General features: G+C 43.1%; 1 pseudogene across 1 annotated transcript; it reads right to left on the bottom strand.

The window, feature by feature from the left end:
• Window positions 1-27,908: 27,908 nt before the first annotated feature.
• On the bottom strand, window positions 27,909-29,092 carry LOC128579881 (ubiquitin-conjugating enzyme E2 Q2-like; annotated as a pseudogene). The gene has a single exon (XR_008378294.1). The product of XR_008378294.1 is annotated as a ubiquitin-conjugating enzyme E2 Q2-like (transcript).
• Window positions 29,093-72,089: the final 42,997 nt, after the last annotated feature.

Here is a 72,089-nt window from a genome sequence, read left to right as displayed (position 1 = left end):
CTCAAATTAATCCACATGAAAAAAGCCAACAATCCCTTATATCAATGGGCAAGAGACATGAATAGAACTTTCTCTAAAGACGACAGACGAATGGCTAACAAACACATGAAAAAATGTTCATCATCTCTATATATTAGAGAAATGCAAATCAAAACATCCCTGAGATATCATCTAACCCCAGTGAGAATGGCCCACATCACAAAATCTCAAAACTGCCGATGCTGGCGTGGATGTGGAGAGAAGGGAACACTTTTACACTGCTGGTGGGACTGCAAACTAGTACAACCTTTCTGGAAGGAAGTATGGAGAAACCTCAAAGCACTCAACCTAGACCTCCCATTCGATCCTGCAATCCCATTACTGGGCATGTACCCAGAAGGAAAAAAATCCTTTTATCATAAGGACACTTGTACTAGACTGTTTATTGCAGCTCAATTTACAATCGCCAAAATGTGGAAACAGCCTAAATGCCCACCAACCCAGGAATGGATTAACAAGCTGTGGTATATGTATACCATGGAATACTATTCAGCCATTAAAAAAAATGGAGACTTTACATCCTTCGTATTAACCTGGATGGACGTGGAAGACATTATTCTTAGCAAAGCATCACAAGAATGGAGAAGCATGAATCCTATGTACTCAATCTTGATATGAGGACAATTAATGACAATTAAGGTTATGGGGGGGAAGCAGAAAGAGGGATGGAGGGAGGGGGGGTGTGGCCTTGGTGTGTGTCACACTTTAGGGGGGCAAGACATGATTGCAAGAGGGACTTTACCTAACAATTGCAATCAGTGTAACTGGCTTATTGTACCCTCAATGAATCCCCAACAATAAAAAAAAAAAAAAAAGAATTTACATTGAAAAAAAATAAAAAACCCAGACAGGGGTCAAGCAAAATTTGTTAAAGGAATATCTGCCTTAATTACTTCTGCCAAAGCATATTAAAAGTGATCTAGCACGTAACTCCAAAACCAAACTACAAAATCTCCTTTCTCCAGCTCCAACATCTCTCATACCTATTATTCTATAACATCTGTCAAGAAAAACCCCAAATCCTCCTCTCCAGACCCAACATATCAGGTGTTTCTTTATCTCTCTCCACTTTCTCATTCCCAGCCCTTTATTTTCTAGATCCTCTTAGCACCCCTGGTTATATTCCCTCCACCTTTCCTTCACTCTCCAGAATTTTCCTCCTGCAGAGATGCTTGGGCCCAAACTTCATGTGCACATCATATGTCCTGCACCATGATTTTAAGATATGTATTTGAATTAATTGTCCACTGATTAATAAAACTGCATGTTTAAAAAATCCAGATTTCCATCTTCTCTTGAAAATTCAGTATGTGACAATATTGAGCACACTTTCCTGCATGGAAACAGGTGTCTCCTGCTGAAGAACAGATGCCCCCTTTGGATGAAGCTTATAGTCACCAGTTCCCTGCACCCCCACCTGGCCTGTTCAGATTTCCTGCCTAGACCTTGTAAGCATTTGCGTCAGTGCCCCTTGCTCTACCCACTCACTGTTCCTATTCAGCTTCTGAGACCTAAGAGACCCTGGCCCTTCTTTAGTTGTGGGGCATGAGTGGCAAGGTATGAGTTAAATCAAGTCCCCATCACATAATCACACACAAGGCCCAGCTTCCTACAAAGGAGAAGACTTATCTGTATGCTCCTAGCATGGACACTGTGCCTGGCCCTTGAGGGGACACTCAAGAAACCATCATCACATGAGGGATAAAGCTACAAAAATGGATATTCCTCTGATATAATTGGAATTATCTATTTCCATTTTCATTTGCTCCATGCCTGTTCCCCCTTCCCTTTTTCAGATTTACCGACTCTCCCCAAGCCCAGCCTGGGCTTGGCTGGAGGGAAATGGCAGAAAGTGGGTTCATGGCACAATACCATCCCAGGTCTAACTTCAGCCCTGAGCCTGGGTGGCAGGGACCCTAGCCAGGAGCTGTGTCCTCCCCCCACCGACCTGGCTCAGCTGCCAGATGGTAATGACTCCTCCATCCCCTCAGCCCAGGCAGGCTGTGAACAGGCACTGTCAAGTGCCGTCCTCATGGTCCAGCCCCAGGGCTCGAGGCTGCCTTGTTCCAGCAAATGACAACTTTTTAATTTCAAGCCTTTGGTCCCTGGTGAGAGAAGTGAAGAGAGAGGTGAAGATGGCATCTGGATCTTGCAAAATCAGAGAGATCATGGACAGGGAGCAACCTTGAGAAGTTGTCTGCCCTCTGCCCGGCCAGATTCCCTCCTTCCACCAGGGCCAGCCCAGGCCAACCTCCTCCAAGAAGACTTCCTAGACTACCCCTATCCTCACCCCTTTCTCTGTGCCCTCCAAACACCTCCAAATCATCCAGGGGAAGCCCTGCTTCTTAGAAGCGGGCACTGGTTGGACTTGAAGCCAAACAAACACATTTGGGTGTTGGCTTCAATTCCCACAGTGGACGTGCGACCTTGGGAAGGTCACTTGGTGTCTCTGAGCTGCAGTTTCCTAAAATGGTGACAAATCCCTTCCCTGATTAGTCACAGGGTTATTGACAGAGTTGAATGAGGTAATGAGGTGAAATAAATCTGTCATAAAGTTGACATCAAAGATGAAGAAAGATGATGCTATCCCGCCTTCCTGTCTCCTCACCTTTCCTCCCCTGCAGAGTTAGCTCCTGGGAAAGCCCCCCACCACTCCCCAGAGGTCCATGGAACCGGAGCCCCCAAAGGCAGGAATTGTCTCCCAGCAAAAAGCCGATGACTGAACCACACAAGGTGCCCAGGGAGAGCTGTCTGCGTGACAGCAAGGGCCTGGTGACTCATGGGCAGGCCCATATCTAGATGAGGGGTGCTCACATCTCGGGGGTCTCAGAGGAGCGGCATTTGAGTTTTCACTCTTCTGCTCCATTTTTGAAGGCTATTTGGTGTGAGTGGTCAGGAAGCAAAGAAGCAAAGATGCTGAGTGGGAGAGCTGGAGGAAGGCTTGGTGGGCCCGTATGTCAGGGCCAATGTGGTGGCCCTTGGCACTGCACAGCCTGGGAAGATGGACCCTTGGGATTCCGGGTACCAGCCAGGAGTGGGAGGGACTTTGGTACCAGGTGAAGAGTCCTGGCTTGCTGAGGCCCCTGGCTGAACACCTCAGGAAATACTTAGACAGAAGATACATGCAAAGGTCACACTAATGGAAGACATTATTCTTAGTAAAGCATCACAAGAATGGAGAAGCATGAATCCTATGTACTCAATTTTGATATAAGGACAATTAATGACAATTATGGTTATGGGGGGGAAACAGAAAGAGGGAAGGAGGGAGGTGGGTGGGGCCTTGGTGTGTGTCACACTTTAGGGGGGCAAGACATGATTGCAAGAGGGACTTTACCTAACAATTGCAATCAGTGTAACCTGGCTTATTGTACCTTCAATGAATCCCCAACAATAAAAAAAAAAAAAAGGAAAAAATAAATACATTCTTAACATTTTTCCAGGCCAGCCCTGGAACCACTGATCTCCAGGACTCTACCCTCTACTTGTACAACTAGAGTTGATCACTACCCTGACCAGGAGGCAGTATAAGGCCAGGCATGGATGGCTGAGCCAGCCCCGGGGAGCCCACCTGTCCACCTGGCCCATGACAAGATCCAGGTCTCAGGAACATATGGGCATTCCTTGCCGACCAGGCCCCAAAGGTGTCCTGCCCTTGTTCTAGATCTACTCAGCCCGCCTGCTTTGAGAGGTGAGCAGGAGGAAAGTCCGAAGGCAGACTTCACTGCAGAAATAAGATTTCTGTTCCTGGGCGAAGGAGGGGATTGAGTCAAGTTTTGAAAGAAAATGGCTAGTTTTCATGCAGTGAGAGGATCTAGGTTCTGGAGCAGAGAGCTTCTGACCTCCCACCCCATCCTCAGCCCAACCTTCCGGATCCCAGTCTACACTTGTGCTGCAGGTCATGACTGTGATGACCAAGAGGCCAGGTAATCAGGAGTATTTCCTCACACTACTCCAAAGTGTTTTGCTACCATTTTCTCCATATGCTGTCCAATTTTGTTCTCACACTAACTGGGGAGAGTCACAGCCCAGAACCAGTGCACCCATTGTGCAGAAGAGGGAGCCAAGGCCTAGACAGGGCCAGGGCTTCCCACAGTAGCCCCAAGCAGTGTGAGTAATCCAGCTGTGATCATGATTTGCCAACAGAAAACCTGGTACCAATAACATAAAGAACACTAGAAGTCACTCTTAGGTTAAATCCCAATTTAGCCATTTATTAAACTTCAAATCCTCAGGCAAATCAATGACCAATCCTGATTCTTATCTGAAAATGGGGACCCTGGTGCCCATCTTATATGGCTGTTTGTGAGTATTAAACAGGAATACAAAGTACGGCATACCTAGCACATTTCTAGGTACTCAATCAATACGCAGTCCCGTTTTGTTCTAACTTGTTCACACTCAAAGCGAATATAAAGTGACCTATGAAATTCAGCACAAACCGATCTGTACATGGGTGAGGGATGAAGTAAAAGAGTTAATTAGTATCAGTCAGATTACCTCATAATTTTTAAAAATACATTTTTAAGCCAAAGAAAATCATATAACATATAAGGCAAAAACAATTAACAAGGGATTAAAATAAACCAGTACACATGGCCAGATATCGCAGGACTATGGCTTTCAGTACACCTGGCAAGTGACTAAGTGCTAACCGACCAGAGGCAGACAGCAAGCAATTTGTCTGTAAAGTATCCCTGCTCTGTTGCGAGGAGTCGCTCTTGCAAGGACCTTTACATAAGCCACACCAGGTCACAGAGTGAACCATGATTTTGCAAAAGGCAGAACCACTGTTCAAGAATGTTTCTCATTACAGAGGTCACATAGATCTCTGACTGCCTGTCCCCGGGGCACGCTGACCAAGTGAGCTCCACTCGGCCCAGTGAGCACAGCCAAACTGTCAGGCCCCCCGAGTGCGCCTCCTTGGTGCTGCCCACTCCTGGACTCCACACAGGGCTGCTCCCTTCACTGGGCACTGGCTCTCTAATTACTGTGGCATTTAGGCATCTCCAGAAGGGTCTGAGACCCTCCTGCCCATCCTCTTCTCCATCTCCCGCCTCACTAATGATGACATTTTCACCAAGTGGCAATGACAAGAGAAATTAGTTCACAGCCCTTGGCAACTGAACAGTGAGCATTCAGATTAAAATTTCAAAGGGAAAATATAATCTGTGCATGCAGAGAAGTCATTTGGTATTTGGAAAAGACTTCAGGGTGGAATAGTCAGCTCAAGCTACAGATCCTCGAGGGAGCAAACAGGACACCAGGGAAGCTATGAGAAACAGGCAGACCTGCACGTAGGAAGCATGCGGCTGGCCCCACATGCCAGGCAGAGGGCCTGCATCTGCTGTTAACTACAACCCCAAACTGTCAGAAAGCTCCGTGGCTTAATGAGCCCATCAAACCAGGAATGCACTGACTGTAACATTTCAGCTAATTGGCTGCAGCATTTTTCTCCCATCAGTTCCCCTCTGGCTTCCACGTTCACCATCCCCCTCTTCCCAATCACTGAGAATTATCAAGAAAGCTTGGCGTTGAGCAGGACAGAAGTAAGCTGCTCCTGATGTGCCCTGGACTCTCCTCATTGTGTTAAAAGTCAGGGAATTCGACTTACTGGAGGGCCGTCCCTGCAAGTGGACTGTGTGGACAGAAAGCCAGGTGACAGAGCAAACCTGTACAGGATCACAGGCACCGTCACATTGTCGCACACACAGCCAGGCCCCTGGTGCAGGAGCAGGTACTCAGTGAGCCCCCACAGCCGCCATATTGATGTGCACGGCCCAATGCCAGGGTGTGCCTCTCACATCAGGGTCTACTCGTGCCCAAAGCTTTGGGCAGCACACACCCTGCACAACCTTTTTAGCAGTCTGTGAGCTCTTACACCTGAGTCTGTGCCACTATCCCTACAATGCCAAGCACAGTGCCCGGATTCCCATATATCCTTCCCATTTATCTGTATGAATACAGTAACTGCTCAAAATATGTTTGATAAGTTTAATTTAATGGAAAGTCTGAATTTCAGTTGTTTCTGGGTTCTTTTTTCTCCACCAGAGACACCAGGCTGGGCTTTCTATAGACAAGGAGCCCTGGATTCTTAGGCTGGCTCTGTCCTCTTTCTAGCTTCCTGTCTGCAGGCCTTGATTTCCACATCTACTGGACTTGGACTTTCAAAACTCCAGCCAGGGGAAAGGAGGGAAGGGGAGAGGGGAGGAGGAGGATTGGTGCGCTTCCACTTAATGGGCACAATGTAGGGGTATAGGGCACACCTCTTGGGTGCAGGACACAACTACAAGAGGGGCTCTACCTAACAAACGCAAACATTGTAAGCTAGTTGTTTAAAACCTCACATTAATCTGAAATTTTAAAAAATTAAAAAAAACACCTTGAGGAAAAAAAATAAATTAAAAAATAAAAAAGAAATAAAACTCATGCAAGCACCGACATTCAGGCTGGAAAAACAATAACTCCCCCTGGCTCAAGGCACAGGCTTAAATCCACAGTGAAGTGTGAATGGCTGAAATCTCTCCCTCTCCAGCCCTGTTCCTCTGTGTTGGACCCATTCTCAGCCATTTCATTTCATGTTGGCAAAATGCTGCCAAGAGCCCAAGTCCTTAGCAACTGCAACAGAAAAACTCTTGCCTTCCACAGTAGCATAAAATAGAGTTCTGAAATTTAGTCTCCCTGGGAAAAGGCAATCACATGCCTGTCTTAGGGGAGTCTGATATTTTACTTGTTCTGGCCTCCTCTGTCCAGGCTGCCCCCACCACAACTTCGTGGGCTAAAAGTCAGAAGAAATAATTGGGACCTCAGAGGTCAGAGGAGGCCAGATCAAGTTCATTTTGCAAGCATTCCTGTATGTTGAAATAAATGAATTAATACCAAAAGATGGCTTCTGAATTTATGAGATATTCTTAACATACTCTTTCAATGAGCAAATATTTTCACATGAGGAAACTAATACAGTGTAATAGTGCTAATCACAAAATAAATACAGAGTTGATCTGAAGCATGAATTCTTAGAGTGCTGCAAGCCACGTGCTCCATTAGTGACAATAGCATTTTCGCTGGAGAGAAGAATGCCATTTCTCAGTCCTGTCTCCCGTCCATGAGCCAAGACTCCAGGGCACTGTTCTCCTCATGGTTGTTGTAGATTTGTCTGGTTTCCATGACACTTCTCTGGCCATTGGCAGCAAATTGTCTTACAGAAGAGAGGCCTTTCTGCAGTCAGAACTTTACTGCAGGGCTGGGTGTGTCTCATCTTCTTAGTGGACTGTATCAAAAGTCTAATTCTGAGGCCCTTTAGTAAAAGTGAGGCAGAGCCCAAATGACCCTCTTGCTCCCACTTCACACACAAATAGCAAAAGCTGTTACATTCAACAGGTGCTAAACATGGGGGACCATGTCAGGGGAAAGGAGGAGGAAGGTGCCGCTTTGTGGCTTGATTCTTTCAACTGCTGTTTCAACCACTAATGTTGCGGTTCTTGTTTTTAGCTAATTTTTTTCCCCAACAAAGTCAGAAATAACCCAGGGCAGGATGAGGAAGCAGCGAGGTGCTTCTGGGCTGAACAAAGGGGAGGCCCTGTGGTTAGTCAGAAGCATCCTTCCTGGCTATCCCAACAAACACTGAAAGGTTCAGTTAACCGGACAGCCCAGCCCCAAGAGCCTGAAGCTACTCCAACTTCCAGAGAAAGGCAGCTTCAGATACGTGTTCCAAGGTTTTAAATGGGAGCCTATTTGGGGAAGGTGTTTTGAACGTCCTGAATTAATGGCCAGTAGAAAAATCTCCATTGTAGCAAGACACGTTTTGGCTGATGAGAGCAGACAGGAAGGACACTCTGGAAGGTGGTCGTGTCTGGAGTCGGTGCACCCTCAGGTCAGCCCATGGGAGCAGCTGTCCCCCTACCCATCTTCCCGAAGGAGCCTCACTTTTTATGAACTTATGAAGAAAGAATTCTGAGGGCAGGGGCATGGGGTGTAGAAAGCCAGGAGGGTGATTTGTCAAGCTGTTGGGGATCTAAAACAAAAACCTCTCTTCACCTTTGAGTTCTTTGAATTTCTCCGGCTGTCTGCAGACACACTGTTACTGATTTTCTCTGACAAAGACTCATTCAACATGAGCTCAAATGAAAACATTAACGGCCAACCGAGGGGTAATTGGAGTCTGAGTTAACTCTGCTGACTTTACCCTGATGCCCTCTGAAGGGTGGAGAGAGCCCGCCCACCCTCCAGTAAGCAATTAGGCAGCCTGAAACCAGCCCCACTTCCCCGGGGGGCTGCTGCAGACAGGAACCCAGCAGCCTTAGAACAAGACAAGGCAGGAGGAGGAAGGAAGACCGGGCAGGGCAAGGCTCAGAAACAGTTGTGAAAGGGACTTGAGCAAAAACAAAGCCCAGGAGAAGGCAGGAAGGGGAGACCCGTGGGGAAGAGAGCTGAGTAGAGGGATGGGCAGAAAAGGAAGACGAAGTGGAAGTGGAGAGAGAGAGCTTAAAAGACAAGAGATAAAACATAAGGGGAGAGGAGAGGGGAGGCGGCGGCGGGGACGGAAGCAGCGGGGCCTCCAAAGCGCTTCTCCTTGGGGTCTGAGCCCTTCCCGGGCCCGTCCCTCCATCGCCGCGGCCTGGAGCTGCCCTCCGGCCCGTTCCACGCACGCGCCTCCCTGGAGTTGGGGGTCCGAGCCCGGCTTGGCGGGCGGTGCTCCAGCCTTGCTGCACCTGGAAGCCGCATCCCGGTCCCAGGCCGGGCGCAGCGCCCCACGAAGGCAGGTGTCCCCGTGCGCCCCCCTCCCCAGACTCATCGACCGGTCTCCCAGCGCGGAGCGTCCGCCGGCCGCGAGGGACAGGCAGGGGCCGATCGATCCGGAGGCGTTTGATTGATGACAGAGGCGTTTCCTGGCGGCCCCAGCTGGCTGCGCGCTCCCTACCGAGTCGGCGAGACCCGGATAAGTGGGAGCAATTGGGCCGGGCGGCGCCGAGGCACACCAGACCCGCGCGGGTGCCGGGCCCGAGCTCGCGGCAATTAGGGCTGAGGGTCTAAATCAACCGAGTTCATCGCCGAGCATGTCCGCAGCCGTGTTTACCGCGGAAGAGTGCTCAGCCAGCGCCCCGCAGCGCGCCCACGGGTGCTGTGTCCGCCCGAGAGCTGCCGGAGGCTGGCGCCGGCTTCCCGCGCCCGACCCGGACCCGGGCAGGCTCAGGGCGTCGGGGAAGGGCACGCAGCAGGTGTGCAGATGGGGACTGGGGTAAGGAGAGGAGAGGCGTCAATGAGGCCCCCACCCTACCCCCAATCCACCTGCCTAGGCCGGAGGACAGCCGAGGGGTCGGGCCTTCCCTCCTCGCGCCCTGGCGGCGCTCTGTGCCCTGGGGTGGGCGCTGGGCCCTGGCTGAGCTTTGCAGTCTCTGCGACTTCAAGGCTGCAAGGCTGCTAGCTCACTGGTCGTCAAAGGCCTGAGTGGGACCTTGTATACAGATGCTTAACACGAAATTATCAAGACTGCTCCTCGCCCCCTCCCCGTGGTGGGAGCCAGGTCTGTGGAGTTCAGCCTCGCGAAGCACCAAGCAGATGCCCCAGCAGTGAACAGGCAAATTATTAGAGAAGTGAATGGATAGGCCCCACTAATAATAAAATGGCCCTCGTTTAAGGAGCGGGTCTTAGGTGCATGCACATGGCCAGTGCACACTGTTTAGTAGCCACTTAGGAGATAGTTTTATGCTTATTTCGCAATGGGGGGAACTGCCTGACGTTTGGAGAGGACGCTGCTCCTTGTCCACCGCTAATATGTGGAGATCTGAGATTGATCCAGACCCTCTGGGTGCAGCCCCTTCCCTCTGGCTTCCTACCGCCAGGCTCATGGCGGTTTCTACACAAGATCAAGGGGAAAATTAAGTGTATTAGCTTGCCAGATGTCTTGGCTAGCGGGTGATTATTTGACCTAAATCAGCTCAATCTTCTGATTCTTTTCATTCACTCACTAAACAATTTATTAGGAGGAGTGAGTAGGGGTGGGGTGTGAGTTTCTGCCTATAAACTTGTTCGGTGGATCTGGCTCAGTTGCTGCCCTTCCTCCCCAGTCCAGCCCACCAAGCAAGCAGACTGTGTAAGCAGATCAGTAGGAGAGCCAGGGACAACCATGCACCCAGTCAGCGCTCTAGCACAGAAGAGCATGAAGACTATGGGAGCCAGAGAAAAGAGGGCCTGAATTCTGTGAGGAGGGCTTTAGAGCCAAATCCTAGAATAAGGATATAATCCAACCACATCATTCCTCAGGTGAGAAACTGAGGCCCAGGGAAGAGAAGTCGGGACTGCAGCACAGAGACAAAATGACAGATGGTCACCAACTTTTTGCACCCTTGGCTGTCAGGTGCTGTCCCCCGAAGGGAAACCAGAGGCAAAGGCCAAGACTGGGCTTCTAGGGAGGGCAAATAGGGAAGGAGGATTCCAGAGCCAGACCCTGAAAGAATAGAGCTGACTTCATGGGGAAAGAAGTGGGGAAGAGGAGGGGGACCCCAACCTGGGGAAGAAAAGGAGCCAGGGTGGAAAGAGGGGGACCCCAACCTGGAGGGGGAGAGGAACCAGGGTGGAAAGAGGGGGGACCCCAACCATGAGGGGGAGAGGAACCAGGGTGGAAAGAGGGGGGACCCCAACCTGGGGGAGGAGAGGAACCAGGGTGGAAGGAGGGGGACCCCAACCTGGTGAAGGAGAGGAACCAGGGTGGAAGGAGGGGGACCCCAACCTGGAGGGGGAGAGGAACCAGGGTGGAATGAGGGGGACCCCAACCTGGGGAAGGAGAGGAACCAGGGTGGAAGGAGGGGGACCCCAACCTGGTGAAGGAGAGGAACCAGGGTGGAAAGAGGGGGGACCCCAACCTGGGGGAGGAGAGGAACCAGGGTGGAAGGAGGGGGACCCCAACCTGGGGAAGGAGAGGAACCAGGGTGGAAGGAGGGGGACCCCAACCTGGGGAAGGAGAGGAACCAGGGTGGAAGGAGGGGGACCCCAACCTGGAGAAGGAGAGGAACCAGGGTGGAAGGAGGGGGACCCCAACCTGGTGAAGGAGAGGAACCAGGGTGGAAGGAGGGGGACCCCAACCTGGGGAAGGAGAGGAACCAGGGTGGAAGGAGGGGGACCCCAACCTGGGGGAGGAGAGGAACCAGGGTGGAAGGAGGGGGACCCCAACCTGGGGAAGGAGAGGAACCAGGGTGGAAGGAGGGGGGACCCCAACCTGGGGAAGGAGAGGAACCAGGGTGGAAGGAGGGGGACCCCAACCTGGGGAAGGAGAGGAACCAGGGTGGAAGGAGGGGGACCCCAACCTGGAGGGGGAGAGGAACCAGGGTGGCAGGAGGGGGGACCCCAACCTGGGGAAGGAGAGGAACCAGGGTGGAAGGAGGGGGAACCCAACCTGGTGAAGGAGAGGAACCAGGGTGGAAGGAGGGGGACCCCAACCTGGGGAAGGAGAGGAACCAGGGTGGAAGGAGGGGGACCCCAACCTGGGGGAGGAGAGGAACCAGTGTGGAAGGAGGGGGGACCCCAACCTGGTGAAGGAGAGGAACCAGGGTGGAAGGAGGGGGACCCCACCCTGGGGAAGGAGAGGAACCAGGGTGGAAGGAGGGGGACCCCAACCTGGTGAAGGAGAGGAACCAGGGTGGAAGGAGGGGGACCCCAACCTGGAGGGGGAGAGGAACCAGTGTGGAAGGAGGGGGACCCCAACCTGGTGAAGGAGAGGAACCAGGGTGGAAGGAGGGGGACCTCAACCTGGGGAAGGAGAGGAACCAGGGTGGAAGGAGGGGGACCCCAACCTGGGGGAGGAGAGGAACCAGGGTGGAAGGAGGGGGAGGCCAACCTGGGGGAGGAGAGGAACCAGTGTGGAACGAGGGGGGACCCCAACCTGGGGAAGGAGAGGAACCAGGGTGGAAGGAGGGGCACCCCAACCTGGGGAAGGAGAGGAACCAGGGTGGAAGGAGGGGGAGGCCAACCTGGGGGAGGAGATGAACCAGGGTGGAAGGAGGGGGACCCCAACCTGGGGGAGGAGAGGAACCAGGGTGGAAGGAGGGGGACCCCAACCTGGGGGAGGAGAGGAACCAGGGTGGAAGGAGGGGGACCCCAACCTGGGGGAGGAGAGGAACCAGGGTGGAAGGAGGGGGACCCCAACCTGGTGAAGGAGAGGAACCAGGGTGGAAGGAGGGGGACCCCAACCTGGTGAAGGAGAGGAACCAGGGTGGAAGGAGGGGGACCCCAACCTGGGGAAGGAGAGGAACCAGGGTGGAAGGAGGGGGACCCCAACCTGGGGAAGGAGAGGAACCAGGGTGGAAGGAGGGGGAGGCCAACCTGAGGGAGGAGATGAACCAGGGTGGAAGGAGGGGGACCCCAACCTGGGGAAGGAGAGGAACCAGGGTGGAAGGAGGGGGAGGCCAACCTGGGGGAGGAGATGAACCAGGGTGGAAGGAGGGGGACCCCAACCTGGGGGAGGAGAGGAACCAGGGTGGAAGGAGGGGGACCCCAACCTGGGGGAGGAGAGGAACCAGGGTGGAAGGAGGGGGACCCCAACCTGGGGAAGGAGAGGAACCAGGGTGGAAGGAGGGGGACCCCAACCTGGTGAAGGAGAGGAACCAGGGTGGAAAGAGGGGGACCCCAACCTGGGGAAGGAGAGGAACCAGGGTGGAAGGAGGGGGACCCCAACCTGGTGAAGGAGAGGAACCAGGGTGGAAGGAGGGGGACCCCAACCTGGTGAAGGAGAGGAACCAGGGTGGAAAGAGGGGGACCCCAACCTGGGGAAGGAGAGGAACCAGGGTGGAAGGAGGGGGACCCCAACCTGGGGAAGGAGAGGAACCAGGGTGGAAGGAGGGGGACCCCAACCTGGGGAAGGAGAGGAGCCAGTGTGGAAAGAGGGGGGACCCCAACCTGGGGGAGGAGAGGAACCAGGGTGGAATGAGGGGGACCCCAACCTAGGGGAGGAGAGGAGCCAGGGTGGAAAGAGGGGGACCCCAACCTGGAGGGGGAGAGGAACCAGGGTGGAAAGAGGGGGACCCCAACCTGGAGGGGGAGAGGAACCAGGGTGGAAGGAGGGGGACCCCAACCTGGGGAAGGAGATGAACCAGGGTGGAAAGAGGGGGGACCCCAACCTGGAGGGGGAGAGGAACCAGGGTGGAAGGAGGGGGACCCCAACCTGGAGGGGGAGAGGAACCAGGGTGGAAGGAGGGGGACCCCAACCTGGGGGAGGAGAGGAACTTCTGTCTCCAATCTCTTCCCTTCACATCCCCAGGTCCTCATTAGGATAAAATGTTTAATCAAAAGGGAATCAGAACTTAAAGATCTCAAAAATTCTTAGTCTGGCTTTTGCGTGACTGGAGACACGAACGAACAGCAGCTTTGCCATGGGTGTAAACTCGCTCCTGTAATTATTAAGTCAAGAAACGACTACACGGGATGGCATGTAGCGAAATTCTTTATGCAGAAGTTTGATTTTATACCTTTCTAGTCACGTACACACTTAATCTATCATCTGTTAGTTTCACCATTACCTCATTTTACCTATCTGACATTAACTTGAAAGGAAATATCCTGTTACCATATCAACACAATCACTTTTGCTGTAAACACCTTCTTCTAGACACTTGACTAATCTCTGGGCAGGTATCTAAATAAAGATTACAAAGAAAAAAGTAGCCACAGGGGAACAGAGTTAATGGAAGAGTATCTTCACTCAGTTTACTCAGTATGAAGTAATGACTGTATCTTTTCCTCAGGGCAGGGCACCTATAGACCTCTGACAATATGTTGTTAACATATGTCAACCCTCTCGCCCTTATCTGTGAGGAAGGGCAGCATGCCCTTTGATCTCAGGCTTCATGAGTGCACAGCTTCAGAGAATGGGCTTGTGGAATTTTTAACTCCAGGCAAGCCAACTCTGCGTGTGTCCCAGGGGGCCCAGGTCCCTTAAGCCTTTGGAAAAATACCAAGCCATTTTAAACACACACTGAGTTCACTTTGGGTGCTTGACATAGGATATGTTTATTTCTAAATATTATCCTACATCTGGCCATTCTGAAAAGAGAGAAAAGGCATATTTAAAGAGAATACCAAGGATGTGGCCAACCCATTGTTTGTGTTTGATAAGGAGATTGGTTGGATCCTCAGAACCAGGTGCTACTCAGCATGGCAACAGAAGATCAACTCAGAAGGCATGGTGGAGATCTTACTGGGCTGCTTCACCTATCACAGGCCCCAAATGCCAGGGCCTTGGGCCTTTCAAGGCCTTGCTTCCTCCACCAAGCAATCCTTCTACTGTAGCAGTGCTTGGCAGCCAAATGTGGCTCAGGTCACCCCTTTGAGGGCATAGGTGATAAACTTTGGCAGTGTGAACACAATGCCATCTTCCCTGACATGCAGAGGGCCCAAACTGTGGAGGCACTCTAAAAATCTACCTTGACCTAGATTTCAAAGGGTGCACCAAAGAGCCTTAGGGCCCCAGCAGAGAACTGCTACAGAGGCAGGACCACCACTAAGAGTTCCCACCAGGCACTGCCCAGCAGAACTGTGGGGACAGGTCTATGCTCAAGAATTCAGAACTGCAGGGCCACGAACATATAACTCCAGCCTGAGAGTAGGGCCACCAGCATGCGACTCCAGCCTGAGAGTAGGGCCACCAGCATGCGACTCCCACCTGAGAGTAGGGCCACCAGCATAAGCACACATAAACAGGTGCATATGTACACATAATTGACTACATAGTTACTATTATTATTTTGAACAAAAAATATTATTTGTTAGATTAATTAAAAGTTTCTTCTCTTTATTTTTTTTATTTCCATTAAGCTGTGAGGGAGGATATTGTGCAAGGTTCTAGGGGAAGGTGTTGCAGGAAGATGGAACAGCCAGTGCAAAGGCCCTGGGGTAGGAGCATTTCTGTATGTTTGAGAACAAGCAAGGTCAGATAGCTCCAGCAAAGCAGGAAAAGGGGATAGAGGTAGGAGGTGAGGTTAGAGAAGTATGTAGGCCTCCCCAAGACCTCAGACTTTACCCTGACACCATGGGAGGATCAGTTTTAAATATCAGTACAGTGTCTGTTTCTCTAGCTTTTAGTTAAACATAAGCACACATAAACACATGTTGTACATTGTTCGGAAAGCAGTTTGTTGATTTGTTTATTTTTTAGAAATGAGATCTCATTATGTTACCCAGCCTGGTCTCAAACTCCTGGACTCAAGCAATCCTCCTGACTCAGCCTCCCAAGTAAGTAAATATTTTTAAATATAAAAATGAAGGTCATATCCACAAAAACGTTAGTATTTCAGACCTTAAAATATCCTTTAAAATACAGTATTACAATGTTCCAGGAAACCAAAAGTAGGGATTGTGATCACTGAGGGGAAGGCATTGGCCCATCCTGCATGCTGATGAAGAGCTAAGGCTGGAAAGTCTGCCAGCCGTGGGACTCCAGGAAGGCTGCTGACCTCTGTGTGCGTCCGTTCCTTCATCTACAAAATCTGGATTAATAGGAGTCCCACGTCCTAGGATGACTATGAAGCTTATATGAGATACTTGATCTTAACACTTAGCAAGATGCCTGATGCATTTTAAGTTCTCAGTGAATGTGAACTATTATTTTCACACAACTAGCTATTAAACTGAATCATAAGTCTGCAGGCTCCACGTCCTGGACACTTTTCACTTCCCCAGTGATAGTATAATAGTGGCTTTTATATTTGGAGTATTTGCTGTAGGCCAGACTTACATATTTGGAGTATTTGCTATAGGGTGTCTACCTGGTATAAAATTAAGCACTTTATACGGATTATCTTATCATTTCCATTTAACAGAAGCAAAAACTGAGGCTCCAGTAAGTGTTAACTTGCCCAAGGTCACACAGGTATTAAGTGGACAAAACAAAATTCAGATCCAGGTGGGCCTGAGTGTAAACCCTGCACTTTTCACCATTAACCTCTCCAACCTCCCAAGCAACTTCCTCAGTGGGGACAAACACAAATGAATTGCAGACTGGTGAATATATTTGTCCCTGAGTTCAAGGTATCATTACTCTGCCTGCTAGTTAACAAGCAAGAATGGCTCACTAGCTACCCACAGTGCAGGCTGCTTCTAACAGGGGCTGGGTGATATGGCTCACCCCTGAAATTCTAGCACCTAGCTCAAGACCAGCCTGAGCAAGAACGAGACCCCATCTCTACTAAAAATAGAAAACTAGCAAGCTGTTGTGGTGACACCTGTAGTCCCAGCTACTCAGGAGGTTGAGACAAAAGAATTGCTAAGCCGGAAAGTTTGAGGTTGTGGTGAGCTGTGACTCCAAGGCACTCTACTCAGGGTGACAGAGTAAGACTCTGTCTCAAAAAAAAAAAAAAAGAAAAGAAAAAGTCTAACCAAGCAAGAGCTGAGGTCAGCAACCAAGGTCACGGTTATTCTGAATTCTAAAGCCCACCTAACCTGGCACAAATTGAAGTCTCCCCTTCTCACAATCACCTGTGTGTATGGCACATGAACATCTGTCTATATCACTTTGCTTAGTGGATTCCAAAGGCATAAACTGCTCATGGAACCAGATAGTCTTGACATCACCAGAAAAGACTATAAATAGACTTGGTTCATGCCTCCCAGTAGCAGATGGTGCCTGACCGTCTCCTGCAGACTACTCCGTAAGTCAGATAGGCCTAGGGCTCAGGCTTGGAGGGGAGAAGGATAGGGAGCTATTTCTGACCTTCAAGGGACTTCTGTGCCAGTGATGGGGCTAAGAGCCACAATTCAGATGCCGCCTGCTTGTCAAACAAGCTGAAGGTGAAAACCAATTTCATTGCATCTCCCTCTCCGGCTTCGGAATCTGTCTGTGGACTCCTACTCATTCTTTTCCATCACAAGATAAAATACCAAGCATGTCCTATACTTTTCTAGGCTTTTTCAGTCACAAAATCTGTTTTGTTTCCATAATTACAGACCACCAGTTAGTGCGTTTCCACCCCTACTTGCTAGATGAAATCTCTCTGGCTTTTCTAGAAATCTGTCCAGAAGGAGGGAAGATCAAGGAAACAGGAGTAGTTTTTGTGTTTTGCTGTGTTTTTATGTGTCTCACTGTGGTCATCACCTGGCTTTGGTACCATCAGAATGACCAGAGCACAGTCACCAGCAGGGGCTCTCCCCCAGCCCCACCCTCTCTTTTGGAAGTGCTTGTGTGAATTCCCCTCCTTTAGTCTAGGCAATGCCTCTCCCCAAGCTAATTATTCCTCAGCCCAGTGGACTGCTGATTTCCAACAGTCCACTGTGGTAAAACTCAATAATAGCATCCCCAAAGTTTGTCCACATTCTAGCACTCCCCAGAACCTATGAATACGGTTTTCTTAAACAGCAACAGGGACCTTTGCAGGCATGATTAAGCTAAGGATGTTGAGATGGGGAGATTATCCTGAATTATCTGAGTGGACCCAATATTATCAGGAGATAATAAGAGGGAAGCAGGGAAGTACAGTCAGAGAAGTATGAAAACAAAAGCAGTGGTCAGAGAGAAGAAAAGATGCTACACTGTTGGTTTTGAAGGCTGAGGAAGAGGCCATGAGCCAAGGAATGCAGGCAGCCTCTGGAAACTAGAAAAGACAAGGAAATGGATTGTCCCCTGGAGCCTCCCAAAGGGACACAGCCCTGTGGACTCATTTCAGACTTCTTACCTCCAGATATGTAAGAAAATTAATTTGGGTTGTTCTTAGTCATTAAGTAAGTGCCGTTTGTTATAGCAACCACAGGAAACTAACACATCCTTCTTCTAGGGTCCTTTTACCCTTCCAGGAAGCCTCCTGGACAGACCCCTTTCAATGTGACATCAGGCTGGCTGCCTTGCAAAAAAAGGTAACATCTGGTTCCTGAAAACCCACCCCTTGATCATGAATCAAAAGTACAGCATTCAACCAGTTGAGAAATAGAAACAACGCCTTAAGTCTCTCAACTGAATGAACCCCCTATTGGCCAAAGGGACCCCATAGTAACCTTAAAAAGTGAGTTTCCACCACAATTGCATTAATGTACACTATGATTTAATAAAAAAAAAAAAAGTGAGTTTCAGCCATGATGGTCAGACCCATCTTATTATACCCCCTCCCTTGATAACTGCCACTAGTCTTTCTTCCCTGAAGGTTAAACAGAAAGACCTGCTCCAGGCTCATCAGGAAGACCTGCTCCAGGCTTATTTCGGGAAGATCTGCTCCAAGATCATTTTGGAACGATCTGCTCCAGTCTCATTTCAGGAAGACCTGCTCCAGGCTCATTTCGGGAAGACCAGCCCCAGGCTCATTTCAGGAAGACCTGCTCCAGGCTCATCAGGAAGACCAGCCCCAGGCTCATTTCAGCCAGCCACCTAGCCTGCTCTGCCCTTTTGCAGTTTCTTCCTGAGAAGGGACCACCAGCTATGGAGTGATTCTGGCTCATCTGCAGAGAATGTGAAGTGAGGATCTCTATGTCCTCTGCTTTGCCTTTTGATGTTAGAGGACTGAAAGCTCAGTGCTTGAGCTTTTGTACATGCCATCACTTTTGTACAATGCCATCACTTTTGTACATGCGACCTAGTAAGGGACCCAGTTGCTCATGCACGTGTGTCTCCTCTCGTGAAAACAGCTCAGTGAGTATTTACGTTTGGTCACCCAACTCAGCGCACACTCCTGCCCCCTTTGCTATAAGTGCTTGCTCTTGACTTCCGCAGAGGCTCTGCTTTTTAGCCTGCAAGATAGCTGACTGCAGGCTGCAACCCTTTGTGAAGAATCAAGCTCTCCTTTACAAATGTATGAAGCTCTTTGCCCTCCAGTCAACACCAGTACCAGTACAGGGACACAGACTCTCCTTTCTAGACTCCTCAGGCATAAGCCAAGACCACATGTTAAAGCAACTCAGGGAGACACTGGCCACCAAATGGTGCCCTCTGAAGCTCCTCCTAGTTGGCCTGAGTGAGAAGTGAGCAGGTGAGACCTCTCGGCTGATGTACCTTCTCCAAACATGCCTTCTCCCACCTTGATTGAGTGATTATGATTGATTCAAATCACTCATCCATCTTGTACAAGTGACTCTATTCTTCCTGCCAGATTTATAGGACTCCTAGCTCCTATTGTATAATTCTAAGCTTTTGGAAACTCTTCTTGGACTCTGAGACAAAAGGAATGGTCACATAAGAACTGGCCCTGGTGGTCTGAGAGAGGAGAAAGCACTATGAAGGGAGATTTATGAGTGCTTACTATGTGGAAGCGCCACCCTGAGCATCTTATCAGAGACATTTCATTTACTCTTTCTGCTATCATCCCTACTTGTGGATGATAAAATTGAGGCTGAGAGAGACTGAGTATTTTGCTTGGGGTTGCATAGTAAATGGCAGGATTAGGAGTCAGAGGAAAGAAGTCCACTCAGCAGTTAGAGGTCTGGAGTTGAGATTCCAAGCCAAATTACTCTGCTTAACAAAGAAGAGAGAACTCTTCAGGGAACAGTAGGAGGGTGGTGAGGAGGTCGGTCATGGCAATGCACACAAGGTCTGTAGTGAGGAGTGCTAGGATCAAACCCCACCCAGATAGGGTAGACCCGCCTAAAAGAATCAACCTCCTACCCTCTCCCACCGATATCCCACCAAAGAAAGGTGAATGGGTCAACCCTCTACCCTACCCCACCAGATGTCCCACCTGGGAAAGGTAAATGGGTCAACAACAGATGTTTAACCCAGGGAAGGGAATGTCCCAAACCCCACCTTCCTGACCTTTAAAAACCCCCATTCATCATTACCCACGTGTGGATTTCTTCCTGGCCTGATTGGAAATCTTACCCCACCTGCATCCAGGTGGAATAAAGCCATTTTACTTGCACAAACTGGGCCTCCATTTTCCTTTCATCTTGAGCCTCAGAATAATCTTACATCTTTGGCTCCATAACCTTTCAAAGAGAAATTTCTAGAAGTTTTTAGTTGCTTGTCACAAGGTTGCATGTAAAGCTTCTCCTCCCCCACCCTTGTGAGGAGTTCAGTGACATCCAGATAATAGGTACCTTCTTATTATTTTTAGGCAGGGTTTCACCCTAACTAGAGTGCTGGAGCATCATAACTCACAGCAACCTCAAACTCTTGGGCTCAAGTGATCCTCTTGCTTCAGTTTTTTTTATTTTTAGTAGAGTTGGGGGCCTTCCTCTTGCTCAGGCTGGTCTTGAACACATGAACTTAAACAATCTGCCCATCTCGGCCTACCAGAGTGCTGGGATTATAGGTGTGAGCCACCATGCCCAGTCTACAGGTGCCTTCTGAGAGCAAAGACTAAGTTCTGCAGGTGGATAGATGTAGAATGAAGGGAGCAGCACCAGAGTGAAGGGGCTACTGGTATCCACTTTGTGTTTCAACTTAAAGTCATCGTTTTCCCCCATGCAACACTACTTCAGTCATAGAGATCTTTCATTCTTTTTTAGAGTTATTTTCAAGTTATTGCTCAATGATAGCAGTTTATTGTAGAAGATATGAGCAAACTGAAAGGATAAAACCAAAATTGTCCTTCATCTCACTACCCATGGATAATCACTATGAGCTTTTGATATGTATTCTTTCAGGCTTTCTCTACACAAATATATTCTCTCTCAATTGTTATTTTAAAACAGAACCAAATCATCAAGTCATTTTTTTAATTTTTAAAGTAAATGCATTTTTATCATAATATAATCAACAGTCTCTCCAAAGATACATTAAAAAATCAGTGCTCAGATGGATTAAAGATGGCGGCCAAGTAACAGCTTCCCTGCAACTGGGAACAGCAAGTCTGGGGAGACAAGACTCCAGGCATCTCTGGCTGGTGGGATCTGCCTATAATCATCCCTTTGAGGATACAGGGAGCCAGCAAGGGACTTCTGGACCCCAAGAGGAGGACAAAAACAGTGGAAAACTGGCAAGTGGTTGCGTGTGTTCCATCGACCTAATCACGCTGGCAACCATAAGTACAAGCAGCAGTGAGACTGCGAACCGGAAAGGCCTTACCTGTGAACTGTTTTGGTGTTCTTGGACTTGGCACTCAGTTGAACTGCCTTGTGGAGAGCTTGAGCAGGAGTGTGGAGACCTTTGGGCATTGTCTGGGGCCCCAGACTGAGCCACTGAGCTGGGCGCAGGAAGCCATTGTGAAAGAACTGCCCCGGCAAGCTCACCCTCAGGGTCTCAGAGCAAGGATTGGGCGGGTCAAAGTAACCTACTGACTGAGCAGCCTAAAGGTGGGGACTGAGCTGCCTTACAGCCTTAATCCTTAGGGGCAGAGTGAGATGGTTTTGGCGCACTGGAGCCTTGGGCTGTTGCCCTGGGTAGAGTGCCGAGACGTCACAGCTCCTAGCAACCTAAAACTCCTGGGCTTGGCACCACCCAGACCTCCATAAGAGCTGTGCAGTGACCCCCAACCCATGACCCACACCCACCGGGCCTCCACATTCCCTGACCAGGAACTGCGGGAGCCACACAACCCTGCGTCCTCCCTCCTGTGTCCTCCCAGCTTCCACACTAGCTCGTTCATCTGGACAGCGACTCTGGTAGCTGCGTGCCCTTTGGAGCCCTCCCTGCCTCTATGCAGAGCTCTTCTCCTGGCCAGAGACTGCTGGAGCCTTGGGCTCTCTGTGAGAAAGTCACTGGGTGCCTGGCACTCCCAGAACCGTGCTCACCACCCCCAGCCCTGTTGCTGGATCTGGGTGTGTCACAAACCAGAGCTGCTTCCACAACCAGAACTACCTAGCTAGAGCAGCCCCAGAGGAACTACACAGGGTCACTCCCTACAAAGATCCAGCAAAATAGAGTGATCCCGCTGGGGTCTAATTTGGAGAGACACCGCCCCAACTCTGAGGACAGCCAGAGGCAATGGTGAAAAACAATCATGAGGTGAAATCAACAGAAAAACTCTGGCAATATGAATAATCAGAGTAGATCAACTCCCCCAAGGATCAATGGGGCAGAAACAGCACAAGACCCCATGCACAAACAAATAGCTGAGATGTCAAAAATTGAATCCAGGATCTGGATAGCAAATAAGATCAAATTAGAATACCAAAAGTTATCTCAAGAATTCAATGGATTCAAAGACCAAATGACCAAAGATTTTGACACATTGAGACAAGAAGTTGCAGCCCTCAAAGATCTGAGAAACACAGTAGAATCCCTCAGTAACAGAATGGAGCAAGCAGATGAAAGGATTTCTGACATTGAAGACAAAGCTTTCGAATGCTCCCAAACCCTCAAAGAAGAAGAGAAATGGAGAGCAAAAACAGACCACTCTCTCAGAGAGCTCTCGGATAATTTGAAGAAAACCAATACTCATCTTATAGGGATCCCCAAAAGTGATGAAGTGGCTTCACAAGGCACAGAGTCTCTTTTCCATGAGATTATGAAGGAGAACTTTCCAGACATGCCAAGAGATTCCAAAATTCAGATACCAGACAGTTTCAGAACTCCAGCACAACTCAACCCAAATAAGACATCCCCCAGACACATCATAATCAATTTCACTAAAGTTAATATGAAGGAGAAAATTCTGAAAGCTGCCAGATGAAAGAAAACCATTACCTACCAGGGGAAGAATATAAGAATAACTGCAGATCTCTCTGCTGAAACCTTTCAAGCTAGAAGAGGATGGTCCTCGACTTTTAATCTCCTAAAACAAAATAACTTTCAACCCAGGATCCTGTACCCAGCTAAACTGAGCTTCATTTATGACAAAGAAAGGAAATACTTCAACGACATTCACATGTTGAAGAAATTTGCCATAACTAAACCAGCTCTCCAGGACATTCTTCGACCTATCCTCCATAAAGACCAGCGTAATTCTCCACCACAAAAGTAAACCCACCCAAAAAAATTTTGATCAAATTCCAACTTCCACAGTCGCAAAAGGATTAAAAATGTCCACCGGTCTCTCAAAAGGCTTATCAATACTCTCAATTAATGTGAATGGTTTAAATTGTCCTTTAAGATGCATAGGTTGGTGGACTGGATACAAAAACTCAAGCCAGATATATGCTGCATCCAAGAATCGCATCTTACATTAAAAGACAGATATAGACTCAAGGTGAACGATGGTCATCTATATTCCAGGCAAATGGAAAGCAGAAAAAACAGGCGTTGCAATCCTGTTCGCAGACGCAATAGGCTTTAACCAACCAAAATACTTAAGGATAAGGATGGACACTTCATATTTGTTAAAGGTTAATACTCAATATGATGAGATCTCAATTATTAATATTTATACACCCAACCACAACGCACCTCGATTTTTTTTTTTTATTGTTGGGGATTCATTGAGGGTACAATAAGCCAGGTTACACTGATTGCAATTGTTAGGTAAAGTCCCTCTTGCAATCATGTCTTGCCCCCATAAAGTGTGACACACACCAAGCCCCACCCCCCTCCCTCCATCCCTCTTTCTGCTTCCCCCCCATAACCTTAATTGTCATTAATTGTCCTCATATCAAGATTGAGTACATAGGATTCATGCTTCTCCATTCTTGTGATGCTTTGCTAAGAATAATGTCTTCCACGTCCATCCAGGTTAATACGAAGGATGTAAAGTCTCCATTTTTTTTAATGGCTGAATAGTATTCCATGGTATACATATACCACAGCTTGTTAATCCATTTCTGGGTTGGTGGGCATTTAGGCTGTTTCCACATTTTGGCAATGGTAAATTGAGCTGCAATAAACAGTCTAGTACAAGTGTCCTTATGATAAAAGGATTTTTTTCCTTCTGGGTACATGCCCAGTAGTGGGATTGCAGGATCGAATGGGAGGTCTAGGTTGAGTGCTTTGAGGTTTCTCCATACTTCCTTCCAGAAAGGTTGTACTAGTTTGCAGTCCCACCAGCAGTGTAAAAGTGTTCCCTTCTCTCCACATCCACGCCAGCATCTGCAGTTTTGAGATTTTGTGATGTGGGCCATTCTCACTGGGGTTAGATGATATCTCAGGGTTGTTTTGATTTGCATTTCTCTAATATATAGAGATGATGAACATTTTTTCATGTGTTTGTTAGCCATTCGTCTGTCGTCTTTAGAGAAAGTTCTATTCATGTCTCTTGCCCATTGATATATGGGATTGTTGGCTTTTTTCATGTGGATTAATTTGAGTTCTCTATAGATCCTAGTTATCAAGCTTTTGTCTGATTGAAAATATGCAAATATCCTTTCCCATTGTGTGGGTTGTCTCTTTGCTTTGGTTGTCTCCTTAGCTGTACAGAAGCTTTTCAGTTTAATGAAGTCCCATTTGTTTATTTTTGTTGTTGTTGCAATTGCCATGGCAGTCTTCTTCATGAAGTCTTTCCCCAGGCCAATATCTTCCAGTGTTTTTCCTATGCTTTCTTTGAGGATTTTTATTGTTTCATGCCTTAAATTTAAGTCCTTTATCCATCTTGAATCAATTTTTGTGAGTGGGGAAAGGTGTGGGTCCAGTTTCAGTCTTTTACATGTAGACATCCAGTTCTCCCAACACCATTTATTGAATAGGGAGTCTTTCCCCCAAGGTATGTTCTTGTTTGGTTTATCTAAGATTAGGTGGTCGTAAGATGTTAGTTTCATTTCTTGGTTTTCAATTCAATTCCAAGTGTCTATGTCTCTGTTTTTGTGCCAGTACCATGCTATCTTGAGCACTATGGCTTTGTAGTACAGACTAAAATCTGGTATGCTGATGCCCCCAGCTTTATTTTTGTTACAAAGAACTGCCTTAGCTATACGGAGTTTTTTCCGGTTCCATACAAAATGCAGAATCATTTTTGCCAAATCTTGAAAGTACGAAGTTGGTATTTTGATAGGAATGGCATTGAATAGGTAGATTGCTTTGGGAAGTATAGACATTTTAACAATGTTGATTCTTCCCATCCATGAGCATGGTATGTTCTTCCATTTGTTAATATCCTCTCCTATTTCCTTTCTGAGGATTTCATAGTTTTCTTTACAGAGGTCCTTCACCTCCTTCGTTAGGTATATTCCTAGGTATTTCATTTTCTTTGAAACTATGGTGAAGGGAGTTGTGTCCTTAATTAGCTTCTCATCTTGACTGTTATTGGTGTACACAAAGGCTACTGACTTGTGGACATTGATTTTATATCCTGAAACATTACTGTATTTTTTGATGACTTCTAGGAGTCTTGTGGTTGAGTCTTTGGGATTCTCTAAGTATAAGATCATGTCATCAGCAAAGAGGGAGAGTTTGACCTCCTCTGCTCCCATTTGGATTCCCTTTATTTCCTTGTCTTGCCTAATTGTATTGGCTAGAACTTCCAGCACTACGTTGAATAGTAAAGGTGACAGAGGACAACCTTGTCTGGTTCCAGTTCTAAGAGGAAAAGCTTTCAGTTTTACTCCATTCAGTAAAATATTGGCTGTGGGTTTGTCATAGATAGCTTCAATCAGTTTTAGAAATGTGTCACGTATGCCTATACTCTTCAGTGTTCTAATTAGAAAAGGATGCTGGATTTTATCAAATGCTTTTTCTGCATCTATTGAGAGGATCATGTGATCTTTATTTTTGCCTCTGTTAATATGGTGGATAACGTTTATGGACTTGTGTATGTTAAACCAGCCTTGCATCCCTGGGATGAAGCCTACTCAATCATGATGAATGACTTTTTTGATGATAAGCTGTAATCTATTGGCTAGGATTTTGTTGAGAATTTTTCCATCTATATTCATGAGTGAGATTGGTCTGAAATTCTCCTTTTTGTTTGGGTCTTTTCCTGGTTTTGGTATCAGGGTGATGTTGGCTTCATAGAATGTGTTGGGGAAGATTCCTTCTTCCTCAATTTTTTGGAATAATTTCTGCAGTACAGGAATAAGCTCTTCCTTGAAGGTTTGATAGAATTCTGGAGTGAAGCCATCTGGACCAGGGCATTTTTTGGTTGGAAGATGTTTTATTGTTTCTCTGATCTCAGTGCTTGAAATTGGTCTGTTCAAGAGCTCTATTTCTTCCTGGCTGAGTCTAGGGAGAGGGTGTGATTCCAAATATTGATCCATTTACTTCACATTGTCAAATTTCATTGTCAAGTTTCTAGTAGTATTCAGACATAATCTCTTGTATCTCTGTGGGATCAGTTGTTATTTCCCCTTTATCATTTCTGATTGAGGTTACTAGAGATTTTACTTTTGTATTCCTCGTTAGTCTGGGCAATGGTTTATCTATTTTATTTATTTTCTCAAAAAACCAACTCCTTGTTTCATTAATTTTCTGAATGATTCTTTTGTTTTCAATTTCATTTATCTCTGAGTTGATTTTGGATATTTCTTTTCTTCTACTGGGTTTAGGCTTAGATTGTTCTTCTTTTTCCAATTCCATAAGATCTCTTGCGAGATTGGTTTTTTTTTGTTGTTTTTTTTTTTTTGATTTTCAAATGGTTCTTTATTCATAAACTTGATGCAAGTTTACAAAATTTATTATACATTGCCAAATAAATCTGCAATGAAAAATACCACCCCCCAAAATAAAAAAAAAAGCATGCCAAATGTGCAGCTGTCAATCTGCTAGCCATCAGGATATTAAAGAATTCAAGAATGTATTCAAGATTCAGCCTTAGGTTTAAGGAATTTTAATGCTTTAAAGGATTCTGCCTTGTCACTTGTTCTCTCATAACTGGCAATCAGAACTTTATACAAATGTAACCCACGTGAACAAGAATACCAGAAAGTCTACTTCCCTCTTAACCAAAATAGAATCAAAAGAAATTAAACACACGCAATAATGCAGAAGCGCCAAGTCTTTTGGATGTGGTTTACAAAGTTAAAAATGGAATCTTAAACCCAATGGATAAGAAACACTTTTGAACTTTGTAACTGGTGTGTGCAGAAAAGTGTGCTTCTGGATTTCCTTTTAAAAGTGCTTAATACCTACAATTTATTTTCAATCAAACCTGGGTATATTAAAAAAAATCAATTACCAACCAAAAAGGACTGACTGGTTCAGGTAAGGCAGTAAAATGGAGAGTACCTTGATTTAAGTTTTATAAAAGAATTAATAATGTACATAGAGTTCCTATTAGTCTTTCAATGTAAAAGTCATTGTTATAACTATAGCAATAAATTTAAGAGTCTCCAAATTAGGTATCTTTTTGTACTTAACTGTGCAGCTTTTGTTCAAATAGTCTGTCTTTGTGCCAATCGCTTTAAAAGTTTATTAGTTTACAAATGATTGCAATATCCCGTTAATAAAATGGAAAAGTAAAATGACTTAGTATTTTAAATAACTTCAATTTCTATATTGTGGCTCTTCTTCATAAGAAATATTGAACCAACAATAAGCAGATTCAGCCGAGCAAGACTCTGATGCCCCAGTGAAAACACTACTTACAAACTTTAACTGGCATAGCCTTGCCCTGCTTTGCCTAAAAGTCTAACATAACTCAATTAAGGGTGTATCTTACGGAAATAGTTCGTATCTTCACATAGCCATACAGAAAAATAATTTAATGAGTAGGTTTCCTGTGATTATTTTGGCAATATCATAAAATGGTTTTAGACCTGAAAGAGCTACTGATTTAGAAGATCTTAAATTTTCTAAACCAATATCAAACGTTCATTAAACTTTTATTGGCTCTACACAGAAAAATATCTTGCAATTTTCTTCATAACCTATGGGCTCAACATAGGAAAGTTACCCTAAAGCTGCATCTTCAGTAACTTGATGCTGACTTGTCTGTTTAAAAGATTTCACTTTTCAAGAGAGAGAGAGATAAGGAGTGGCCAGTATGTGTATTTATCAGGAAAAATACAGGAAAGGCCCCATTGCTCAGTCCAAGATACCTAAAATGAGCAAAATGAAAAGGCTGTAACTTATACTGTATGTCAGTTGACAGATTATCCACTAAAACATCTATTAGCTAACATCTTCGGTACGGCTGTTACAGGGGCACTCAAAGCTTGTGTCTGCATGTTCGAAAGATTTTCTTTAAAGCAACATTGGTCCAAACATACGACAGTCAACATATTTAGCCATCTTCCTTTGGAGGTGTGTACCAGCCATTTTTTTCATGTATCTGTACAATGGAATTATAGGATTGTTGAGCTCTTGCTAGATTATATTGATTCTTATTGGCTCCAAACTGTACTCTGGCTTTGCCTTTTACTAAGGTGGCATTTATTTGCATGATGGACTCTATTGAGTAGGCACTGCTCCAGCTCTGTTTTGTGAGAAGTTCCATACATAATGCTCCTCCACCCAAGACATACCCTCCTGAGAGAACAGGTTAACACCACTCCAACAAACGGAGGATCAAATGGAAAGTTATCCTTAAAAGAGAAGTTAAGCAAAATATATTCTATGCCTTCTTTTTCTTTTAAGATCTGAAGATCACTGTGCAAAGGACTATCTGGGTCAACCTTCTGTAGTTTTACATGCCAGTCATATAAACTGTCATTTATGAGTTCCACTGAATAAATCCCTGTTTTATAACTCTGTGATCTGTATATGTCCCTGAGCTCTTTCATAAGTCTATCTGAGGCTTGTACTGACCCAGACACTGCACCATTTAAATGGTCTTGCCATTGAGTCTTCCTAATTTTCTCTAATATTGCCAAATTTTCTTTTTCAATACCTTCATCCTCCGACTTTTTCTCACTAATAGGCTCTTCTTCCTTCATCTCATAGTGATCTAAGTCTTCTATATCTTCAGGCATCTCTTCCTCTTCCTCGTCTTCTGAAGTCACTTCTTCTGTTGTTCCATTCTGACCCGTGGGTAGTGGCTGATCTAGGCTCTCAACATCCAGGTGCTTAGGAAGGTTACATAATCTGCAGAGTTCACATATCAACCACTTCAACTGCTGACGAAGCGAATTTTTGTTCTTTGTATCTTCTAGACGTTCCAGAACTGATGTCAGATTGGGGTCATCAGAGTCCACACCATATGGGTGAAGAAGATGTATAGGATTCCGTGATGTTGCAGTGGAGTGTGAGCGGCGGCAAGCTGGGGCTGCCTGGCAACGCCGGCGGAGGCACCAGGAACTGGCAAGGCAGCTCGTCCAGCTTCCAGCTGACGATGCGGAATCGCTCGTGGTCCTCGTCGAAGATGGACACCAGGAACTTCAACTGGGCCTTGACCCCTGACACGGACATCTTCCCCTCATCTCCAGCAGGAGGGGTGCGGAAGGGGAGCCGCCCGGAGCCGCTGTCATGGCTGCGACCGCCCCATGGGTGGCCCAGCCCCGCTCTCGCGGCTCCGCCTCTCCCGGCCGCTGCAACCCATGTCGGCCCCCGCTGAAAAATGGCGAGGGGCATGGAGGCCTCGGAGGGCAGCTCCCTTTGTAACCGACTCTACCAGCAGGAGGCCCCGGCTCCGTGGCTTAAAAGGGTAACAGGGACACCGCCCCCGCTACTGCCTGGGAAAGGGCTGCCCCCACTCTGCCCCCATCCCCTCCCCATCCCGATGCCCCTCGCCTCTTGTGAGATTGTTGATGTGCTCTCTTTCTGTTTTTTGAATGTAGGCATCTAAAGCCATGAATTTTCCTCTCAAAACTGCTTTTGCAGTATCCCACAGGTTTTGGTAGCTTGTGTCTTCATTGTTGTTATGCTCAAGGAAGTTAATGATTTCCTGTTTTATTTTTTCCTGCACCCATCTGTTATTCAACAGAAGATTGTTTAATTTCCATGCCTTTGGGTGGGGTCGAGCATTTTTGTTAGAGTTGAGTTCCACCTTTAGTGCCTTATGGTCCGAGAAGATACAAGGTAAAATTTCAATTCTTTTGATTCTGTTGATATTTGTTTTGTGTCCCAGGATATGATCCATTTTGGAGAATGATCCATAGGGTGATGAGAAGAATGTATATTCTTTATCTTTGGGGTGGAGTGTTCTATATATGTCTATCAAGCACAGTTGTTCTAGGGTCTCATTTAAATCTCTTATATCTTTGTTTAATTTCTGTTTAGAGGATCTGTCCAGCTCTGTAAGAGGAATGTTAAAATCCCCTGTTATTATGGTATTATCAGATATCACATTGCTCACAGTGAGTAAGGTCTGTTTCAAGAATCTGGGAGCATTTAAATTGGGTGCATAGATATTTAGAATTGAAATGTCTTCTTGTTGTATTTTTCCGTTGACCAATATAAAGTGACCATCTTTGTCTTTTTTGACTTTAGTTGCTTTAAATCCACATGTATCTGAAAATAAGATTGCAACTCCTCTTTTCTTCTGAATTCCATTTGCCTGAAAAATTGTCTTCCAACCCTTGACTCGGAGCTTTAATTTGTCTTTTGAAGCCAGGTGTGTTTCTTGCAGACAGCAAATGGATGGCTTGTGTTTTTTAATCCAGTCAACCAATCTATGTCTCTTCAGTGGGGAATTCAAGCCATTAACATTTATTGAGACAATTGATAAGTGTGGTAGTATTCTATTCGTCTTATTTGGTGAGAGTCCATTGCTTAATTTTATCTTTTGCATCAGTGTGGAGGTTAGGTTTTGTCCTTTAATTTCTGAGTTCTTACTTTGATGCTGATCCATTGTGGTGGTCAGTGTGCAGAACAGGTTGAAGTATTTCCTGTAGAGCTGGTCTTGTTGTGGTGAATTTGCTCAATGTTTGTATATCCGTAAATGATTTGATTTCTCCGTCAATTTTTAAGCTTAGCTTAGCAGGGTACAGAATTCTGGGCTGGAAATTGTTCTGTTTAAGGAGATTAAAGGTAGATGACCATTGTCTTCTTGCTTGGAAAGTTTCCTTAGAGAAGTCTGTGGTCACTCTGATGGATTTGCCCCTGTAAGTCAACTGGTGCTTACTCCTGGCAGCTTGCAGAATCTTTTCTTTTGTCTTGACTTTGGACAGGTTCATCACAATGTGTCTTGGAGAAGCTTGGTTAGAGTTGAGGCCACCTGGGGTCCGATATCCCTCTGAAAGCAGTGTGTCAGAATCTTTGGTGATATTTGGGAAATTTTCTTTTATAATATTCTCTAGTATGGCTTCCATTCCTCTGGGGCATTCTTCTTCCCCTTCTGGAATTCCTATAACTCATATGTTGGAACGCTTCATAAAGTCCCATAATTCTGACAGTGAACGTTCTGCTTTCTCTCTCTTCTTTTCTGCCTCTTTTACTATCTGAGTTATCTCAAGAACTTTGTCTTCTACCTCTGAAATTCTTTCTTCTGCATGGTCTAACCTGTTGCTGATACTTTCCATTGCATCTTTAAGTTCCCTAATTGACTGTTTCAGTTCCTTCAGCTCTGCTATATCCTTTTTATAGTCTTCATATCGTTCATCTCTGATTTGATTCTGTTTTTTTATTTCCTTTTGGTTATTTTCCACTTTATTAGCAGTTTCCTTCATTGTTTCCATCATTTCTTTCATTGTTTTCAACATGTGTATTCTAAATTCCCTTTCTGTCATTCCTAACGTTTCTTTAAAGGTGGAATCCTCTGCAGTAGCTACCTCATGGTCCCTTGGCGGGGTTGTTCTGGACTGGTTCTTCATGTTGCCTGGAGTTTTCTGCTGATTCTTCCTCATGAGTGATTACTTTTATCTGTTTCCTTGCCTAATTTTCCTTTCACTTCCTCTTGCTCTTTAAGTTCTCGTGCCTGTGGAAGTTGTGAGCAGGTTTAGACGGATTCAACACACGCGACCACTTGCCGGTTTTCCACTGTTTTAGTCCTCCTCTTGGGGTTCAGAAGTCTCTTGCTGACTCCCTGTATCCTCACAGGGGTGATGATAGGCAGATCCCACCAGCCAGAGATGCCTGGAGTCCTATCTCCCCAGACTCACAGTGCCCAGATGCAAGGAAGCTGTTACTCTGCCGCCATCTTGCTTCGCCCCAATGCACCTCGATTTATAAGAGAAACTCTAACAGACATGAACAACTTGATTTCCTCCACTTCCATAGTAGTTGGAGATTTTTACACCCCTTTAGCAGTCCTGGATAGATCCTCCAAAAAGAAGCTAAGCAAAGAAATTTTAGATTTAAACTCAACCATTCAACATCTGGACTTAACAGACATCTAGAGAACATTTCATCCCCGAAAAACTGAATACACATTCTTCTCATCAGCCCACGGAACATACTCCAAAATCAACCACATCCTAGGCCACAAATCTAACCTCAGCAAATTTAAAAAAATAGAAATTATTCCTTGCATCTTCTCAGACCATCATGGAATAAAAGTTGAACTAAATAACAACAGGAACCTGCATACCCATACAAAAATGTGGAAGCTAAACAACCTTATGCTGAAGGATAGATGGGTTATAGATGAGATTAAGAAGGAAATAACCATATTTTTGGAACAAAACAACAAACAAGACACGAAATACCAGAACCTCTGGGATACTGCAAAGGCAGTCCTAAGAGGGAAATTTATAGCACTGCAAGCCTTCCTCAAGAAAACGGAAAGACAGGAAGTCAATAACTTAATGGAACATCTCAAGCAACTGGAGAAACAAGAACACTTCAACCCCAAACACAGCATAAGAAAAGAAATAACCAAAATCAGAGCAGAACTAAATGAAATTGAAAACAGAAGAATTATACAGCAGATCAATAAATCCAAAAGCTGGTTTTTTGAAAAGATCAATAAAATAGATAAACCTTTAGCTAACCTAACCAGCAAAAAAAGAGTAAAATCTCTAATTTCATCAATCAGAAATGGTAATGATGAAATAACAACAGACCCCTCAGAAATTCAAAAAATCCTTAACGAATACTACAAGAAACTCTACTCTCACAAATATGAAAATCTGAAAGAAATCGACCAATACCTGGAAGCACACCACCTACCAAGACTTAGCCAGAATGAAGTGGAAATGTTGAACAGGCCTATATCAAGTTCTGAAATAGCATCAACTATACAAAATCTCCCTAAAAAGAAAAGCCTGGGATGAGATGGCTTCACAGCAGAATTCTATCAAACCTTTAAAGAAGAACTAGTACCTATACTACTAAACCTCTTCCAAAATATAGAAAAAGAAGGAATATTACCCAACACATTCTATGAAGCAAACATCACCTTGATCCCCAAACCAGGGAAAGACCCAACAAGAAAAGAAAATTATAGACCAATATCACTAATGAATATAGATGCTAAAATACTCAATAAGATCCTAACAACAGAATCCAACAACACATCAAAAAAATTATACACCTTGACTAAGTCGGATTTATCCCAGGGACTCAAGGCTAGTTCAATATACATAAATCTATAAATGTAATTCAGCACATAAACAAACTAAAAAATAAGGACCATATGATTCTTTCAATTGATGCAGAAAAAGCTTTTGATAATATCCAGCATCCCTTCATGATCAGAGCACTTAAGAAAATTGGTATAGAAGGGACATTTCTTAAACTAATAGAGGCCGTCTATGGCAAACCCACAGCCAATATTGTATTGAATGGAGTTAAATCGAAATCATTTCCACTTAGATCAGGAACCAGGCAAGGTTGCCCATTGTCTCCATTGCTCTTTAACATTGTAATGGAAGTTTTAGCCATTGCAATTAGGGAAGAAAAGGCGATCAAGGGTATCCACATAGGGTCAGAAGAGATCAAACTTTCACTCTTCACAGATGATATGATCGTATATCTGGAAAACACTAGGGATTCTACTACAAAACTTTTAGAAGTGATCAAGGAATATAGCAACGTCTCAGGCTACAAAATCAACACCCATAAATCTGTAGCATTTATATATACCAACAATAACCAAGCCAAACAAACAGTCAAGGACTCTATTCCTTTCACAGTAGTGCCAAAGAAGATGAAATATTTGGGAGTATACCTAACAAAGGACGTGAAAGATCTCTACAAAGAGAACTATGAAACTCTAAGAAAAGAAATAGCCAAAGATGTTAACAGATGGAAAAACATACCATGCTCATGGCTGGGAAGAATCAACATTGTCAAAATGTCTATACTACCCAAAGCAATATATAATTTTAATGCAATTCCTATTAAAGCTCCATTGTCATACTTTAAAGATCTTGAAAAAATAATACTTCGTTTTATATGGAACCAGAAAAAACCTCGAATAGCCAAAACATTACTGAGCAATAAAAACAATGCAGGAGGAATTACGCTACCAGACCTGAGACTGTACAGTAAATCCATAGTGATCAAAACAGCATGGTACTGACACAAAAGCAGAGAAGTAGATGTCTGGAACAGAATAGAGAACCAAGAGATGGATCCAGCTACTTACCGTTATTTGATCTTTGACAAGCCAATTAAAAACATTCAGTGGGGAAAAGATTCCCTATTTAACAAATGGTGCTGGGTGAACTGGCTGGCAACCTGTAGAAGACTGAAACTGGACCCACACCTTTCACCATTAACTAAGATAGACTCTCACTGGATTAAAGATTTAAACTTAAGACATGAAACTATAAAAATACTAGAAGAGAGTTCAGGGAAAACCCTTGAAGAAATCGGTCTGGGTGAGTATTTTATGTAGAGGACCCCCACCCCGGGCAATTGAAGCAGCTTCAAAAATACACTACTGGGACATGATCAAACTAAAAAGCTTCTGCACAGCCAAGAACACAGTAAGTAAAGCAAGCAAACAGCCCTCAGAATGGGAGAAGATATTTGCAGGTTATGTCTCCGACAAAGGTTTAATAACCAGAATCCACAGAGAACTCAAACGCATTAGCAAGAAAAGAACAAGGGATCCCATTGCAGGTTGGGCAAGGGACTTGAAGAGAAACTTCTCTGAAGAAGACAGGCGCAAGGCCTTCAGACATATGAAAAGATGCTCATCATCTTTAATCATCAGAGAAATGCAAATCAAAACTACTTTGAGATATCATCTAACTCCAGTGAGACTAGCCTATATCACAAAATCCCAAGACCAGAGATGTTGGCGTGGATGTGGAGAAAAGGGAACACTTTTGCACTGCTGGTGGGAATGCAAATTAATACATTCCTTTTGGAAAGAGATATGGAGAACACTTAGAGATCTAAAAATAGATCTGCCATTCGATCCTGTAATCCCCCTACTGGGCATATACCCAGAAGACAAAAATCACACCATAACAAAGATATTTGTATCAGAATATTTATTGCAGCCCTATTTATAATTGCTAAGTCATGGAAAAAGCCCAAGTGCCCATCGATCCATGAATGGATCAATAAATTGTGGTATATGTACACCATGGAATATTATGCAGCCTTAAAGAAAGATGGAGACTTTACCTCTTTCATGTTTACATGGATGGAGCTGGAACATATTCTTCTTAGTAAAGTTTCTCAAGAATGGAAGAAAAAGTACCCAATATACTCACTCTTATTATGAAACTAATGTAGGACCTTCACATGAAAGCTATAACCCAGTTACAACCTAAGAATAGGAAGAAGGGGGAAAGGGAGGGGAGGGAGGGGGGAGGGAGGTGGATGGAGGGGGATTAACGGGATTACACCTGCGGTGCATCTTACAAGGCTATATGTGAATCCTAGTAAATGTGGAATGTAAAGGTCTTAGCAAAATAACTAAGAAAATGCTATGAAAGCTATGTTAACTAGTGTGATGAAAATGTGTCAAACGATCTATGAACCAAGTGTATGGTGCCCCATGATCATACTAATGTACACAGCTATGATTTAATAAAAATAAATAAAAAAAAAACTACTTTGAGATATCACCTAACCCCAGTAAGAGTAGCCCACATAACAAAATCCCAAAACCAGAAATGTTGGCGTGGATGTGGAGGAAAGGGCACACTTCTACACTGCTGGTGGGAATGCCCACTAATACGTTCCTTCTGCAAGGATGTTTGGAGAATACTTAGAGACCTAAAAATAGACCTGCCATTCAATCCTATAATTCCTTTACTAGGTTTATACCCAGAAGACCAAAAATCACAATATAACAAAGACATCTGTACCAGAATGTTTATTGCAGCCCAATTCATAATTGCTAAGTCATGGAAGAAGCCCAAGTGCCCATCGACCCACCAATGAACTAGTAAATTGTGGTACATGTATACCATGGAATACTATGCGGCCTTAAAGAAAGATGGAGACTTTACCTCTTTCATGTTTACATGGATGGAGCTGGAACATATTCTTCTTAGCAAAGTATCTCAGGAATGGAAGAAAAAGCATCCAATGTACTCAGCCCTACTATGAAGCTAAATTATAGCTTTCACATGAAGGCTATAACCCAACTATAGCACAAGACTATGGGGAAAGGGCCAAGGAAGGGGAAGGGAGGGGGGAGGTTTTGGTGGAAGGAGGGTAATGGGTGGGGCCACATCTATGGTGCATCTTAGAATGGGTACAGGTGATTGCACTAATGTACACAGCTATGATTTAACAATAAAAAAAAGAAAAGAAAAAAAATCAGTGGTCAGCCTAGTGAAAGCAATGTAAACTTATTTCTTGAATGAGTGAAGATTTCTGAAAATCTAGGCCTATTTTTGCACCTCTTTCTTTTCTTTTATTTCAGAATGTTAGGGGGGTACACATGTTTTGTTTACATACTTTGTTTTTGTACAGATTGAGTCAAGGTTATAAGTGTGCCCTTCTCCCAGATAGTGTGCACTGTACCCAGTAGGTATGAATTTACCAATCCCCTCCTCCCCCACAGCCCCAGCTTGATTTTCATTGAGATTTACTTCCATATGTGCCCTTAAGTGTTAATCAGTTAATCCCAATTGGTATTGAGTACTTGGGTTTGTTTCTCCATTCTTGGGATGTTTCACTTAGCCAGCAGTTCTCAACCTGTGGGTCGCAACCCCTTTGTAACAATGAAAATGCATCCTGCATATCAGATATTTACATTACGATTCATAACAACAGCAAAATTACAGTTATGAAGTAGCAACAAAAATAATTTTATGGTTGGGGTCACCACAACATGAGGAACTGTATTAAATGGTCAGCATTAGGAAGTTTGAGAACCACCGAAAAATAGTTTCCATACAGCTTGTCACAAAAGATACTAGATTGTCATTTTTTGTGGCTGAGTAGATACTCCATGGTATATGATTTTATCAATCCATTCATGTATTGGGGGGCACTTGGGCTGTTTCCCACATCTTTGCGATTGTGAATTGTGCTGCTATAAACATTCTAGTGCAGGTGTCCCTTTTATAATGACTTTTTTTCTTTGAGTATAAACCCAGCAGTGGATTGCTGGATCAAATTGTACCCTGTTTCCCCGAAAATAAGACAGTGTCTTATTTTAAGGTGTGCTCCCAAAGATGCACTAAGTCTTATTTTCAGGGGACGTCTTATCTTTCCTGTAAGTAGGTCTTATTTTTGGAGGATGTCTTATTTTCGGGGAAACGGGGTAAGTCTACTTTCAGTTCTTTGTGGTATCTCTATACAACATTCCATAGAGGTTGTACTAGTTTGCAGTCCCTGCAACAGTGTATAAGAGTTCCTTTCTGTCTGCTTCCATGCCAGCATCTGGTGTTCTGGGACTTTTCAATAAAAGCCATTCTCCCTGGAGTTAGGTGATATCTCATTGTGTTTTGTTGTTTTTTTTTTTAATTTCAAATTACAGGCGTCACATATGGCTCAAAGGAGTAGGGTGCCGGCCCCATATGCCAGAGGTGGCGGGTTCAAGCCCAGCCCCGGCCAAAAACTGCAAAAAAAAAAAAGAAAAAAGATGTTAGATTTGAGGCCAAGCAGTCTAGCTACAGAGCTTACTCAAATTACTATAAGGGTACAAACTTTTAGGTTACACTGTTCTCACTTCCAAAGTTAAAGTTCCAGTTGTAAAAGAACCCCTCATCCAGGGGGCATGGTTCATTGTGGTTTTGATTTGCTTTTCCCTAATAATAAAGATGGTGAGCGTTCTGTTCATGTCTTTTGCCCACTTTTTAATGAGTTTGTTTGGTTGTTTCTTGCTAATTTGATTGAGTTCTCTGTAGATTCTGGTAATCAGTCCTCTATCAAATGTATAGCATGCACATATTTTCTCCCACTCTCTGGGAGAATGTCCAGTTGCTCTTTTGATTGTGTCCTTGTCTGTGCAGGAGCTTTTTCATTTGATCAGGCCCCATTTATTTATTTTTGTTGTTGCTACAATTGCTTTGGGGGGACTTCTTCATGAATTCTTCGCATAGGCTGACAGCTATAAGAGTTTTTCCCAACACTTTCTTCTAGAATTATTACAGTTTCTTGCCTTAGGTTTAAGACTTTTAACCATCCTGAGTTAATTTTTATGAGTGGTGCGAGGTGTGGATCCTGTTTCAGTCTTTTACATGTGGCTATCCAGTTTTTCCAGCACCATTTATTGAATAGGCGTTTTTTTCCCCACTATGTGTTTTTATCTGCTTTGTCAAAAATCAAATGGGAATCTGAGGATCTCTGGGTTCTCTGTTCCAATCCATAGACCCATATCTCTGTTTTGTGCCAGTGCCATGCTGTTCGGTTACTGTAGCCTTGTAGTAGAGTTGAAGTTTGGTAAAATGATGCCTTTTGCCTTCTCCATTTTTTGCCAATATAAAAAAAAATAGTTCTACACTTTGTATGGAACCACAAAGGACTCCACATGGCCAATACGCAGTATTGTCCTTACGCAGTAAGGACAAAGCAGGAAGCATCATATAGTTTTTAGTCTGCTTTTTAAACTTACGCTACTTTATGGGTATCACTTTAAGTAAACAAATATTCTCCTTCAACGACATTTTAATATCTACCTCTAACATGCCATTCCATAGTATATTTAACAAAACTACTATTATTACTTATATATAGTGTTTCTAATATTTTTCCCTTGCAATCAGTGCTCCAGTGAGCATTCTCATGGCCAACTCTCTGTATACAGTTTTAGTTGTTTTCTTAGGATGAATTCCTAAAGTGAGATTCTCAAATCAAAAGGACATGAACACATTTAAGTTTTCCCATACAGATTTCTTTGGCTAACTTGTGACTTTCCTTGCTAATAATTTTCTATCTAAACAGGCTAAAAATACAATGAGAGGAACTATTCTTTGGATTTTAATTCTGAACAGTATAAAGAAAGTACTAGCCAGTGATGCAGAAGTAAGAGACTCTGGAGAGGATGAGCCAGATCAGCTTAGCAATGGGGATGACTTGGGAGGAGAGTCACAGGCCCACTCCGATGTCTCTGCTAGACTTCAGAGGGAAGCAGGGGAGGAAGAGTGTGAGGAGATAATTACAGTCTCTTGCATGGAGACCCTGAGAGAGTGTAGATTGTGTGAAGTACTTTTTAAAAGAATTATGACTATCTTGTTGCAAAATAATCCCACAGAGAAAGAAAAGGGATTGGTACCAGAGGAACACAGGCAGCAAAGCTACCCGGAGACACTTATTATGCACTCAACTTTTAAGTTCTAGCTAAAATTATCTCACCCTGGGAGATAGGAAAAAGGAGAAAGTTCATTTATGCAGAGTCAAAGAACGTAGCAAAAAAATACAAGACACAATTTTTATTAGTTATTGCTGACCTAAATAGTGTCTTATTCTTGGTGTTGAACTTGAGTTGATCAGAGACACCCACCCCCCCCAACCCAAAACAAGCTCATACCCAGCTGGAACACGAAAACGGGATCTTATCTGTAATAGAGTCTTCACAGACGAGTTAGTTGAGATGAGGCTATACTGGGTGGGCCCTGAATCCAAGAAGACCCCGTGAAGACAGAGAGAACCAGAAGGAAGAAGGCAGAAACTGGAACCCCTGCAAACCATAGAACACATGGACTGTCGGAAGCCACTGTGAGCTGGGAGAGGGGCATGGAGGACATTGTCACCCAGAGGCTTCAAAGGAACCACTCCAGTTAACACTGATCTTGGACATCTGGGCCTCCAGAACTCTGAGACAATAAATTTCTGTTTCTTTAAGCCACCCAATTCATGGCTATTTCTGAGGGCAGCCCTAGAAGATTAACACAGATATTAATGAATGTTGTTCCCCTAAGCAAGGTGAAAATACAATAGCAATAATTGTTTGGCCTCCATTTATTTCTAAGGAGTGCATGTTTAAAGTAAATACGCCATGAGAACCAGCCTGTCAGCTCTGATGGGAAAGATGGATGGTTGGAGAACTGGCCCCTGCTTCTGATGGTTAAGGGGAAGCACTGTAAGAAGGCCAGCACTGGCCACAAGCACCGGCGGGAACGTCCTGGCGCTCTCCCTTCACTGTGCAGATGTTGCTGTGATGATCAGCCTCTTAATTTCCTCAAAACAAGCCCCCTGAGGAGGAATCCAGATCAAGCTAAACCATGGAGGAAGGTGAGTAGACAGCATTGCCCCCTGGGAAGAGCACCTGGACCTCAGAGCACCCCAGGCGAGCTCGCAGCCAGGTGTGGCACGGGCAGCTGGTGCCTACCCCCGTACTTCTGGGGATGGGAGAGGGGAGTTGAACACATGGAAGGCTGTCTACATTTCAATCTCAGTTGTGTCACTTCATAACCCTGTGACATTAGACAAATCATTTAACCCCTTTGTGCCTCAGTTTCTTTGTCTGTTGCATGAGGTTAATGTTGCTTAATGTTGTTGGAAGTTTAAAAGAAATAATATACATAAAGCACTTAGCATGGTGTCTGGCATAAGCTCTTAAGAATGTTAGCTCTTCAGTGTATTAAGCATCCTCTGTACCCAACAAGTAGGTCTCTGCTTTCTTTTTGATGCTGTGTTGAGTGCTCACTAGTCTCAAGGTGGGATAGGGAGCGCTGAGATAACCTGCTTCCCCTCTCCCCATTCGTCCAGCTGCTCAGGACGCCAAAAAAAAAAAAAATAGAAAGCTATTAAAAAGGATATGCACAAAATGTAAGAGGAAGAAAACGTAACTGAGAACAAACACAAAGGACAGAGAAAACTTAGCAATTAGTGTCAGGAAGAGCTCTTCTCGGGAACAAAACTCGTGCGTAAAGAGTTAGGGAACATAAGATTTTGAAAACCATTTGGAGCAAGACAAACTTGTAAGGAACAGACTGACACCCGAGGGCTGAGGACACCACGTTAACACATGAGAGAAGGTAAGCAGACAAATTCGACCTTGGCTTTGTGGGTCAGGGCTGTGCTTCAACCTTGTTCCACTTGGAAAAGGCAGAGGGATCACCATTTTTAGGGGAATGAGAACAATGCCTGTCACCTCTGAGTTACTTAGGAGATGGTGAGAACCAGGCCCAGAGAAAAGACATCTCAGCACCACAGAGAATTCAGGCCTGGCCACAGCACATGGGGGAATCATGAGGTTTTGAGGTGCCAGAAAAGAAGAGGCAGAGAAAAGTGTCTGACTCTCTGAAATGAGTATAAATGTGAATGATTTTGTAACCTGGGGAACTGAACAACAAAAAGCCTGCATATTTTAGAACGCACAGATGTAGGAAAAAGAATATAATTGTTTGGAGCAAGCGTTAAGTTCAGCTGTGAATGAATCCTACCTGCAGCCCTGGAAGTTCTGGTGGGTTGAGCCCATTTTAACCTCCACATTCCCCCCACCCCCGTACTTCTGCAGCCTGGAGGATGGTGTCTCCGGCTCTGTCCTTACTGGTGTAATAGAAGAATGACCCCACAAAGAGGTCTACATCCCAATCCCCAGCACTTGTGAGTATCTGTCACACAGCAAGGGGAAATTAAGATTGTAGATGGAATTAAAATCACCAATCAACCTTGAGATGGGGAGATTATCCCGGATTGTGGGTGGGCCCAATTAGGAAGAGGAAGGCAGGGATTTCAGGGAGAAGAGATGTGACAGCAGAAATGGTTAGAGGAGACGGAAGGGAGGGCCAGCCAAGGAAGATAGGCAACATTTGGGAGCTGGAAAGGGCAGAGAAGCAAGTTCTCCCCTAGAACTTCCAGAAGGAACACTGAGACTCACCTCAGACCTCCCCAACTATAAGATAATAGGTTTCTATCATTTTAGGGTTGTTTTAAGCCACTACGATGCCTTAATTTACTATAGCAGCAATAGTAAATGAATATACCTGGTTTCCCCATTATCTTGTAATTATCCTCTAGTCAGTTAACATGGACTTTCTCTCTGCATCTGATCACTCTGCCTCACTCCACATAGCTCTATCAGACTGGACCAAAGGCTGGAAAAAGAGGGTACTTTTCTTTCTTCCAGTTCAAAAGCCCTGATTAGGGTGCCTTGCTGGGAGCCTGTGATAGGCAGCCTACCCTACAACTGCGTGGTTAGAAGTGGGAGGCACAGAAGCAAAACAGTTGTCCAGAGGACGGGAGTGCTAGAACCACACAAAGAGAGGAGGGCATATGCCCACCAGCTTGTCTGAGCACAAGTCCTTTGAAGAAGCTTTTCTGTCCTATCTGGCTCGGGATCCTGTACCAGATCCATCTCTCAGTGGATGTTCAGTGACCACTGTTGCTCAACAGGCTTGTGGCTTCAGTGGGCTGTGCCGAAGAGTGGTTCGTTCCAAGATAAGAGGGGGGAAAGCTTTGTATGCAGTGAGGGGGCGTACCCACAAGAGTTCCTTTTTTTTTTTTTAAGATAGAGTCTTACTCTGTCAACCTCAAACTCTTGGCCATAAGCAATACTCTTGCCTCAGCCTCACGAGTAGCTGGGACTACAGGTCTGGCCACTATGCCTGCTTAGTTTTCCTAACCAGGTCTCGCTCTTGCTCAGGCTGGTCTCAAACTCCTGAGCAGGTCTCACTCTTGCTCAGGCTGGTCTCAAACTCCTGAGCTCAAGTGATCCACCCGCCTCAGCCTCCCCGAGTGCTAGGATTACAGGCGTGAGCCATCCCACGCAGCCACAGAGTTCTTAACTGGTCTTGGCAGGGGATGAGTTTATTCTTAGCCACTGTATCATTCATCTTTCTGAAATCAATTATCTAACTAGGGTCATCCCTTGAACCTGATAAGTAGTTGAAAGTGCTGCAAATGTGTTTTAAAGAGAAAAAATAAAGATTGCAAGGTAAAAACAGCATGCTGTTGCTGACTGGGCTGGATGTCTATAGGATAATTTTTTTTTAAGTATTTTTTTCATGTGTTTTAATCTCTCCCTTCCAGGGAAGCACCTACTGAGGGCCATTAAGCTGGTCTCTCAGGTGGCACCTCTCTCAAGAGGTTTCTCTCATCAAAGGATGAGCTAGTTTCAGCTGCAGAGCTCAGCAAGGTCCAGCTGCTGCTTGGTCTAGCATTGCCCTGAGGCCGCAGATAAATCAATGCAGGGCACATCCTTGGGGAGGAAGGCAGCCTGGAACAGGCCTGGGCCTCCTTGCCAGGCACCGAGTCTCAGAGGGCTTCCTGAGCATAGGCTGTAAGACCGAGCCGGTGAGGTCAGAGGTCAGAAGGGTTAACAGCAATGACAGACACAAGGACAGAGTCAGGCTTGTAGTCCAGGCGTGATAAGAGAAAGATTTGGATTACAGATCTGGCAAAAGGAAGACGTCAATCAGTTTAGGTCAACTATGGGTTGAGTGTTGCTTATTGCTGTTGTTGTGTTCAGAAGTTTTGTTTTAATCAAGGTCTGTTTTCATAATTTAACCAGAGATACAGTAGACAGGAGTGGAGGCTTTTGGTGTGGTTCCCAGGCATACTTGTGTGATGTTAACATTTTCTTTTAAAAGGACCAGATATTATAGTTTCCATTCTGCTATTCGTCCTAATAATTTGTCTTTGTTTCTTGCTGTATTCTTTTTTTGCTCTCTCTCCATTCCTTCCTTCCTTTCTTCCTTCGTTCCCTTGCCTTTCCTTACCCCTCCCCTATTCCTTCCACAAGCATTTACTCAGAATCTCTTTTATGCCTCTGTTACAAAAGGAAGATTACTGGCATGGAGAGCTTGGATTCCTCCTTGAATAGATGTCTAAGAGTGCTAGTGATTTAAAATTCAATACCTGTAAACAGCTAGCAAGCACACCATATTTTAGTGCCTGTCTGTGTTTAGTCAAATACTGAGAACATATGTCTCTTTATAAATCTACTCCCAGGACTGCTAAGAGTGATTCAGAAAACACTCTTAAATGTGCCAGCATCCATTTCCTCCCCTCCTCCCCCGCTCAGAGAGAACTCAGCAATTCACCACTACCTTCGCACACTCCCTCACCAGCCTCTGACCCTGCACAGAAGGCAGTGTCTGCCGCTGGGCACTCACAAGCAAAGGGGACAGGAGTTCCAGGCTGGCAGCGTGCTCACCACCACTCCTATCCATCTTCAGCATTTAATGGTGACGCTTCTAAGAATGAAGTAAAAAGTACCATACGGCCTGCAGAAAAACAAAGACACTAAAATTTAAGAGGGATGTAAAGTTTGCTTATAGACCCCATTAAAGAAAAGTCGCTGACTGTCAGCTGTAGACACCCAGCGGCTGCGGCTGCTGCTGGGGGGTCCGGGAGGCTGGGAGGGCCTGTGCTCTGTGCTCTGGACACAGCAGTTGCTTTTTGTCATTGTTGTGTTCAGGAGTTTTGTTTTAATCAAGGTCTGTGTTCAGAGGACATCATAATTTAACCAGGCTTTTAATCAACAACCTAAGAAATCCTAATGATGTAAAGACGACTCGCTTCAACAGAGCATTCTTGGAACTTGGAGCATAAATTTCATAGAATGCTCTAGCCAGAGTTTTATGGAATAATAATTATCATTTATTGAGTGGCTACTGTGTTCTAAGCATTTTTCACATATTTAAGCCTTAGAGTAATCCTCACGGTAGTTATCATTTTCCCCACTTGACGGTTAAGAGAGGTGAGATCTAAAGGTAATAAATACTTGTCCCAGGTCACACTGTCGTAAGTGGTGGGGCGGGAGCTCAGACGCAAATCCACAAAGTTTCAGACTCTTACTGACCTCCCTGCTTTCCCGCCTGCACCGATCCGCGTCGCCCCAAGTGTTTTGGTGGAGCATTGTGGCAACCTCCGCAGATGTGTTGCCACAATGGGCTGAAGAAGAGTGTTGTGAATAGTGGCTCCTACGAGGTAGGGATAATGACTACTGCACTGATCTTGCTTTCTCCAGAGAAGATCCACAGAACTGGCCACTGTTAGACCACAAGAGAGGGATTTCTTTGCTCTGAAGTGTAGACATTTACCAATGACACTGGGTCCCCAGACACCAGCAAGGAGGCATGGACAAAATCTAGTTTATTCCACGTGGATCAAGGGATTTTTCCAACCTCAATTTTACCATTTATCCTGTCTCAAAAGGCTTGTTAATCTCGCCCTCCCTTTGGAAATACAGAATCACCCAGCCAATGTGACATTGTTTTTTTATCTTTCCTCTTCCTTTAATAAACACTTATGGAGTGCCAACTGTGCCAAGTACTCAAAAAGTGTTTTTCACTTTTTTACTAATTAATTTTATATAACTATATTTTGGAGTAGATAGTAACACCTTATAGAATAGCAAATAAGCTTTATCTTGTACACTGTGCCCTTATTCAAAGAATATTCATTGAGCATTAACCAATGCTCTAAGTACTATTCTAAGCTCTGGATTTAAAATAGAAGGCAAAGCAGGTGTTTACAGTTATCTAGTTCCATACAGCAAACCTTCCAAAACTTATCATCTAGATGAAGAAAAATTGAACATGATCTAAATAAATGGAAATATGATGTCCTTATGAATTTCAAGACATAATATTATTAAAATGTTAGTTCTCCACAGATTGATCTATAGACTTCTGCCCAGCAAAAGAATAATTAATAGAATGAGAAGACAACCTGCAGAATGGGAGAAAATAATTGTAAACTATGCATCTGCCAGGGGATTAATATCCAGAATTTACAAAAACCTCAAACAACTACAACAAAAATAGCCCCATTAAAAAGTGGGCAAAGGACATGAGTAGACATTTTTCAAAAGATGACATGCAAATAGCCAACAGGCATATCAAAAATGCTCAACACTACTAATCATAAGAGAAATGTAAATTAAAAACAAAATGAAATATCTTACTCCAGTCAGAATGGCTGTTATTAAAAGGACAAAAAGTGAATACTATTCAACCATTAAAAAAATGGAGACTTTACATCCTTCGTATTAACCTGGATGGAAGGGGGACACATTATTCTTAGTAAAGCATCACAAGAATGGAGAAGCATGCATCCTATGTACTTAATTTTGATATAAGGACAATTAATGACAATTAAGGACACAGTGGGTGAAGTGGAGAGAAGAGAGAGAAAGAAGGAGGGAGGGGTGGGGAAAAGAAGAGCAGAGAGAGGGAATGAGGGAGGGGGTGGGGCCTTGGTGTGTGCCAAACCGTTTGGGGGCAAGACACGATTGCAAGAGGGACTTTCCCTAACAAATGCAATCAGTGTAACCTGGTTTCTTGTGCCCTCAATGAATCCCCAACAATTAAAAAAAAAAAAAAAGGAAGACATGCAGATGGCAAATATGCTTATAAAAATATTTTCATCATTATATGTCATTAGGGAATTGAAAATTACACAACAATGAAATATCACTATACTCCAATTAGAATGACCAAAATCTAAAACACTGACAATGTGGAGCAAGAAGAACTTGTACTTATTGCTCATGTGAATGCAAAATGCTACAAACATTTTCAAAGACAGTTTGGCAATTTCTTACAAACTAAACCTACTGGTGCTGTCATCCTAGCACTCTGGGAGACTAAGGTGCGTGGATTGCCTGAGCTCAGGAGTTCAAGACCAGCCTGACCAAGACAGAGACGCAGTCTCTAAAAAAAATAACCGGGCATTGCGGCAGGCACCTGTAATCCCAGCTACTCAGGAGGCTGAGGCAAGAGGATCACTTGAGTCCAAGAATCTGAGGTTGCTGTGAGCTATGATGTCATAGCACTCCACCAAGGGTGACAAAATGAGGCTCTGTCTCAAAAAAAAAAAAAAATTGAAACATACTCTTCCCATGTGATCCAGCAAATCACACTTCTTGATACAGTCATGAAGCCCATAACAACATTTTAGTTAAGGCTGGACTGCATGTTTTATGGTGGTCCCATAAGATTATAATGGAGCTAAAAAATTTAGTCATGCAGGGACATCTCGATGATCCTTAACCCTATGCAGACCTAAGCTAATGCGTATGCTTGTGTGTTAGTTTTTAACAAAAATGTTTTTAAAAGAGAGGAAAAAAATAATGTTAAAAATATTTTAAAAGTTTACAGAATAAAGATACAAATAAAGAAAATATTTTTGTCAGCTGTAAAAAAAAAAAAAGACAAAAAGTAACAGATGTTGGTAAGGATGTAGAGAAATGGGAACTCTTACAACCTGTTGGTGGGAATGTAAATTAGTACAGTCTCTACGGAAAACCATATGGTGATTTCTTAAAGTACTAAAACTAGAACTACTGTTCAATCCAGCAATTCCATTACTGGGTATCTTACCAAAGGAAAAGAAATCATTATATCAAAGAGATACTAGCACCTATTATGTTTATCACAGTGCTAGTCACAATATCAATGATATGGAATCATCCTAAGTGTCCATCAATGGATGATTGGTTAAATAAAATATAGTATATGTACAAAATAGAATACTAGTCAGCCATAAAAGTGAATTAAATCATATCCTTTGCAGCAACATGGATGAAACTAGAGACTATTATCCTAATGAAATAAGTCAGACACAGAAAATTAAATATCACATATTCTCAGTTATAGGTAGGCGATAATGTGTACATGTGGAGGTAGAGTGTGCAATGACAGACAAGACTGACTCAGAAAGATGAGGGAGTGGGAATAAAGGGTGTATTATGAGAGATTATGTAAAGGGTACAATGTATGTTATTTGGGTGATAGATACCCTAAAAAACCTGATGTTACCACTCTGCAATATATGTATGTTACAAAATTTTGGTTGTACCTCATAAATTTATAGAAGTTAAAAAATAAATGTTTTGAAAATCCATCACATCAACAAGGCAGAGAAGGAAAATCACACAACCATGTCAATATTTTCAGAAAAAAAGCACTTGACAAAATCCAGTATGCATTCACGATAAAAATTCTCAGTAAACTAAAAATAAAAGAGATCTTCCTCAACTTGATAAGTAAAACCTATAAAAAAATTACAGCTAACATTATACTTAACATTGTGAAACTCAAAAATTTCCTGTGAAAATCAGGAATAAGGCAAAAATAACCCATGCCACCACTCTTTTTCAACATCATACTGGAAGTCCTACCTAATATAATAAGACAAGAAAAGAAAATTCAAAGTATACTGATAAAGAAAGAAGAAATAAAACTGTATTTGTTAACATATGGCAGATTCATCTATGCATAAAATCTGAAAGAATAGACACAAACTCACACACATACACAAATCCTAGGAACTAACAAATAATTGTGGCAATGTTCCAAGATACAAAGATAATATTAAAAGTCACTTTCCTTTATACTAGCAATTAATAAGTAAAGTGTGAAATGAATAGCCAATTATATTAGCCCCACAAAAAATGAAATACTTAGGTATAAACCAACAAAATATGCACAAGGTCTAAATGATAAAACCACAAAATTCTGATGAAAGAAATCAAATAAGAACTAAATATATGGATAGACAGACAACATTCATGGACAGGAAAACTCAATATTATAAATCTGTTGGTTTTTCCAACTATAATCTATAGAACTAATGTAATCCCAACAAAATCTCGGCAAGTTGTGTATCAACAAATTGATTTGAAAATTTATATTTCAAGAAACAAAAGAACTAGAAGAAAATATTGAAGGAAAAGAATAAAGTTGGACTACTGACACTATCTGACTTCAAGATTTACTATAGGATGGCACCTGTGGCTCAAGAAGTAGGGCGCTGGCCCCTTATACCAGAGGTGGTGGGTTCATACCCAGCCCTGGCCAAAAACTGCAACAACAACAACAACAAAAAGATTTTCTATAAAACTATAGTAATTAAGATAGTGTATTATTGGTAAAACGATAGATAATTGATCAATGAACAAAGGAGAGAACCCAAAGATAGATTCTTATATAGTAAACTGATCTTTGACAAAGGAGCAAAGGTGGGATTACACCAGCGGTGCATCTTACAAGGGTATATGTGAAACTTGGTAAATGTGGAATGTAAGTGTCTTGGCACAGTAACTGAGAGAATGCCAGGAAGGCTATGTTAACCATTGTGATGAGAGTGTGTCAAATGGTCTGTGAAGCTAGTGAACGATGCCCCATGATCATATCAATGTACACAGCTATGGTTTAATAAAAAAAATAAATAAATAAAGCAAAGACCAAAGACTCAGAAGTCAGGAGGACAGAGTAATAAAGCTGTTATCACATAATGAAAAAAAAAAAAGGAGCAAAGGTAAATACAAAGGGGGAAAGAAAGTCTTTTCAAAAACTGGTAAAAAGTTCTAGAAGAAGCAGAAAAAGAAAAGGGGGTAGAATGTTTATTTAAAGAAATAATGACAGAAAAAAATTCCCAAATCCAGAGAGGTACATGAGCAGCTAGATCCATGAAGATCAAAGAATCTCTAAGGCTGGGTACAGTGGCTCACACCTGTAATACTAGCACTCTGGGAGGCTAAAGAGGATGGGTTGCTTGAGCTCAGAATTTTGAGACCAGCTTGAGCAAGACTGAGATCCCTATTTTTGCACTAAAAAAAATAGAAAAACTAAGTAGCTGGGTGTTGGGGGTGGGGAGAATCTTTGGTCCTAGCTACTCAGGAGGCTGAGGCAAGAGGATTGCTTGAGCCCAGAACTTTGATGTTTCTGTGAGTTATGAAGATGCCTTGGCACTCTACCCAGGGTGACAGAGTGAGATTCTACCTCCAACAAAAAAGAAACAAAAGAAGGAGGAGGCGGAGCAAGATGGCAGCCGAGTAACAGCTTCCTTGCATCTGGGCACCGTGAGTCTGGGGAGATAGGACTCCAGGCATCTCTGGCTGGTGGGAACTGCCTATCATCACTCCTATGAGGATACAGGGAGTCAGCGAGAGACTTCTGGACCCCAAGAGGAGGACTAAAACAGTGGAAAACCGGCAAGTGGTCGCGTGTGTTCAATCCGTCTAAACACGCCCACAACTGTAAGTTCAGTAGCAGCGAGACTGCAAACCAGAAAGGCCTTACCTGTGAACTGTTTTGATGTCCTTGGGCTTGGCACTGAGTTGAACTGCCCTGGGGAAGGCCTGAGCGGGAGTGCGGAGAACTTTGGCCGTTGTCTAGGGCCCCAGTCTGTGCCACTGAGCCTGACGGAGCTAATACTGTTTGGCGGTGGGTCACACAGAACCATTGTCAGTGATCTGCCCCGGCAAGCTCCGCCCTCAGGGTCACAGAGCTAGAAACGGGTGGGAGCTTGTAACCCAGCAACCAAGTAGCCTCAGGGTGGGGTCTGAGCCGCCTTGCAGCCCTAACCCTCAGGGGCAGAGTGAGACCGGTTTTGGCACACTGGGTAAGCGGATAGCCACTTCAGCAGTGATTCCAGCGAGAAAGCTGGGAAAGCTTCTGCTCAGCAAGTTTACAAGTTCAAAGTGCCTTTTAAATGGGCTGAAGAGAGATTTAGGGTGTCTACCTGCTGGGGTTTGAGAAATCAGCAGCCTCCAGTCGTATCAGAACTGTGACTAACATCTCATACCCCAGAAGACCACGTGTTGCCCAGACAATATTCAATAACATATACAAACTGCTTTGTTTTTGGTTGTGTATTTTTTTCTTTTTTTTTGTTTGGTTGTTTTTTTTGTTTGTTTATTTTGACGTTGTTGATGTTCTTTTGTTTTTTAATTTCAATCTTTTCCATACAGATCCCTTTTTCTTTCTCAACTTTTCTAGTTTAATTATAATTTCCCATTGCTGCCTTTTTTAATAACTACAACTTCATTTTTGCTAGTGTTTCTACTGCTATCATTTGGTTTTTCACCCAATCGTATCCCCATAAAGTTTTCTGTTTGCTTGTTTTGGTTTGATTTATAGCATTTTTGTCTTTCCTCTCTACTTGGTGGAGGTGGGGTACTGTGTCTGATCAGGTTAGCAAAGAGCTGCTGACCTCAAGTGAACCACCCAACTGGGCACTCCCAGAAGGTGGGGTTTTTTAAGGTTGTGTCAAAGTACCCTACTGTACACCTATATTGCCCTGTCTCCCTCTTTATGTACCTCTCTTCATTTTGTCAATATTCCTTATCCCCACCCCCTCTCCTTTCTCTACTTTTCTTTTTTTTCTTATCACTCAGTCCTCCTTTCTTTCATCCCTTTTTTGCTCCTCAACCTTCTCACCTTTCTGGTCCTGTAACCCTTAGTCCACAGGCACAAAAACTTAAAGAGCAAGAGGAAGTGAAAGGAAAATTAGGGCAAGGAAACAGATCAAAGAAATCACTCATGAGGAAGAATCAGCAGAAAACTCCAGGCAACATGAAGAACCAGTCCAGAACAACCCCGCCAAGGGACCATGAGGTAGCTACTGCAGAGGATTCCACCTATACAGAAATGTTAGGAATGACAGAAAGGGAATTTAGAATACACATGTTGAAAACAATGAAAGAAATGATGGAAACAATGAAGGAAACTGCTAATAAAGTGGAAAATAACCAAAAGGAAATCCAAAAACAGAATCAAATCAGAGATGAACGATATGAAGAATATAAAAAGGATATAGCAGAGCTGAAGGAAATGAAACAGTCAATCAGGGAACTTAAAGATGCAATGGAAAGTATCAGCAACAGGTTAGACCATGCAGAAGAATTTCAGAGGTAGAAGACAAAGTTCTTGAGATAACTCAGATAGTAAAAGAGGCAGAAAAGAAGAGAGAGAAAGCAGAACGTTCACTGTCAGAATTATGGGACTTTATGAAGCGTTCCAACATACGAGTTATAGGAATTCCAGAAGGGGAAGAAGAACGCCCCAGAGGAATGGAAGCCATACTAGAGAATATTATAAAAGAAAATTTCCCAAACATCACCAAAGATTCTGACACACTGCTTTCAGAGGGATATCAGACCCCAGGTCGCCTCAACTCTAACCGAGCTTCTCCAAGACACATTGTGATGAACCTGTCCAAACTCAAGACAAAAGAAAAGATTCTGCAAGCTTCCAGGAGTAAGCGCCAGTTGACGTACAGGAGCAAATCCATCAGAGTGACCGCAGACTTCTCTAATGAAACTTTCCAAGCAAGAAGACAATGGTCATCTACCTTTAATCTACTTAAACAGAACAATTTTCAGCCCAGAATTCTGTACCCTGCTAAGCTAAGCTTCAAAATTGACGCAGAAATCAAATCATTTACGGATATACAAACATTGAGGAAATTTGAATACTTCAACCTGTTCTGCACACTGACCACCACAATGGATCAGCAGCAAAGTAAGAACTCAGAAATCAAAGGACAGAACCTAACCTCCACACTGATGCAAAAGATAAAACTAAGCAATGGACTCTCACCAAATAAGACGGATAGAATACTACCACACTTATCAATTATCTCCATAAATGTTAATGGCTTGAATTCCCCACTGAAGAGACATAGATTGGCTGACTGGATTAAAAAACACAAGCCATCCATTTGCTGTCTGCAAGAAACACACCTGGCTTCAAAAGACAAATTAAAGCTCCGAGTCAAGGGTTGGAAGACAATTTTTCAGGCAAATGGAATTCAGAAGAAAAGAGGAGTTGCAATCTTATTTTCAGATACATGTGGATTTAAAGCAACTAAAGTCAAAAAAGACAAAGATGGTCACTTTATATTGGTCAAGGGAAAACTACAACAAGAAGACATTTCAATTCTAAATATCTATGCACCCAGTTTAAATGCTCCCAGATTCTTGAAGCAGACCTTACTCAGTCTGAGCAATATGATATCTGACAATACCATCATAACAGGGGACTTTAACACACCTCTTACAGAGCTGGACAGATCCTCTAAACAGAAATTAAACAAATACATAAGAGATTTAAATGAGACCTTAGAACAACTATGCTTGATAGACGCATATAGAACACTCCACCCCAAAGACAAAGAATATACATTCTTCTCATTACCCCATGGAACATTCTCCAAAATTGATCATATCCTGGGACACAAAACAAATATCAACAGAATCAAAAGAATTGAAATTTTACCTTGTATCTTCTCAGACCATAAGGCACTAAAGGTGGAACTCAACTCTAACAAAAATGCTCGACCCCACCGAAAGGCATGGAAATTAAACAATCTTCTGTTGAATAACAGATGGGTGCAGGAAGAAATCAAACAGGAAATCATTAACTTCCTTGAGCATAACAACAATGAAGACACAAGCTACCAAAACCTCTGGGATACTGCAAAAGCAGTTTTGAGAGGAAAATTCATCGCTTTAGATGCCTACATTCGAAAAACAGAAAGAGAGCACATCAACAATCTCACAAGAGATCTTATGGAATTGGAAAAAGAAGAACAATCTAAGCCTAAACTCAGTAGAAGAAAAGAAATATCCAAAATCAAATCAGAGATCAATGAAATTGAAAACAAAAGAATCATTCAGAAAATTAATGAAACAAGCAGTTGGTTTTTTGAAAAAAATAAATAAAATAGATAAACCATTGGCCAGACTAACTAGAAATAGAAAAGTAAAATCTCTAGTAACCTCAATCAGAAACGATAAAGGGGAAATAACAACTGATCCCACAGAGATACAAGAGATCATCTCTGAATACTACCAGAAACTCTATGCCCAGAAATTTCACAATGTGAAGGAAATGGATCAATATTTGGAATCACACCCTCTCCCTAGACTTAGCCAGGAAGAAATAGACCTCCTGAGGGCGGCGCCTGTGGCTCAACGTGTAGGGCGCCGGTCCCATATGCCGGAGGTGGCGGGTTCAAGCCCAGCCCCGGCCAAAAGAAAAAAAAAAAAAAAAGAAATAGACCTCCTGAACAGACCAATTTCAAGCACTGAGATCAAAGAAACAATAAAAAAGCTTCCAACTAAAAAATGCCCTGGTCCAGATGGCTTCACTCCAGAATTCTATCAAACCTTCAAGGAAGAGCTTATTCCTGTACTGCAGAAATTATTCCAAAAAACTGAGGAAGAAGGAATCTTCCCCAACACATTCTATGAAGCAAACATCACCCTGATACCAAAACCAGGAAAAGACCCAAACAAAAAGGAGAATTTCAGACCAATCTCACTCATGAATATAGACGGAAAAATTCTCAACAAAATCCTAGCCAATAGATTACAGCTTATCATCAAAAAAGTCATTCATCATGATCAAGTAGGCTTCATCCCAGAGATGCAAGGCTGGTTTAACATACGCAAGTCCATAAACGTTATCCACCATATTAACAGAGGCAAAAATAAAGATCACATGATCCTCTCAATAGATGCAGAAAAAGCATTTGATAAAATCCAGCATCCTTTTCTTGTTAGAACACTGAAGAGTATAGGCATAGGTGGCACATTTCTAAAACTGATTAAAGCTATCTATGACAAACCCACAGCCAATATTTTACTGAATGGAGTAAAACTGAAAGCTTTTCCTCTTAGAACTGGAACCAGACAAGGTTGTCCTCTGTCACCTTTACTATTCAACATAGTGCTGGAAGTTCTAGCCAATACAATTAGGCAAGACAAGGAAATAAAGGGAATCCAAATGGGAGCAGAGGAGGTCAAACTCTCCCTCTTTGCTGACGACATGATCTTATACTTAGAGAACCCCAAACACTCAACCACAAGACTCCTAGAAGTCATCAAAAAATACAGTAATGTTTCAGGATATAAAATCAATGTCCACAAGTCAGTAGCCTTTGTATACACCAATAACAGTCAAGATGAGAAGCTAATTAAGGACACAACTCCCTTCACCATAGTTTCAAAGAAAATGAAATACCTAGGAATATACCTAACGAAGGAGGTGAAGGACCTCTATAAAGAAAACTATGAACTCCTCAGAAAGGAAATAGCACAGGATATTAACAAATGGAAGAACATACCATGCTCATGGATGGGAAGAATCAACATTGTTAAAATGTCTATACTTCCCAAAGCAATCTACCTATTCAATGCCATTCCTATCAAAGTACCTACATCGTACTTTCAAGATTTGGAAAAAATGATTCTGTGTTTTGTATGGAACCGCAGAAAACCCCGTATAGCTAAGGCAGTTCTTAGTAACAAAAATAAAGCTGGGGGCATCAGCATACCAGATTTTAGTCTGTACTACAAAGCCATAGTGCTCAAGACAGCATGGTACTGGCACAAAAACAGAGACATAGACATTTGGAATCGAATTGAACACCAAGAAATGAAACTAACATCTTACAACCACCTAATTTTCGATAAACCAAACAAGAACTTACCTTGGGGGAAAGACTCCCTATTCAATAAATGGTGTTGGGAGAATTGGATGTCTACATGTAAAAGACTGAAACTGGACCCACACCTTTCCCCACTCACAAAAATTGATTCAAGATGGATAAAGGACTTAAATTTAAGGCATGAAACAATAAAAATCCTCAAAGAAAGCATAGGAAAAACACTGGAAGATATTGGCCTGGGGGAAGACTTCATGAAGAAGACTGCCATGGCAATTGCAACAACAACAAAAGTAAACAAATGGGACTTCATTAAACTGAAAAGCTTCTGTACAGCTAAGGAGACAATAACCAAAGCAAAGAGACAACCCACACAATGGGAAAGGATATTTGCATATTTTCAATCAGACAAAAGCTTGATAACCAGGATCTATAGAGAACTCAAATTAATCCACATGAAAAAAGCCAACAATCCCGTATATCAATGGGCAAGAGACAGGAATAGAACTTTCTCTAAAGATGACAGATGAATGGCTAACAAACACATGAAAAAATGTTCATCATCTCTATATATTAGAGAAATGCAAATCAAAACAACCCTGAGATATCATCTAACCCCAGTGAGAATGGCCCACATCACAAAATCTCAAAACTGCAGATGCTGGCGTGGATGTGGAGAGAAGGGAACACTTTTACACTGCTGGTGGGACTGCAAACTAGTACAACCTTTCTGGAAGGAAGTATGGAGAAACCTCAAAGCACTCAACCTAGACCTCCCATTCGATCCTGCAATCCCATTACTGGGCATGTACCCAGAAGGAAAAAAATCCTTTTATCATAAGGACACTTGTACTAGACTGTTTATTGCAGCTCAATTTACAATCGCCAAAATGTGGAAACAGCCTAAATGCCCACCAACCCAGGAATGGATTAACAAGCTGTGGTATATGTATACCATGGAATACTATTCAGCCATTAAAAAAAATGGAGACTTTACATCCTTCGTATTAACCTGGATGGAAGTGGAAGGCATTATTCTTAGTAAAGCATCACAAGAATGGAGAAGCATGAATCCTATGTACTCAATGTTGATATGAGGACAATTAATGACAATTAAGGTTATGGGGGAAGCAGAAGGAGGGATGGAGGGAGGGGGTGGGGCCTTCGTGTGTGTCACACTTTATGGGGGCAAAACATGATTGCAAGAGGGACTTCACCTAACAATTGCAATCAGTGTAACTGGCTTATTGTACCCTCAATGAATCCCCAACAATAAAAAAAAAAAAAGAAACAAAAGAAAAGAAAATCTCAAGTATTAAATGTAAATAGATCTTTACTAGCCATATCATAGTCAAATTTTCAAAAGTCAAAGAGAATTTTGAAAGCAGCTAGAGAAAATTAACTTGTCAGATACAAGGGAATCTGCATAATATTATTGGCAGAGTTCTCAGCAGAAACCCTGCCAGTTAGGAGAGAGTAAGGTGATATATTCAAAATTCTTAAAGGAGAAAAAACTGCCAACCAGGAATACGATACCTAGCAAAGCTCATCTTCATAAAGAGGAGGACAGAAAAAGGAGAGATAAAAACTTTCACAGAGGACACTATGCTGAGTGAAATGATCCAGCTATAGAGATACTATAAGCCTATAATGATCAAAACAGCATGGCATGGCGGCGCCTGTGGCTCAGTGAGTGAGGCTCCGGCCCCATATGCCGAGGGTGGAGGGTTCAAACCCAGCCCCGGCCAAACTGCAACAACAACAACAAAAAAAAAATAGCCGGGCGTTGTGGCGGGCACCTGTAGTCCCAGCTGCTCGGGAGGCTGAGGCAAGAGAATTGCGTAAGCCCAAGAGTTAGAGGTTGCTGTGAGCTGTGTGACGCCACGGCACTCTACCCGAGGGTGGTACAGTGAGACTCTGTCTCTACAAAAAAAAAAAAAACAGCATGGCACAAAAATAGAGACATAGATCTATGGAACAGAATAGGGAACTTAGAAATAAAACCAACCTCATAGCACCATCTGATATTCAATAAACCATACAAAGTATACACTGGAAAAAAGAATCCCTATTTAATCAATAATGCTGGGGAAACTGGTTAGCCACATGTAAAAGACTAAAACTGGACCCACACCTCTAACCACTAAAAAATTAACTTATGCTGATTTCAGATTGTATATGAAACCAGCACATTGTATCCCTTGATTGCACAAATGTACACAGCTAAGCTCTTCCTTAATGGGTACAACGTACGAATATATGGCACACCTCCTGGGTGAAGGACTCAACCACAACTCAGACTTTACCTAATAAATGCAAACAATGTAACCTAAGCATATATACCCTTATAGTAATCCAAAATAAAAAAGATAATAATAATAATAATAAAAGGAAATAAGTCAGTAACAAGAAGACAAATACTATATGATTCCACTTACATGAGAAAGGTAGATTAGTTAAATTCAAAGGAATAGAAGGTATGACAAAGGTTGCCAGGGGCTGAAAGGATGGGGAAATGGAAAGTTGTTTAATAGGAATAGAGTTTCATCTTTGCAGGATGAAAAAGTTTTGGAAATTGGTTGTATAACAATCTAAATGTACTTTACATCACTGAAGTATACATTTGAAAGTGGCCAAATGGTAAATTTTTAGTTACATTTATTTTCCTGCAATTAATATTTCTAAAAAGAATTCTAGAGTGACATATTCTCTATTACTTAAAATATATTGTTTCATAACTTCAATAAAAATATATATATAAATATATGTATTGTTTCAATGTCTTCTGGCCTCTATTCTTTTTTTTATTGTTAAATCATAGCTGTGTACATTAGCGCAATCAAGGGGTACAATGTGCTGGTTTCATATACAATCTGAAATATTCTCATCAAACAGTTCAATGTAGCCTTCATGGCATTTTCTTACTTATTGTATGCAGACATTTGTATTCTGCCTTTAGTAATTTTCACCTGTACCCATTCTAAGATGCACAGTAGGTGTGGCCCCACCCATTACCCTTCATCTACTCTGACCTCCCCCTTCCCTTCCCCTTCCTTGGCCCTTTCCTCATAGTCTTGTGCTATAGTTGGGTTATAGCCTTCATGTGAAAACTATAATTTAGCTTCATACTAGGGCTGAGTACATTGGATAATTTTTCTTCCATTCCTGAGATACTTTGCTAATATGAATATGTTCCAGCTCCATCCATGTAAACATGAAAGAGGTAAAGTCTCCATCTTTCTTTAAGGCTGCATTATATTCCATGGTATACATGTACAACAATTTGCTAGTCCATTCATGGGTCGATGGACACCTGGGCTTCTTCCATGACTTAGCAATTATGAATTGGACTGCAATAAACATTCTGGTACAGATGTCTTTGTTATATTGTGATTTTTGGTCTTCTGGGTATAAACCTAGTAAAGGAATTATAGGATAGAATGGCGGGTCTATTTTTAGATCTCTAAGTATTCTCCAAACATCCTTCCAGAAGGAACGTATTAGTGTGCATTCCCACCAGCAGTGTAGAACTGTGCCCTTTTCTCCACATCCATGCCAACATCTCTGGTTTGGGGATTTTGTTATGTGGGCTACTCTTACTGGTTAGGTGATATCTCAAAGTAGTTTTGATTTGCATTTCTTTGATGATTAAAAATGATGAGCTTTTTTTCATGTGTTTGTAGATCTTGCATCTGTCTTCTTTAGAGAAGTTTCTCTTCAAGTCCCTTGCCCACCCTGAGGGATCACATGTTCTTTTCTTGCTAATACATTTGAGTTCTCTGTGGATTCTGGTTATTAGACCTTTATCGGAGGTAGAACCTGCAAATATTTTCTCCCATTCTGAGGGCTGTCTGCTTGCTTTACTTACTATGTTCTTGGCTGTGCGAAGCTTTTTAGTTTGATCAGGTCCCAGTAGTGTATTTTTGATAGTGCTTCAGTTGCCTGGGGAGTCCTCCTCATAAAATATTCACCCAGGCCGATTCCTTCCAGAGTTTTCCCTGCACTTTCTTCAGGTATTTTTATAGTCTCATGTCTTAAGTTTAAATCTTTAATCCAGTGAGAGTCTATCTTAGTTAATGGTGAAAGGTGTGGGTCCAGTTTCAGTCTTCTACAGGTTGCCAGCCAGTTCACCCAGCACCATTTGTTAAATAGGGAATCTTTTCCCCACTGACTGTTTTTAATTGGCTTGTCAAAGATCAAATAATGGTAGGTAGCTGGATTCATCTCTTGGTTCTCTATTCTGTTCCAGACATCTGCTTCTCCATTTTTGTGCCAATATCATGCTGTTTTGATCACTATCGATTTATAGGACAGCCTCAGGTCTGGTAGCATGATTCCTCCTGCTGTGTTTTCATTGCTGAGTAATGTTTTGGCTACTCGAGGTTTTTTCTGATTCCATATAAAATGAAGTATTATTTTTTCAAGATCTTTAAAATATGACAATGGAGCTTTAATAGGAATTGTATTAAAATTTTATATTGCTTTGGGTAGTATGGACATTTTAACAATGTTGATTCTTCCCAGCCATGAGCATGGTATGTTTTTCCATTTGTTAAAATCTTCAGCTATTTCTTTTCTTAAAGTTTCATAGTTCTCTTTGTAGAGATCTTTCACATCCTTTGTTAGGTATACTCCCAGATATTTCATCTTCTTTGGCACTACTGTGAAAGGAATAGAGTCCTTGACTGTTTTTTCGGCTTGGCTATTATTGGTATATATAAACGCTACAGATTTATGGGCGTTGATTTTGTAGCCTGGGACATTGCTGTATTCCTTGATCACTTCTAAAAGTTTTGTAGTAGAATCCCTAGTGTTTTCCAGATATACGATCATATCATCTGCGAAGAGTAAAAGTTTGATCTCTTCTGACCCTATGTGGATACCCTTGATCGGCTTTTCTTCCCTAATTGCAATGGCTAAAACTTCCATTACAATGTTAAAGAGCAATGGAGACAATGGGCAACCTTGCCTGGTTCCTGATCTAAGTGGAAATGATTTCGATTTAACTCCATTCAATACGATATTGGCTGTGGGTTTGCTGTAGATGGCCTCTATCAGTTTAAGAAATGTCCCTTCCATACCAGTTTTCTTATGTGTTCTGATCATGAAGGGATGCTGGATACTATCAAAAGCTTTTTCTGCATCAATTGAAAGAATCATATGGTCCTTATTTTTTAGTTTGTTTATGTGCTGAATTACATTTATAGATTTACGTGTATTGAACTAGCCTTGAGACCCTGGGATTAATCCCACTTGGTCATGGTGTATAATTTTTTTGATGTGTTGTTGGATTCTGTTTGTTAGGATCTTATTGAGTATTTTAGCATCAATATTCATTAGTGATATTGGTCTATAATTTTCTTTTCTTGTTGGGTCTTTCCCTGGTTTGGGGATCAAGGTGATATTTGCTTCCTGGTCAGGGCATGCAGAGGCCCAGCGGGCAGGGGTCGCGGGTTGGGGGTCTCAGTGCAGCTCTTATGGAGGTCTGGATGGCGCCAAGTCCAGGGGTTTGAGGTTGCTATGAACTCTGATGCCACCTGGCCTCTATTCTTGCTGTTGAGAAATCTCCTGTAAGTCTATAAGTAATTTGTCTTTTTTTTTTTTTTAGTTCCCAAATATTAAGAGGGTAGAGTCAGGGCTATAAATGTGCCCATCTCCCAAATATTGTTCATTGTACCCATTAGGTGGGGTTTTTCCCTTCTCTCCTCTCCCTCCCCCCTGCTTGATTTTCAATGACTTATATTTCCCTCTGTGCACCGTTAATTCCAATTTATTAGAGAGTACATGTGATTTTTTTTTTCCATTCTTGAGGGACTTCACTTAAGATAATGGCCTCCAATTCCTTCCAAATTAAAGCAAAAGGTATTAATCTATTCTTTTTATAGCTAAGTAGTAGTCCATGGTACATATATACCATATTTTGTTAATCCACTCATGAATTGATGGACATTTGGGTTGATTCTACATCTTTGCAATTGTGAATTGTGCTGCACTAAACGTTTGAGTTCAGGTGTCTTTTTGATAAAATGACTTTTTTTTTCTTTGTATAAATACCCAGTAGTAGAATTGCTGAATTGAACGGCATTTTGTATCAGCTGTGTGGCTGTTTCAAACTTATTTTTGTTTTTGTTCTGAAATTTCATTACACCATGTATTCATTATGGTTGTTCTTCCCATGACTGTACATGATTCTTCAATCATGTCTTTTACCAACACTGAAAAATTATTGGACCATCACCCTTGCATGTTGCCTCTTTTTCATTATCTATTGTCTTTTACTGAAACTCCCATTGTATTTCCTAATTCTATTCTCCATGTCTCTTTTTTTTATTAATATTAAATCATAGCTGTGTACATTAATGCGATCATGGGGTACCATACATTGGTTTTATAAACAGTTTGACACATTTTCATCACACTGGTTAATATAGCCTTCCTGGCATTTTCTTAGTTACTGTGTTAAGACAGCTATATTCTACATTTACTAAGTTTCACATGTACCCTTGTAAGATGCACCTTCTCCATGTCTCTTAATCGTTTTTTCTTACTACTATATAACTTAGTATCTCTGTGCTGAACTCAATTTTTTCATCAAATAATATAAGTCATTATTTAATGAGCTTTTTATTCAAAAACTATTTTTTTCTAAAAGTTCTATGTGATTCTTCAAGTCTGGCTGTTTCTCTTATAGTGTCATTTTGATATAAATTATTCTTCCTTTTATATCTGTAATCATTTTAAGTATGCTTACTTTATAGTATATTATGAATTTCTCTGTTAACCTACGTTCTTGGTATTTTAATTCTCTGTATTTATTTATCTATTTACCAATCAAACTTCATATATGGCATAGTGGCTCACCCAGTCTGGGTGACAGAGCAAGATCCTATCTCTCTAAAAAACAAAACAAAAACAAACCTATGCCACATATATCACTTATTATGTCCCAGGCATTTATAAATATGAAATTATTTCATATTATTTTGTTTATTGAATATTACTGTTTTGTTTCATCATGTGTTTTGTAATTTTGGATTGTGAGTTCATCTTCAATTGTGCTTAATCTGTAAGTCTCCTGTAGCATAAGAGCAATGGGAGCATTCCTCCACAAGAGTTGTGTGTTTTCTTTGCCAGGAATCCAAGGAGTAACATTAGCTTAGGAATAATTTGTACATTAATTCTGCAGTTTGGGTTTCAGGAAGAACATGGAAAGAATATATTTGGATCCTAATTTTTGATAAAACACAGAATGGAGAGGTTAATTTCTCAAAAGTAATTAAATTTTTTCTCTCAAAGGCAAAACAAAGATACACTTCCCTGTCCTGTCATGGTGATAGCTGGGTTTTTTTCCTCTAGCACCTTAGCTCTATAAATAAGCTATTCAAACATCTTGGCCCATACAGAGTTTTCAGTTCCAACTCACTACCTCATTTAGATCCAAGACTGCATCTTCTACCCTTTAATTTGACCAAAAACTTAATTACCAGGTGTAATAATAAACTCAACCACTCATTCACCCTTCTGCTCACAGGGTGGCCACAGCATGAGCTCAAATACTTTTTCTCTGAGTTTTTGGTTTTCATTTCTGCTTTTGGCACCTGGTGCCATTCTTTCCTGCATTTCCTTTCTTTCCTGCAGGATCAACCGTGCATTTTCACTTTGTTGTTATAGTTTAGCTAGAGTAGCTAAAGACATTTTGCTAGAGATATTTTATTTTATTTCATTGTTTTCAGAATATAAAAGTATACAGGTATTTTATATTAGAGAGGTGAACTAGTGGGAGGAAGACATGAGAGAGAAGAGAGCAGGGAGTGAGAGAGGGGAAAATGGGGTCGGGGAGAGAAAAGAAACAAGAGAACAGTGCAGAATCCCAAAGAAAGAAAGAATGCCAGCCAGCTGGAGATAGTTGATGACCCCAGCTTGACATCAGAATGGAATCAGAACTCCTGTTAAGGTTTGTAAGCAGGGGGAAGACACACTTTGATTTATGCTTTGAAAAATCTTCTTGAGGAATTAGTAGAGGGCTAACTAGAGTGAACTGAGAGTCAGTGTTAAAAAAAAATGCCACGATCCATTAGAATTGTTAAGCAGGGCACAGAAAGTAGAGTGGTAGCAGGCACATCCTCTATCTTCTTACCCTGACTGACCTCTGAGTTTTTGCTCAGAGAAACTGAAAAATTAAATGACTTACTATCACTCAGCTAAGAGTGTATTCCCAAGGTATAGTTTTTAGTCATTTTATTCTACAAATGGTTTTCTTCATTTTAATTGCATTATTGAAGATTCCATCATTTTTAGAGTCTAGATTCTAACTAATTAAATATTTCTAGGCACCAAAGACTTTGCACAGTGCTAACAACAGAAGGATTAATAAGAAGGATTAATAAGAAATGGTCCCTGCCCTTGAGAAGCTCACATTCCAGCAAGCTTGAATAACTAAAACAGAGGACAAGGGTTATAGCAGCTGAATATACATGGTGGTCTGGAAAAAAACAGAGAAACATTTGCTTGGGGAGGTCGGGAAGGTGAAATTTAATCTATGCAAAATCTATTCTGGTTTGTTTGGTCGTACATCTAGTCCAGGAGTAGAATAAGAAAATGTTCTATTTTTATCTCTGTATTCATTTATGTCATTCCATAAATATTTACTTAAATATTTGCTGAATTCTCTTCTCATATCGAACTCCTCATAGCAAAAGCCAAGAGAGAATGACTAGGGGAAAATAGTCTACCCTGGGGGGGCTACAGGACAACTTCTCCCAAGACTATAGGTGTTAGGCAGAGAAAGACTGATAATGAACAAAATAAATAAGCATTGGAAAATTTGATTTGCAACTACGTCAGACCCCTAGGATTCGTGTGTATATATATCTGTCATTTATGTCTCAATATGAATTTAAATTTCAATATGTAATTCTCTCAGAGGTCATTGCTGTCTAAATTTTGTTATAAACAAAGTATTTTTCATATACCTAGATAGTTTATATGAGAAAAAGTGTGGATCTTTGGGGAAGAATAAGGGCTTTCTGATGTTGCTGTTCTGTCTGCCATCTCTGGACTCAACACCCAGAACATAGTCAACATGTATTTATAGTATATGGTAAATGGTAGATGTTTTTGTTGTTATTGTTATTGTTGCAGTTTGGCTGAGGCCGAGTTCGAACCCACTAACCTTGGTATATGGGGCCAGAGCCCTACCCCTGAGCCACAGGCACCGCCCCAGTTTGGTAGATGTTTTTGATACCTCCTATACCCCTCTTTAAAATCCTCTCTACCCCACCTCTGCCTCTAGTTCCTGCTGCAGAGTCTGGTCTCACCTAGGCTTTGACCATGTCTGTGCAAGGGCAGTCAGATCGCGTGTTTCACCCTGGGTCTGCACTGGCACCTCTCACTTCCTGCCCAGAAGCATCACTGATGCCGTAACTCTGGGCAGCCACTCCAGTCTGCTCTGTACTCAGTGTCTGTGACCTGGAAATACAAGTGACCTATCCTTGATCAGTGGGGTCCAGGAGCAAATGGATGAATGCCTCACTCTTCAGTGTTCTGGGCAGACGGTTCTCTAGTACATAAAGCACCTCAAAAAGTCCAAGCAGCATGAATAGACAACTGTCCTTAGTGACAGCCAACTCAGTAATGATACTGTGTTGGCTTTCTCACCTTTCCCGGTTATTCCTCAACCCTGTAGTCCTGCTCTCTAGAATCACACCCCCAAATAACCTTAAAAGGCATGCCTTTTTCTCAGGCTTTGATTTCTGAGGAACTCAGGATAAGACTGTTGAATTTTATTATTTTATTCTGCCTTCAAAAATCCTTCTAATAAGCCAAAAGTTGCAGTTGTATTCAGTGACTAATCTAAAATTTCAACAGAAATGTCAGTCACTTTTTTCAAGATGCAGCCACTTATAATTAGCTGGTCAAAGAATTAAAACTAACCTGAGATAAACCTGCACTCGCTCTTCTGAAATAGATTAAAGATTCTATCAAGCTATTTCCAAGTCTAATTTCTCATTTTCTGATTGCAGATCCACTTGACAGCAAGACCACTTATGTCTGTTGATAGGTTTTGGTTTCAGTTTTTGTTGTTTTGTTTTGTCTTATTTTTTTTCCTTGATTTTTGCCTTTTATTTTTGTTTCATCTAAAACACAAAGAAGTCAGCTCAGGGATATAATTCATCATGACCACCAGAAGCCAGTATGAATAAAGTCACCCACATTGTTATTATAATAAAAAGGACCATACATAGCCGGATATCAATGATGACTCACATGGCAGGTCCATGTAATACAGCCAGAGAGAAGGCATCTCAGAGCAATCAGCTACCCGCTCCATGGAGGCTCACAGCCTAGGCAGGTGCTGATGGCCACTGAGTGGTGGAGTGTGTTGCTTCCAAGAATCAATCCAACAGGTACCCTAAATCTAGTTAATACATCTAAGGAGGGTTCACCATGCTACAACCAGCTCCTTCAAGATACGGTTAGGCTGTGGACCTGAATTTGGTTGGCACTGCTTGTGAATCTTAGAATCAAGTGTCAAGTTCTATGAAATTCTATAAGTAGAATTGCTGAATCATAAGGTAATTCTATTTTTATTATTTGAGTAGCCTCTATCCTGTTTTCCTAACTGGATGCACCATTTTACTTTCCCACCAGCAATGGACAACATTTAAATTTCAAGACATCTTCACCAGCACTTGTTATCTTCCTTTTTAAAATTTTTTTAAATTTCATATTAACATGAAGATATAATTAGGTTACAATGTCTGCATTTGTTAGATAAGGTCCCTCTGGTAGTTGTGCCTCTTTCCCAGAACGTGTGCCACATACCCTCAGATTGTGCCCATTTGGAGAAAGTTATTTCCTAATTTTTATAGCAGCCAATGTAATGGGTGTGTGACAATATCTCATTGTATTTGATTTGGGTTTTTCTAGTGATTAGTGGTGGTGAAAACATTTTATTATGTCTTTTAGCCATTTATATACCTTCTTTGTAGAAGTATCTGTTCAAGTTCTTTGCCTATTTTTAAATCAGGCTATTTTTGTTGTTGAGTTGTAGTAGTTCTTTACTTATTCTAGATATTAATACCTTGTCACATATACAATTTTAAAATCTCTTTTCCTTTTCCATAAGTTGCCTTTTGACTGTATTAATTGTGTCCTTTGATGCATAAAAGTGTTTCATTTTTATGTAGTTCAATTTATCTGTTTTTTTCTTTTGTTACCCATACTTTGGTGTTACATCCAAGGAATTATAGCCAAATCCAACGTCATGGTGATCTTGATAAGTTTGTTTGAAAACATCTCAATTTTGCCTTTGTCCTTATTCTTCACACTTACTCTTGGTTAAGTAAAATGTTCTAGGCTAAAAATGGATCAAAGACCTAAACATAGGACCCAAAACTATAAAATTCTTAGAATAAAACACAAGGGGAAATCTTTCTCCAAAAGTGAGCACAGAGGCAGCCCCCAGCACCTGCATCCCTCCACTGGCCTGTGGTCCACTGGGCACCAAGATCCTCCCTCCCAAGGCTGGAAACTACATTTTGCAGAATTCCTTTTGCTGTATGATTTTGGATAAGAGTTTGTCAATGAAGTGAACATATATAATTTGTGAATATCTCACACTCACACTTCATGGAGTTTTGATCAATACAGCAACCTCTTGCTCAAAATTCTTGGATTCTAATATCCACCAAGGAATGGAGGGTATTATATCAGAGCCACTGTCTTGGGTTACTCAAAGATATTTCTTATGAACAGTCAAAAATTCCCACCCATGACTTGTTTCTTTCACTTGGGGTGAGTTTCCCAATTTGAGGGGCTCCCGCCAGAGTTTTTGACCCTCTTCCTAGTTCAGCAGTCTCCGTGTGTCCTGGGGGTCTTTACCATTAGTCCCAGGAGCCTGTTCACCACTTACTCGAGGAAACCTCCAGATCTTTGTGGCAACAGAATTTCTGATTCTAGCTCAGAATCCCTGTAGTACACGCGCACATTACAACACAGAATTGATAAGACATGCCCTATCCTTGAGGAGTTTCAGCCCTAGATAAGGGTTGGAGGTGATGGTTACCCCGATTACCCCGATTCGAACATTATACATTGTATACAGGTATTAAAATATCGCACGTACCCCCAAATTTGCAAAACTATTACATAAAAAATCATTTTTTTTTTTTTAGAGACAGTCTCACATCTATAACCCTCGGTAGAGTGCTGCGGTGTCACAGCTCACAGCAACCTCCAACTCCTGGGCTTAGGCGACTCTCTTGCCTCAGCCTCCCGAGTAGCTGGGACTACAGACGCTCACCACAACGCCCAGCTATTTTTTGTTGCAGTTTGGCGGGGGCTGGGTTTGAACCTGCCACCCTCGGTATATGGGGCCAGGGCGCTACCCACTGAGCCACAGGGGCTGCCCTATAAAAAAATTTTTTTAAGAGAAAAATAAAGGAATGTCAGCCCTTGAAAAGTTGAACAGTGAAACAAAAGACATCACCAGGCAAGGTGGGACTCATCGTCAGTCATTGTAAAGGTGCCCAGGGTTTTGACAGTTTGGGGGAGGGAGGATACTCAGGGCTGGGGTGTCTGTGTGGGTCTCTGGAGAAGGAAGGGGAGCTCCTTCAGAGCCTCTCCAGAGCCCCCTATTTGGGGCTGTTCCCATAGAAGCTCCTCAGTAAATATTTCCTACAGGCACTAAATGTCTCCATTGTTTCTTGTGCCTTTAACTACTAGCAACATAGACTGAGAATAGCAATGTCTTTGTAGAGGCAAATAAGGTGGCCGGTGGAGGGCAAAGTCACCAGACATCCAGGCTCTCACCAACTTTCTTCTCCCCCGTCTTTTGTGGATTTTGTCCATGGTCAGAGTTATCCTGAGGTCTGAAACGGCTGCTAGAGCTCTAGACATCAAACGTGTGTTCAGGGGAAGAAGCAAAAGGAAAAGGATGAAGTGAACAAAAGGAACATGCTGAACAAGTGAGCACTTGGTGGGGCACTCCTCACAAGTCCCGCCTCCAGCCTCTGCATGTTTCTCATTGGTGCTGGGTCAGGGCACTCCTCACAAGTCCCGCCTCCAGCCTCTGCATGTTTCTCATTGGCCACCCCTGGCTGCTGGAGGCTGCAAAGTGTGCTAGTGCAACTGGCACATTGGCACCTGAAATAAAACCAAAGTTTTATTATTAAGGAAGAAGGAGGAAAAGAACATGTGACAGGCAGCCAGGAGTCTCTACTGCCGAGGTTAAGAGCCTGAGCTCAGGAGGCAGCCCTGGGCTCAGAACCTGACTGTCCTCCGAGTAGCCAAGGAGCTTTGGAGAAGTCACTTAGCCTCCCAGAGCCCAGTCGATCCCCCTGTAAGCCAGGAAGCGTAGCCGCCTGGGGAGGTGGCAGTGACAATAAGGTGAGATCAGAGCTGAGGGTGACCCCGCGACATTAAGCTTGTACTTCACGCCAGCGAGTGCAGCTCCGTCGCCACCTGGGCTCCTGGGTATCCTGAAACAGCTTTACGTTTCTCCCGAGTCCGCCTTCACGCGCGCTCTGCTGTCTTTTATCCACCTGGCCAGCTCATCCCACCACTTCCTGCTCACTTTGGAGTCTGAAACAATCCAATCTGGCTCAGTCCAACTCAGACCAGTTTAAAACTTGAACCCCGTGCCCTGTCAAGGGTCCTCGCTGAGCAAGTGTCTCCCACCTAGCCCTCACAGTTCTAGGACATGCGAAGGGGCCTCCCACGAGCACCATTCCCTCTACACTCGTTAGGGGCACCAGATGGGGAACACTCAAGGGAGCAGCCCTCAGTGACAGAGAGCGTTGGGTCATAAAAGCTCTGAGCCACGTGGCTGGCTAACCCGCTAAGAGTCTCACTCAACAGTCCTGACGTTCCAACCCTGGCAGGCACTAGAAATTCTCTGTAGCATTTAGGTCCAGTCTGTCAAGAGGTGGACAGAGTGTGTGTGCGTAGAAATATTTACACACGCAGATGATTTCTGGAGTCTGTAATAGGAAGGGAACTGGATAGTTCATGGGTGGGACGGCAAGATACACTTTAATCACAGTAGCTAACACATATATTACACTTAGTATAAACCAAGCACCAATCTAGGCACTGCACATATAACACTTCTTTTTCAAGACAGAGTGTCTCTCCCTGTTGCCCAAGCTGGAACACATTGATGCATCATAGCTCACTGCAGCCTCCAACTCCTGGGCTCAAGCCATCCTCCTTCCTTAGCTTCCCATGTTGCTGCTACTACAGGCCCAGGCCACCATGCTCAGCTAATATTTTTGAAATTTTTTTAGAGATGGGGGTCTTGCTATGAGCCACCATGCCTGGCAATAATTCATTTAATTATAATACAATTCTATATGGTAGATATTATTATGCTTATTTTATAGATAAGGAAGCTTTAATTTCTTTGGCTTTGGCTTGCATTGCATATTAAAATAAATGTCAAGACGATGGATAGATGTGTGGTTGGATAGGAAGACACATTTAAGCTTCTTTCACATCCTTTGAAACCCTCTGCCCTAAGATTACCATTCCCATGTAAACAAGTACCAAGACTTTGCAGAAGACTCACAAGGTGGGAGCAGGATGTAAGAAAATGTCTTTACAATGGACTTCCCCCATGCGTCATTAAAGCTCCACTCTAAGAAACTCAGTGCTAATGAGCCCTGGACCAGCACATTATCATCTCCATCTCATAAATCACTGTCTCCCTGGAAAATGGCTCAGGGATGAGACCTGTGAGTCACTCTGAAGAGAAGATGAGGCCACCAAACAGGGCTTGAGGGTGTCAGATGATCTACATTGTTTTAAATGGGCCTTGGCTCCCACTGTGACTTGGTTTCCTAACAGGAATAAGAAAATGAGAAAACACTTCTAACCAAGGTGATTTCACTCAGTTGCAGCTGAAAACAAATCATGTCTGTAAACTACTCTGAGATCTTCAAAGAGAGTGAAGCACTCTCCTGTTCACTGTGAGTTCCAAGCCTACCCATGGATGTAAACTTTCCCCCCTTTAATCTCGCCTCTCATCACAGCTGTCCACACAATCAAATGCTTGGAGTCAGCAAAACTCTTCTTGCTTGGAAATAACCATTACTCACCAGAGTTAATGGGTAAGAGGTAGAGGCTTCATTTACTCCCAGGGCCATTAGGAATAGCCATGTGACCTTCTGTTTGTCCGTCTCTCTCTCCATCTGTCAGCTCCACATTCCTCTGTTTCCACCCATCCCTGAGCAAGCTCCTTCACTGCAGTGTTGACTGCTGAATCACCAGGTCTCTACCCCGACCCTTAAGGATCCCGAGTGGGGAGAAGCCCTTCTCCCTTTCCTGCTATTTTAATAAAAGTTCCCAGGCATCTTCCTGATGAGGCTGAGGTTGTGCCTCTCAACCTGAGTCAATCTACAAACAATGAAAATATCTAATTAGAACTAATAAGACAATCACATACCCAGCCTGAGAGCCCAGGAAGTTCTGGAAGTCTGTCCCGCCTAAATCATGTGGGCCAAAGGGCATGGGAAAAGGGCTTCTCTTTCTTTCTTTTTCTTTTTTTTTTTTCTTTTTTTTGAGACAGAGTCTTGCTCTGTCACCCCAGCTAGAATGCCTGGCCTCAGCCCAACTCACAGCAACCTTAAACTCGTAGGCTCAAACTATGCTCCTGCCTCAGCCCCCTGAGTAGCTGGGACTACAAGTGTACACCACCATGCCTAAATAATTTTTTCTATTATTAGGAGGTATGAGATCTCACTTTGCTCAGGCTGGCCTCAATCTCCTGACCTTAAGCAATCCTCATGCCTCAGCTTCCCAGAGTGCTAGGATTATAGGTGTGAGCCACCTTCCAGGCCATATCTTCTCTTAAGGAACTATAGTGTGGAAGTTGTGAAGACACCAGGAACAAATTCCCAAAGCAGGGCCTTCCAGCTCTCTGATTCTGTAAGCTCAAGTGAGGTACAACTCAGCTATACAGTAAAAAGACCAACACAGCTGCCCCAGGGGCTATCAGTAGCTACATGTAAAATCATAAAATGGTAGAGCTAAAAGAACTATTAGAAACTGTCTTATCCCATCCCCTCATTCTACTGGTGAGGAAGCCAAGTCCGGGGAGCCCCCACAGGTTACTGGAACCCACCAGACCTGCCTGCTACCCGCAGGGGCACAGCCCAGGGGTGGAGACATGCACCCTGCCTCTCTGACCTCCCTGAGAGCAAATTTTTCTTAATTCTTCTAAACATGTGAGAGAGCCAATGTCCTTGTTGTGCCATCGCTTTGAGTAATGCTATCTCTAGGGGGATCAGATCAAGGGTGTGTTACTTCCTACAGCTACATGGGAGTCTGCAGTGCTCTCAGTACAAATGTCAGTTAAAGGACCAGGGGAGGACTCGGAAAATGGCATGAAATGGTGTCTCCAGTCAAGACAGAGCTGCGGTCAGCTCACAACCCATCCTTACTCAAAAACAAAATGAACATCTCCCTAGGCAAGACTACGAGAGGGTCAGAAGCACAGCGATAAGGGGACAGGGTGGGGGTGTTGTTGGAGCCATAGGTCTACTGCACTCTGGGTTGGGCAGGTGGAGGTGGCTGGGAACTTATTCCCTGCCTGGCAGCAGGGATAGAGTGCCTCCTGTTAGGACAGGGCAAAGAGCCAGCTCACAACGTGAGAGAAGGGGCTGGACCAGGCTTCTCTCATCCCTGATGGGTCATAGTTCTGCACCCACAGGCTGGGGCAAACAACAAAATGCTGATGGGACAGCTGGAGAAGCTAAGACAGTCCATAGTCACCAGCTCAAAACGTGATTTATGACTTCCAGGCAACACGAGACTTCAAAGCGGCCCACACACATATAACAGCTGCTTCCCAACTTCCCGACCTGGAGGGGTGAACATGAGGAGGGAAAACACGCTCACACACTTCACTTTCCTTCCATCCCCTTCTCCAGCTTTTCCTCAGCCTGGTTTCTTTTCTTTGCCAAGTGGACTAAATACAGCCCATCCAAGACAGCCAACATCTCTTCCCCAGAGGTTAAAGGCAATGGAAGGTGGTTCTGTC

The sequence above is a fragment of the Nycticebus coucang genome, chromosome 2, assembly GCF_027406575.1.
Source record: "Nycticebus coucang isolate mNycCou1 chromosome 2, mNycCou1.pri, whole genome shotgun sequence".
NCBI lineage: Eukaryota > Metazoa > Chordata > Mammalia > Primates > Lorisidae > Nycticebus > Nycticebus coucang.
Note: the sequence above shows the minus strand (reverse complement) of the source record. Positions and strands in the feature narration are given on the sequence as shown.